Source organism: Dama dama, chromosome 9, assembly GCF_033118175.1.
Source record: "Dama dama isolate Ldn47 chromosome 9, ASM3311817v1, whole genome shotgun sequence".
Taxonomy (NCBI): domain Eukaryota; kingdom Metazoa; phylum Chordata; class Mammalia; order Artiodactyla; family Cervidae; genus Dama; species Dama dama.
This window is the reverse complement of record NC_083689.1, coordinates 43213255-43274859: the sequence shown is the minus strand read 5'-3', so window position 1 is coordinate 43274859 and position 61605 is coordinate 43213255. Positions and strand designations below refer to the sequence as shown.

At 38.8% G+C, this 61605-nt stretch overlaps 2 protein-coding genes across 2 annotated transcripts; both read left to right on the top strand.

The window, feature by feature from the left end:
* Positions 1-21277: 21277 nt before the first annotated feature.
* LOC133061338 (olfactory receptor 2B11) lies at positions 21278-22234 on the top strand. The gene has a single exon (XM_061149347.1). It carries the CDS (start codon positions 21278-21280, stop codon positions 22232-22234), a length of 957 nt encoding a protein of 318 aa, XP_061005330.1.
* A 13759-nt stretch (positions 22235-35993) lies between these two features.
* On the top strand, positions 35994-60151 carry LOC133062822 (olfactory receptor 2H2-like). Its single transcript, XM_061152191.1, has 2 exons — positions 35994-36120; positions 59157-60151. Exons 1-2 carry the CDS (start codon positions 35994-35996, stop codon positions 60149-60151), a joined length of 1122 nt encoding a protein of 373 aa, XP_061008174.1.
* The last annotated feature ends 1454 nt before the right edge of the window (positions 60152-61605 follow it).

Here is a 61605-nt window from a genome sequence, read left to right as displayed (position 1 = left end):
AAATCTTTCAAATGATCAAAGGTACAGAAATAAGATTCACTGCTACAGCAAAGCACATATCAAAATCTTTACTATTGTTCTTCCCAGAAAGTTAGAAGAACAGTCTGTCAGCCCTCCTTACTTTGATTCCAGAGAGTTTTCTCAGGGATAAGGCAGCTAATTCTGGTCCCTTTTAGTCTCTGGATCTTCTGAAGGAACGAAACTGCAACAAAAACTGATGGGGGATTGAGCACAAAAATAATTTATGCACCATTAATGCCTTAAAATGAAACTTTAAGTATCACAGCTTGAAAAAAAAAAAAGTTAACTGTGGGCAAAAGTTATCAGGACTGGCCACAGATGGCATCTCTTCTTAGCTAAATGGATGAGGTGGCATGGTGCCACATTTCAAATCTGTATGTTTTATCTTACTCCTATATAAACAGGCACCCTAGGATTAAGGAGATGGCAGATGTTCCCCAGGGATAAAAGGAAGCACACATCACTAACAGGTTTAATACATATGATGTTATTTCATTTGTGCATAATAAGGGGATGGGAGGACAACTTCTATATCTTGTCACCTTGGGAATTTGAAATAACCTGGGGGCCTGAAGATAGATATCAGTTTGTTTATAGAGTTAAGACCTTAGGGACTGGTGCTCTCATCTAGAGATCAGCTCAGGTCCCCACATGTGAAGGCAGAACTCACAAGAGAGGTATCAAGGGCAATTCCCAAGTATGGAAGTCAGATTTTCTTGAAGAGAGAATGATTATTGAGTTTTACATAAAAATTAAGTCAGATAAATTTATTTTGTTCCTGGACTCACAAAATTAAAACCATGTAATTGTGGGGAGCCAAGCAATGCCAAAAAGCTGAATCTACACTTTCTAACATGGGGGAAAATGGGGTAAGGGAGACCAGATAATATAGAGTGCTTTGGTCTCCTGACATATTGAGAAGTCAAGAGAAAAGTGTCTTCACCTTGAATGGATAGTGCCAGTACTTGAGGCTGGTGTTCAGCCAGTCCAATCTAGTTCAAGTGACTAGATGGTGTCTCTGCCCCTCTGCTTTCCACATTTACTGTTCATATGACAAGACTGCCCTGTCTTGCCTCTTGCAGACCCACCAAACACAAATATGGGATGGAAATATCAGTATTACACATAACTAGTAAAAATAATTTGATTGCAGTGCTTTTTTATTTTTTCTTAGGCTTCAAAATCCTTGCAGATGGACTGAAGCTATGAAATTAAAAGACACTTGCTCCTTGGAAGTAAAGCTGTGGGAAACCTAGACAGCATATCAAAAACAGAGACATTACTTTGCCAACAAAGGTCTATATAGTCAAAGCTATGGCTTTCCGGTATTCATGTATGGATGTGAGAGCTGGACCATAAAGAAGGCTGAGCACTAAAAAAATGATGTTTTTGAACTGCGGTGTTGGAGAAGACTCTTGAGGGTCCCTTGGACTGCAAGGAGATCCAACTAGTTCATCCTAAAGGAAATCAGTCCTGAGTATTCTTTGGAAGGATTGATGCTGAAGCTGAAACTCCAATACTTTGGCCACCTGATGCGAAAAACCAACCAATTATAAAAGACCCTAGTTTTGGGAAAGATTGAAGGCAGGAGGAAAAGGGGATGATAGAGGACAAGATGATTGGATGGCATCACCAACTCACTGGACATGAGTTTGAGCGAGCTCCAGGAGATGGTCAAGGACAGGGAAGCCTGATGTGCTGCAGTCCATGGGGTTGCAAAGAGTAGAACATAACTCAGTGACTGAACAACAGCAGCAACAAAACAGTGTTTTATTTAGCTCTTTAAATTGGTTTGGCACTACCTCTTGCAGTAAAACAAGAATTTCTTTGAGAAGTTGTAGAAAACAGAATACATCTGATTTTCTTGGAGCCCAGCTGGTCACACTTCATTAATTTAAAGAATACAATACTACATACAGTTTGAAAATATTCTAACTTTATATATAAAGAAATTAATTTCCAGACACATTGTGAACTCGCAGTCAGATTGCTAATGGCCAGTGACTGCCAAATAGGACAAGCTTTCAGACCTTCTTAACACAATCTTACCATGAAATCAGATAAAATGCAATGCTACTCATTGAAGTAAGAGATAATTAGTAATCAGATTCAAACTATGCTCTTAAGGCTACAAGTTACAAGTTGAAGTTCTTGTTTTTATAGAATAAAAATATGTGCTCACTGCATAGGATTCTGTCTTTTCTGGGACTTTGAAAATAAGAAGGCTTATGGAAAACTGGAGAGAATTTTTATATTTGGGCCTAAATATAACACCTTTCCTCTTCTGTAGTATGGCAGCAAGACATTGAGAATCACTTATCACCTAATACCTGTCAGAATAGCTGTCATCAAAAAGACCACAAATAAGGACTTCTCTGGTCATATGCCAGTTAAGAATCCTCCTTGAAATGTAGGGGACACGCGTTTGATTCCTAAGTTGGGGAACTCAGGTCCCACATGCCATGGAGCAGCTAAGCCCATGCACCACGACAACCCAGCTCTCATGCTCCAGAGTCTGTGCTGCAAGTAGAGAGCCTGCATGCCACAACTAAATAGTTGGTATGCCACAATGAAAGAGCCTGCATGGCACAATGGAGACCCAACTCAGTCAAAGAAAAAAATAATTCTTTAAAAAGAATGCCTTGGGGAAAAAAAGACCACAAATGATAAATGTCTGTGAGAATGTGGAGAAAAGTAACCCCTTGTACACATTGGTGGAAATGTAACTTTGCCCATTCACTGTGGAAAACAGTATGGAGGTTTTTCAAAAAACTAAAACTGGTACTGCCATATGACCCAACAATTCCTGGGATTCCTTAAAAAACTGGGACTAGAACTGCCATATGACCCAACAGTCCCACTGCTGGGCATATACACCCAGAAAACCAGAATTAAAAGAGACACATGACACACCGAGGAAACCAGATCTGAAAGAGACACGTGCACCCCAATGTTCATCGCAGCACTGTTTATAATAGCCAGGACATGGAAGCAACCTAGATGCCCATCAGCAGACGAATGGATAAGGAAGCTATGGTACATATACACCATGGAATATTACTCAGCCATTAAAATGAATTCATTTGAATCAGTTCTAATGAGGTGGATGAAACTGGAGCCTATTATACAGAGTGAAGTAAGCCAGAAAGATAAAGACCAATACAGTATACTAATGCATATATATGGAATTTAGAAAGATGGTAACAATTACCCCATATGCAAAACAGAAAAAGAGACACAGATGTACAGAACAGAATTTTGGACTCTGTGGGAGAAGGCAAGGGTGGGATGTTTGGAGGGGATGTAGGGGACACGCGTTTGATTCCTAAGTTGGGAAACTCGTATATTATCTAGGGTGAAACATGTATATTATCTAGGGTGAAACAGATCACCAACCCAGGCTGGATGCGTGAGACAAGTGCTCGGGCCTGGTGCACTGGGAAGAACCAGAGGAATCGGGTGGAGAGGGAGGTGGGAGGGGGGATCGGGATGGGGAATACATATAAATCCATGGCTGATTCATGTCAATGTATGACAAAAACCACTACAATATTGTAAAGTAATTAGCCTCCAACTAATAAAAATAAATGAAAAAAAAAAAAAAAGAGAGAGAGAGAGACACATGTACCCCAGTGTTCATTGCAGTACTATTTACAATAGCTAGGACATGGAAGCCACCTAGATGTCCACTGGCAGATGAATGGATAAGAAAGTTGTGGTACATATATATATATATACAATGGAATGTTACTCAGTTATAAAAAGTAATGCATTTGAGTCAGTTCTAATGAGATGAATGAACCTGAAACCTATTACAGAGTGAAGTAAGTCAGAGAAAGAAACACAAATACAGTATATTAACACATATATAAGGAATTTAGAAAGACGGTACCAACAATCTTACATGCACGGCAGCAAAGGAGACACAGATGTAAAGAACAGACTTTTGAGCTCAGTGGGAGAAGGCAAGGATGGGATGATTTGAGAGAAAAACACTGAAACATGTACATTACCATATGCAAAATAGATGACCAGTGCAAGTTCAATGCATGAAGCAGGGCACCTAAAGCTGATGTTCTGGAACAACCCAGAGGGATAGGATGGAGAAGGAGGTGGGAGGGGGCTCAGGATGGGGAGACACGTGTATACCTGTGGCAAATTCATGTTCATATATGGCAAAAACTGTCACAAAATTGTAAAGTAATTATCCTCCAATTAAAATAAATTAATTATTTTTTTAATTCCACTCCTGGATATTTATCCGAAAAATATCAAAACACTAATTCAAAAAGATACAATGCACCCCAATGCTATGTTCATAGCAACATTATTTACAATCGACAAGATATGAAAGCCACCTAAGTGTCTACCAACAGATAAATGGATAAAGAAGAAAAGATGTGTTATGGGGGGGGGGGAACCTCTAAGATGACAGAGGAGTAAGACATGGCGATTACCTTCCACCCCCACAAATACATCAAAAATACATCTGCATTTGAAACAACTACAGAACATCAACTGAAAACTGGCAGAAGACCACAGACTTCCAAAAAGGCCAGTTAATCGCCCCATAATGGAGTAGGGCAAAAGAAATAAGGAAAAAGAGAGAGACAGAGAGTGAAAGGAATCACGATGGGATCTGTGCTTCTGGGAAGAAGCTGTGAAGAAGGAAAGTTTTCCACACAGACACCCCCTCCCTGGTGGAGAGAGTAGGGAGCTTCGGAGCCTCAGAGAAGAGTGCAGCAGCAGATGTGCAGAGGGAAACATGTAGAGAATTCCACACAGAGATTGGTGCCGACCAGCACCCCCCAACCTGGGATGTTTACCTGCATGCCTGCTGAGGCAGCTGGAGACTGGGTGCTGAGGCTTAGGCTTTGGAGGTCTGACCCCAGGGAGAGGACTGGGGTTGACTGCCATGGAGACAGTCTGTGGGGGCTAAAATGACATAGCCGAGGGGATCCAGGGAAAAGCCTCTGCTTGCCAGAGAGGCAAGAGATCCCTGTCAGGGGGTATACAAGGAGAAGGGCAAATTGGTACAGCCACTAAGAAATATGGAGATTCCTTTAAAAATGTAGAAATAAAATCACCATATGACCTAGCAATCACACTCCTAGGCATATACACTGAGAAAACCAAAATTGAAAAAGACACATGTACCCCAATGTTCATTGCAGCACTATTTACAATAGCTAGAACATGGAAGCAATTTAGATGTCCATCGACAAATGCATGGATAAAGAAGTTGTGGTACATATGCACAGTGGAATATTACTCAGCCATAAAAAGCAACACATTTGAGTCAGTTCTGATGAGGTGGATGAACCTAGAACCTATTATACAGAATGAAATGAGTCAGAAAGAGAAAGATAAATGTCATATATTAACACATATATATGGAATCTAGAAGGATGGTACTGAAGAATTTATTTGCAGGGCAGCAATGGAGAAGTATGGAGACATAGAGAACAGATTTATGGACACAGGGAGAAAGGAGGAGAGGGTGAGGTGTATGGAGAGAGTAACAGGGACCTTATATTACCATAGCCAACGGGAATTTGCTGTATGTCTCAGGAAACTCAAACAGGGGCTCTGTAACAATCTAGACAGGTGGGATAGGGAGGGACGTGGGAGGGAAGTTCAAGAGGGAGGGCACACATGTATACCTATGGCTGATTCATGTTGAGGTTTGGCAGAAAACAACAAAATTCTGTAAAGCCATTGTCCTTCAAGAACAAAACCAAGAGCATTAAAAGAAGTAACCAGAAGGAATCTAGCTTCTCTATTCAGCTTTAAGTAAAGACACATTTATGACTTCTCTTAAAAAAGTCATATAGGACCCTTTTCTTCATTCAGAAGAAAAGAGAAGAGTAGTCATCATAATTTTGTGTTTGAAAAATTGAAAGGACATATAAATAAAGATCATTTATTTTAAGAAAAAAGAATGAAATTAGAACCCTTCTTAACGCCATACAAAAACATTAATTTAAAATGGATTAAAGACCTAAATATAAGGCTAGGAAACTCTAAGGGGAAAACAGACAGAACACACTTTGACCTAAACTGCAGCAAGATTCTCTTTGACACACAAATCCTAGAGTAATGGAAATAAAAACAAAAATAAACAAATGTGACCTAATTAAACTTAAAAGCTTTTGCACAGCAAAGGAAACTATAAACATGATGAAAAGACAATCCTCAGAATGGGAAAAAATATTTGCCAATGAAGCAACTGACAAAGAATTAATTTCCAAAATATGGGCAGAATATGGGAGGGGATATGTCTATACCTATGGCTGATTCATGTTGAGGTTTGACAAAAAAACAGCAAAATTATGTAAAGCAATTATCCTTCAATAAAAAATAAATTAATTTTTTTTAAATGTATAAGCAATAAATGCTGGAGAGGATGTGGAGGAAAGGGAACCCTTTTGCACTGTTGGTGGAAATGTAAATTGATACGGCCACTATAGAGAACAACATGGAGGTTCCTTAAAAAACTAAAAATAAAACTACTATATGACTCAGCATTACCACTTCTGAGCATATAACCTGAGAAAACTATATTTTAAAAAGACACATGTACCCCAGTGTTCATTTCAGCAGTATTTACAGTAGGACAATAGTCTATGAAACACTTTTGCTTAAACATTGGGGAAAGCAAGCACTTGTCTACATGTTTTTAAGTTGCCTTCAGCCAACTATTTTTCATTAAACAGTTGCAAGGGAGGATGCTATGGTGCATTATTTACCACTTGTTTGACTTAAAAATGTTAATCACACTTTGAATTTGTAGGTTTAGTTTATTCACTTCTTTGAAAACTACTCCCATCTAACTCCATGATCCAGTTCTCAATTTCAAATGAACCAGTCTATTAGATTTATTTTTCATCTGAAAAATCTGAAAATAATAAAACTATTTTTATTGAATGTGTCTTTAAAAATACATCCCTGTGACATTGTTGTCAAGTTTGCATTTTAACCTAGAAATAGACATTAACAGAGAGATGAGAAACAGAGAAAAAGTAAATTGGCAGAGATAAATCGGTTTGGTTAGATGAGAGGAAGAAGGCATGGGACTCATCATATTCATCATCGTGGGAAAATGAGGCAATTCTGCCTTCAACATTTCCTACCTAAGCTCTCTTGGGCTCTCTGCTATAAGTGATACTCTTTTAAAAGTGATACTTTAAAAACAAAATCATCCCTTTGTTTAATTAGCCCCTTGTTTGCAATATAGAGTCATATACTCAGAAACATTCAGGATGGGTGAAAGAAATACCTGTTCTGCTATATGTGTGTGTGCATGCGTGCTAAGTCACTTCAGTCACAAAGTGTCTGACTCTTTGCGACCCTATGGACTGTAGCCCACCAGGTCCCTCTGTCCAAGGGATTCTCTAGGCAAGAATACTGCAGTGGGTGATCAAACTCTCCTCCAGGGGATCTTCCTGACTCAGGGATCGAACTTACATCTCTTTACATCTCCTGTATTGGCAGGCAGGCTCTTTATCACTAGCGCCACCTGGGAAGGCCATATGTGGGCTATATGTGGGAGGAGATTAACTGTGTAAAGGAAGATGGGGAAGAAAAACTAGCAGTCAGCTTCTGGATTCTCAGAGAAGCATTTTGGGGGAAAGGACATATGAAAGTTGAAGCATACCTCGCATAGTATCTATCAAACATCATCTTTCAGTTTCTTTGTAATACCTCTCATGAAGCCTTTGTGAATTTCAGAAATTATTTAATTTTATAATGAAAGATTATACAGGCCAGTAGCTATTTGGCTCCTGATCCTGCAAACTGTGCAAACAATGTTATCTGGGAGATGAATCTGTACTCAGTGAGAAAATCTTCCCTGTGCTGTGTCCTGAATATCTGAAATATTCCCCAAAGCAGAATAAGGAAGAACAAGAAGCTACTGAGGTGGCATCATACAGGAGACCTCGACATTCAGACTCAGAACTGGAATGGTAGTCTAAACAGAGCCTTAACTGAAACCAGATTGCAAGAAGTAACTTCATAAAGATTTGCTGGTAGCTCATTTCTGTGCTATACAACAGGTCCTTGTTGGTTATCTATTTTAAATATAGAAGTGTGTACACTTTGTCATACACCTGAAACCAACACAACATTGTAAATCAACCAGACTCCAATATAAAACAGAAAGTTAAAAAATAGAAAGGTAGACAATTATACAGGTATGTTTTATACAATGTACATAATTATATAATTTATATCATACGGTATCAATATAAATATAATATTAAATGAGCATGTATTTTACATATGCATATGCTGAGAATTCTGTGGATGCGGAGACCTATATTGAAGAACACATTAGCACATTCAGGTTGTCAGGGCGATGAAAGACAAAGTGTTCTGGAAAGAAAAAGAGTGAGCAGGGAGAGTGGAAGGTAAGTCTGGAAATCTGGATAGCCCCTGATTTTGCTCAGAGCTCTTCCTACTCCTACTTTTGCCCCTGACAGCATCTCTCATTCATTTCCTGCCTCTCATATCTTGTCATGCTAGAGCAAACACATCATAAAAATAATGTTTCTTATTTTTCTCACCCATCTGGACAATTTTTCTTATAATTATCCTAATTTGAGTCTAAGCAAGGAACATGGCAGATGATATGGTCCAGTATTAATGCATCCTAAAGCTGGTCAGAAAATAATTACCTGTAGTTTTCTTCTCCTGGTCTCCCATAAAGCATGTAACTATCTCTGCATAGCCTGTTAGCTTTGGACTCTGCCATATCAGTTGAATAATTACAGCAACTATCTGGAAGCAATTATAAATTAATTATTCCAAAAAAACCTCTAGTAGTCATAAGGCGTTAGTAAACAGAAAGTTTTTTTTTTTTTCAAATTTCATAGAATTTTTTTTTAATTTATTTATTTATTTATTTTTTCAGTGGGTTTTGTCATCCATTGACATGAATCAGCAATAGATTTACACGTATTCCCCATCCCGATCCCCCCTCCCGCCTCCCTCTCCACCCGATTCCTCTGGGTCTTCCCAGTGCACCAGGCCCGAGCACTTGTCTAATGCATCCCACCTGGGCTGGTGACCTGTTTCACCATAGATAATATACATGCTGTTCTTTCGCAACATCCCACCCTCACCTTCTCCCACAGAGTTCAAAAGTCTGCTCTGTACTTCTATGTCTCTTTTTCAAAACCTCTAGTAGTCATAAGGCGTTAGTAAACAGAAAGTTTTAATTCAGGGTCATACTCTCAAATGACCTGGAAATGATATTAATAGTATAGTGTTTCACAAATACAAATTAAAACCTGTCATGTTGTCTGTAACACTGTCTCTCATAAAGGGTGCTATTTAATCATTGTTGTTCCTTCTTTATCAGTCTTTCTATTCTCTTTTTTCCCTTAAAAAAAATCTTGGGTCTTTTTAATTTTCTTAATTTTATTTGTTTATTTTTCCCAAATATTATAAGTCTTTATTTTTTCCCATTTGGTTTTTCCTATTTGGTTAATCTGAAAATACAGTCCTTATAAACCAAATTTAATTTTTGAAACATTTTTCCCACAGAAACAGTCCTTCATTTTTCTTTCATTAATGGCAGTAGTGGTGGTTTAGTCGCTAAGTCCTGTCTGACTCTTGTGACCCCATAGACTGTAGCCTGCCAGGCTCCTCTGTCCATGGGATTCTCTAGGCAAGAATACTGAAATGGGTTGCCATTTCCTTCTCCAGTGGATCTTCCCAACCCAGCGATAGAACCAGGGTGTCCTGCATTGCAGGCAGATTCTTGACCAGCTGAACCGTGATTCATACCCACATGACTGACATAAAGTTGTCTGAAATTGGTAATTAATTTATGTACAACATATGATGACTTTAGTATATTTAACATAGTTTTTATTGTGACACAAATAAAATTTGATGATCTGGAAGGAAACCTTGATTTTCTTTTTTTTTCATTTTAATTGGTTGGAATAGATGCCAAAGAGATCAAATCATGAATGTTAATAAATAATGATCTTATCATCTTCTATTTATTTCTGAGCATAGGTCTTGTTCCATATAACTAGTAAAGGTCTTATTATATCAATCAGTGAACCATTTGACATGGATACTATGGACATTACCGTTCAATAGGGTAGGTCGAAGGTACTGAAGTGCAATAATTATCCATGACTGCATCACATAGATTGCATGTTGTGTTCAGAGACAGGTCAGTTACAACATCTTTATGGGTTTAAAACAGATATAACCCAGAAGTATGATTATGTGTCATCTCAGTCAGTGTTTGCCAGTGAACTCCCTGAAGATCGAAAACCCAGGTCTCCTGCATTGCAGGTGATTCTTTACAGTCTGAGCCACCAGGGAAACCAAAGAATACTGGAATGGGTAGCCTATCCCTTCTCCAGGGGATCTTCCTGACCCGGGAATTGAACCAGGGTCTCCTGCATGGCAGGCGGATTCTTTACCAGCTTAGCTACCAGGGAAGCCCAAGTGTAAACTGCTATTTATTAAATTATATACCATGAATACTAAGAAATTTGCATGTATTATTTAGTTTTTCTCGTAACAACCAAGGGCTCGGATATTACTATTTCTGTTTTATAGATAAATAGCCTGGGCCTCAGTAAACTTTTGCAACTCATTCAAGGTCCAATAGTGAATAAATGGGTGCTGGGGTTAGAATTCAGTTCATTTGATTATGAAAGTCTATTTTTCACCACCAGTTTTTACTGATTTCATGTCCAATAAATATTGGTCTGGTGATGTTTCTTTTGGTTATCAGGTACAAATATTTTTCTCCTTTGATTTTAACCATACCTGAAATAACATGAAATTCCAGAAATATAGGCAATCTGTATTATACCCTCCCCCTCCACAAGAGAACATTCCAGTTCATTCCAAGGAGAAGAGGCATCTCTCTTCTCCACTAACTATAGCCACATTAAGTATTTTTATCACATTTGATCATTAAACTGATCATTCATTTGTTCACTGTTAATTCAATTATTAATCTATTTAATCCATATCAAGACAGACTGCTTCAGGTCATATTCTCCCAGAGTTTGGGAGATTATTGGAAATACTGATATCAATACCTTTTTTATAGCCTATAATATAATAATTTTAATTAAGAAATTTCAGAAAATCTTGAAAGGTCTGTCATAATTAGTTTCAGCTTTCTAAAGCATAACATCAAATTGGTGCTAAAAACGAGGTGGAAAACTCTCTCTCATATCACAGATGCTAGAGGTTAATAGCTCATGGCACTTCCATGATCATCAGGGACCCTGGCTTATCTGAATGCTCCCTCATTCATAGTGTGCAGCTTTCATCTTCGAGTTTGCCTCAAGGAGAAATATGGCTCCAGAGTTCCAGCCATCAGGTCTAAACTGGACACCAAAAAAATGGAGAAAAGAGGATTGACAAATATTTCTATGAGATTCCCCAGCATCTCATTCATCTCATTACTGTCTTCTACCAAAGAAAGTGAAAAATATAACTCCTTCACAAGGTTCCTTACAGTCTGGAGTAAAAAGAACTGCCAAAAATAAGAGTGGTAAAACAGATACTTGAAATGTGAAAGTTGATCATTAGTATAAAGAGACTCTGCCTCAGTCTTGACAGTTTCTATTTATACCAGCATTTTCTTATCACAAAACTCTAAATTTCATCTATTTTTTCCGACTTCACATATATTTAAGCCTGTTTATCTTTTGAAATCATCCCATCTGAACATCAAGGCAGTTCCCAAGAATTCCTACATCCCATATCTGGCTCACCATGAAAGAGAACACACGTGAAATAAATTGGAATCAGGGAATTGTCCCTCCTTATCAATGTCAAAGAACGTTCAATCTACTATACAGTCATGCTCATTTCACATGCTATCAAGATTATACTAAAAATCCCTCAAGCTAGGCTTCCACAATACTTGAACCAAGAACTTCCAGATGTAAAATCTGGGTTTTGAAGAGGTAGATCATATTGCCAACATTCACTGGATCATGCAGAAAAGCAAGGAAGTTCCAGAAAAATATCTACTTTGGCTTCATTAACTACACTGAAGACTTTGACTGTGTGAATCACAGAAAATTGTGGAAAATTGTTAGAGATGAGAGTACCAGACCACCTTACTTGTCTCCTGAGAAACCTGTATGCAGGTCAAGAAGCAACAATAAGCAAAAAGAAGCAATAGGCATGGAACAATGGACTGGTTCAAACTTGGGAAAGGAGTACGATAAGGCTATATATTATCACCCTGCTTATTTAACTTATATGCAGAGTACATCATGTGAAATGACAGGCTGGATAGAATCACAAGTTGGAATCAAGATTGCAGGGGGAATGTAGGAATTCTTGAGAACTGTCTTGTTGTTCAGATAGGATGATTTCCGTTGCTGGGGGAAATGTCAACAACCCCAGATATGCAGATGATAACTCTCTAATGGCAGAAAGTGAAGAGGAACTAAAGAGCCTCTTGATGACAATGAAAGAGGAGAGTGAAAAAGCTGGCTTGAAACTCAACATTCCAAAAACTAAGATCATGTTATCCACTCTCATAACTTCATAGCAAATAGATGGGGAAGAAGTAAAAACAGTGACAGGTTTACTTTTCTTGGACTCCAAAATCACTGCGGACACTGACTACAGCCATGAAATTAAAAGACGCTTGCTTCTTGGAAGAAAAGCTATGACAAACCTAGACAGTGAATTAAAAATGCAGAGACATCACTTTGCTGACAAAGGTCCACTTAGCCAAAGTTATAGTTTTTCCAGTAGTCATGTACAGATGTGAGAGTTCAACCATAAAAAAGGCTGAGTGCCAAAGAATTGATGCTTTCCAATACTGATGTGGGAGAAGACTCTTGAGAGTCCCTTGAATTGCAAGGAGATCAAACAAGTCAATTGTAAGGGAAACCAGTCTGAATATTCATTGGCAGGACTGATGCTGAAGCTGAAGCTCCAGTAATTTGACCATTGGATGCAAAGAGCCGATTCATTGGAAAAGACCCTGGTGTGGGGAAAGATTGAGGTCAGATGGAGAGGAGGGTAAGAGGATGAGATGGTTGGATGACATCACTGACTCAATGAACAGGAAGTTGAGCAAACTCTGGGAGATAGCGGAGATCAGAGGAACCAGGCATGCTGCAGTCCATGAGATCGCAGAGTTGAACATGACTTAGTGACTGAACAACAAAAACCCACCTCATCACCCAGGCACAATTCACCATCTTTTTTGCGGGCAAGCTTTCTCTCCTCATTCTAATCCTACACAAAACGCTTCCTAAAATCCCAGAGGATAAAAAGAAACCACTGCCATAACCTGATATCATGCCAAATCAAGACATCTAGAACTACCAGCAAAAATAATTAAGTTGAAACCTACAGAGTAAAAATAACTCTCCCCAAATGTCACTATCCATGGTGTTTATGGTACACACTAGCTTTTATTTACATGAAATAAAACTTGAACCACTTCACACTGGCTGCCTACCAAAAAGTTTTTATCCATCCTTTCCATGTGACAAATAGAACAGGCAGTTGAAACCATGTGTAGTAGTCAGAAAAAAAAAAAAATTCAAAGCTATTACTCTGTGCCTGTCACTGTTCTGAGTGTTTTATGCTTTATAAAAATCAACTCATTTTGCACTTGTAACAGATTGAATGGTGACATGAGGGTTTCCTGTAGTTTTCTGATCATGAAGGCTGTTCAGTGTCCATTTTCAGATTGAATTATGTGCTAGACAGATTAATCTTTCACTCTGGTTTTAAAGCAGTCCTGAGCTACCCAAAAAAGTTAAAAATACAGAGTTCTTATTCCTCATTATTGGTCCATTTCCTCTGGTCTTCTGGTCTTCTAGGATTTACCATTAATTGCAAGTACTCCAAACTCTCACACTACATCAATTATCAGATAACCCCTCAGATACTAATTAAACAAAACATCAGGGATAACTTACAAGCCAGAGGAGAACAAGGTTTTTCTCTCAGTGTCTGGGGAGAAAGAACAGAGCCCTTTTAGAAATAAATGGAGACAATGAGGTCAAATTTCATCTGAGGGATAATTTTAAAGTGAGCACGGAACATGACATAGGAAGGTTTCTCATCTTAGAGTCTTATCCTCAGAGGTAACCTCCACTACATAAGCATATAAGCTTGCTCCACCAAATAAAAATGTCTGCAGGGACTCTGGAGACCAAGACTATAGCAGATCCATGGAGCTCAGCCAGAAAGCACTTAGTCTCTGCAGCAATTGTGACGGAAGGCAGTCTTTTCTCCTAGACTAAGAATAACCTCTCCACATCTACTCAGAGGGCAAGCTTCAGGTAAGGGTGAAGTCCTAGCAACTTCATCAGAGAAAGCATGTTGTATCTTTCTAGAACATAATGTTTCCAGTGACTTCATCCCCAACAAAAAGCACCACATGCGGCTAATAAAGCCTCCATTCCTTAACCAAGCTCTCTGTATAAGCCAGAGAAACATGGGGGTAAGAGGTTAGCCCCTAGCTCTAGACAAACTAAAACCTGCACCATGCAGTAGAGGTGGGTCAGTCTGTGGCATCAGGAACACTGGTCTGCAATGGAGACCAAGATGATGTGGGACAGAGGACAGGCAGATCAATGAAGAGTGGCCAAGCATTAAGCAGCATATATAATACTGTGTACCATAGAAGCTAGAAAAGACATCCAGGAACAGAACAGGCTGCCCCTGCCTCTAGGTAGATGAGCTATTCAATATTCAGGAAGAGCGGATGTTGCCCAGAGTAAACGAGATTCCAATCTCACTTATGCTGCCTCTGAATATTTTTTACAATGTTGAGTCATAGTCACAAGAACAATATGAAACCCTGCATGGCCATGAAAAAAGAAAAAATAGAGCAAGTAAAGCCAAACAGTCCCAGAGACAGCAACTTTCCAGCTGCATTTTAGCAGGAAAATGAAATACAAAGAGAACATCAAAAGTCAATGGAAATGGGTGGGGGACCAGCTTTATGCAGGAGAGGCTATCCTGTCTCAGTGACATGTGTCTGCTTGCAGAAGCTGGTGCCCCCACCCCGTGAGGGTTTGTGTCCCTTCTTTGTGGTCCCAGAGACCCATCACTACTGAGTTCCAGCTCCTTCTTCTTCCTTCCTCCCCACCCCAACCTCACCACCACAAGAAAGAATAACCCATGCAGCTCAGCACTCTACATACTATCTGGAATAAGGAGTTATTTGAAGAATGAGACCTTTGGATTCGTAAACATAATCAGTAATCACTTCACAACTTAATCGCATTACTCATGCTAAGTGCTTTGAATGGCACAATGTGTAAGATTCTTATTTTTAGAAAAATTACAATCTCTGCCAAAATTAAAAATTAACATATTGGAAACTATTAACAACATAACACTTATAAGATTTTCCTTTACGCAAGGTCTTTAATATTTTTCATAATATTTAACAAAGTTTTATGAATATAAAAGGGGATTAGTCATACTTTGGAGGCAGTGATGTCCTGGCTCAGCAGTTATGACATCTGGGGGCTTAGGAGGAGGTAACTTACCCTCTGGATGAACCAATATCAATGGACTTAAATATCTTACCCCATGGAGTCATACTGCAGCTTCAACCTGAATGAGGAAGACGTTCTCAAGCTTTGTGAATGTCTCTGTTTTCCGAGTTATTGAAGTGGGACATGAAACAGTCCATATACAGTGTCTGGTACACAAAGTGGTGGCACTCGTTCAGTGCCAATTTACTTCCTATCTTTTCTCATGGTTTGCTAGAAAATGTTTGTTTGTTTTATAATCTCTGTAAGTAAAACACTTTGAAAAACCATACCTCAGGCTTCTTGTGAGGATATGGTTACCTATGCTCTTCAAACCTCTCTGTCTATGGGATTTTACTGGGGATGACCCCTTAGTAGAGGTTGAGCTATAATGAAATCAAGCATATGATGTAAAGTAAAACAGCCTAGATTTGCAGCTGAGGGGTGTGTGTGTGTGTGTGTGTGTGCGCGCGCGCGTGCACGTGCGCGCACACATGCACGTGCACACATGCTCATCCAGAAATGCCTGGTACACTGAACTGGAAATTACAAAAAATCTCTTCTCAATTGCCTTACCACTCTCCCTCCTGTGACATTACTCTTCTCTTTCTGGCATTCTTTTCTGTCTTAGTCATTTGCACAAATGCTGCTGCTCACCCAGTCACTAACTGCTTTTACAAAAGCAAAGTTCTAGAAGAAAAAACAACAAAAGCAAAACTAAACAAGTGGGATTACATCAAACTAAATTTCTGCGTAGCAAAAGAAACTGCCAACAAAATGAAAAGGCAACTTACTGAATAGGAGAAAATATTTGCAAATTATAATAACTGATAAGGGATTAATATCCAAAATATGTATATAAATTTATACAACTTAATAATGAAAAAAAATCAATTCAATTAAAATGCGCAGAGGGCCTAAGTAGACATTTTATCCAAAGGAAACATTGTAAACAGCCAGCAAGAAAAGGTGTTCAACATCACTAATTATCAGAGAAATGCAAGTCCAAACCACAATGAAGTTTCGCCTCACACCTGTCAGAATGGCTGTCACCAAAAACACAAATCAGCAATTGTTGGTGAGGATATGGAGAAAAAGCCACCCTCATTCACTGTTGGTGGGAATGTAAATGGGTGCAGTCACTATGGTAAGTGGTATGGAAAAAAATAAAAGTGGAACAATTATATATAATTCAGAAATTCCACTTTTCAGTGTTCATCTGAAAAAACCAAAAACAACCCTGGCATACCTCAGAGATATTGTGGGTTCTGTTTCAGACCACAACAATAAAGCAAATATCACAAAAAAACAAATGACACATTTTTTTTGTTTCCCAGTGCATATAAAAGTTACTATATTGTAGTCTATTAAAAGTGTAAGAGAAGTATGTCTAAAAAAATGTACATAGTTTAATTTTAAAACTCTCTATTGCTGGGGGAAAAAAAAGGCTAACCATTATCTGAGCCTTCAGGGAGTTATAATTGTTTTGCAACAATAATATCAAAGATCACTGATCATAGGGAATTCCCTGGAGGTCCAGCAGTTAGGGCTCTGCTCTTTCACTGCCGAGGGCCTGAGTTCAGTCCCCGGTCAGGGAACGAAGATCCCACAAGCCATGTGGTGCAGCCAAAAACAAAAAGAGGACAAGGATCACTGATCATGAATCACCATAATAAATAAAATAATCATGAAAAAGTTTGCAATATTGTGAAAATTACTAAAATGTGACACTGAGATGTGAAGTGAGCATATGCTATTGAAAAAAATAATGCCAATAGACTTTTCAGCTCAGGGATGCCGCAAACTTTCAGCTTGTAAAAAATGTAATAAGTGAAAAGGACAATAAAGTGAACCTCAATAAAACAAGCTATACCCATAATTCAAAAAGATATACATATACACCCACTGCAGCATTATTTGCAATAGTCAAGATATGGAACCAAGCTAAATGACCCATCACCCATCAATGAATGAGTGGATAAAGAAAACGTGGTATATATACACATGGAATACTACAGGACCATAAAAGAATAAAATCTTGCTATTTGTGACAGCATTGATGGGCCTTGAGGGCATTATGGTAAGTGAACTAAGTTAGAGAAACAAAAATACCATATGATTGATTGTACTTATATGTGAACTACTAGGAAAAAAGCTCATAGACACAGAAAACAGACTGGTAATTTCCAGAGGTGGGAAGATGGACAAAATGGACTAACAAGGTCAAAAGATATGAACTTTCACTTATAAATTAAATAAATAATGGAGATGTAACATACATCATGGTAACTATAATTAGTAATACTGTATTGTATATTTGAAAGTTGCTGAGAGAGTAAATTGTAAATGTTCTCATAATAAAATAAAATTGGAACTATATGGGAACAGAATGTTAACTAGAATTACTATGGTAATAATTTTCCAATATATATGAATATAGAATCATTATATTGTACACCTGAAACTAATATAGTGCTATATGTCAATTAGACCTTAATTTAAAAAAATAAATTAAAAAGCAAAGTGCTAGAGAGAATAATGATTAAGATCATAGCTTTCAGTACTGATTATCACTTGCTGCTACCTAAATAATCTAAGGTAGACAAGTTATCTTCCCCAAGTCAGTCTGCTTAACAGTAAAACAGGAGTGAAAACATCTGCCTTACTGGATTGTTAAAGCCCTAAATAAAATAATCATGTGAAAGTGAAGTGGCTCAGTCATGTTCGACTCTTTGCAACCCCATGGACAGTAGCCTATCACGCTTCTCCGTCCATGGGATTTTCCAGGCAAGAGTACTGTGGTGGGTTGCCATTTCGTTCTCCAGGGAATCTTCCCAACCCAGGGATCAAACCTGGGTCTCCCTCATTGTAGCCAGACGCTTTACCATCTGAGCCACCAGGGAAGTCAATCATGTAAAGCTGTTATTAAAGAATCTCACTCACACTGAGTGCTTAATCAAATAAGATAAAAAATAAAGCCAAGCCAAATCTGAAAAAAAAGAATAATTTGTATGTTTTATTACAGTAGCCTGTATCTATTTTTCTTTCTTCCTCCATACTTTTAGGATTCCTTGGTGGCTCAGACAGTAAAGAGTCTGCCTGCAATGTGGGAGACCCAGGTTTGTTTGATCCCTGGGTTGGGAAGTTCTCATGGAGAAGGAAATGGCAACCCACTCCAGTAATCTTGCCTGAAAAATCACACAGATGGAGGAGCCTGGGGGGTTACAGTCCACAGGGTCGCAAAGAGTCAGACACAACTGAGTGACTTCACCACCCGCATACTTTTACCTTTTTTCAATATCCTTGCAACGTTTCCCTTTCTTGTATAGTTTAGGTTCTGAGAGGAAACCTTAGAGTCAGAAATTAGGAAAGGAAAGTAACATGATCACTTTTCATTTTAAAAAGGGAGCAAACTTGATTTTGCCCTGCTGCAACTCATGTATCAGAATCTGAGTGCTGATTTCCCATTAGAGACAAAATAATGAAATTCAGTAAGAACTATCCGAGAAGTACTTTTGATAGAATGGGGGTGAGAAGTGCAGCAATTGGATGTTCCACAAGAATATTGGAACTTTATAGGAAATATTATATAGTTTTGAAAAAGCAAGAGGAAGAAAGGTAATTTGCATTTACTTATCCATTTCAACCCCAGAGTTTGAGTTCTTTTCAAATATATTAGAGTTCTTTAGAATGTAAGACTGTGGGGGTGGGAGAAAATATGTTTATTACCTCATCTAGACTGAAGAGATCTTTATGAATTTTAGAGTTTATGTATAAAGCACCAAACATGCAGATATAGAGAATGGACATGGGGTCGGAGGGAAGGAAGTTTGGGATAAATTGGAAGAATAGGATTGACACATATAAAATACACTACCATGTGTAAAATAAATAGCTAGAGAGAAGCTGCTGTATACACAGGGAGCTCAACTTAGTGCTCTGTGATGACCTAGAGGGGTGGTGGGGAGTGGGGAGGGAAGCTGAAGAGGGAGGGGATATATATATACATATAGTTTATCCACTTTGTTGTACAACAGAAATTAAAACAACATTGTAAAGCAATTATACTCCAATTAAAAATACAATATAATTGGCATAAAAATACCAATTTTTAATAAAATTGGAGAAGGGGACGACAGAGCATGAGATGGTTGGATGGCATCACCGATTCAATGGACATGGGTTTGGGTGGACTCCGGGAGCTGGTGATGGACAGGGAGGCCTGGCGTGCTGCAGTTCATGGTGTCGCAAAGAGTCAGACATTAACTGAGCTGAATCTGGTATGAATGATTTTAAAATGAATATTTCATAGGTTACCTGCACATAGGACTTAACTCCCTTTCAATAGTTTCATGGATTATATCATCTCCACCAAGAACTTGAGGGTGTACAGTCCTACGGGGAGTGCAGGAGTTTGGAGATTGATGTAGCTCAGTAGTAAGGCCCCCTGAATCAGCAAATAGCAACCCAGTTGCTTTCTGACAGCAACAGAACCTGGAAATCAAATCAGTTGTGTCTTTCAACTCCAAGAGGAAACAGCTGCTTGGCAAAGACGTTACAGAGGGAATTCAAATGTCATTCAAACTGTTTTCTCCAGAGGCAATCGGATCCTTCAATAAAAAACTTGAGGGCTATGTTTCTCACACTGACCACTTTTCTCCGTTTGCTCAGAATTCTATGTTCTGGAGTCTCATTAGTTGACGTGACTGAGTCAAAGGTGGGCGTGACTTAGCTCCTCCACTCAGAAGATGTTGGACTGTGCTTTTTATTTACTGACAAAGTGAATAATAGTGCTGCACATGTGTGAGCCGTCATGGGAGGAGAGACCAGCATGGTACAGAGGGCCAGGTAGGCAATATAAGCCTTAGGAGGTGAGTAGGATGTGTTCTTATCAATAAACCCCTTATCAGTTTATAAAGCTTTTATTCTTATTTTATACCACCTTTAAGCTCCCTCCCACTACCACCTCCAAAAGGCAAAGCAAGAATGCCTAAGAAAGTGATCAGTGCCCTGATAATGAGTATGTAGAGAGAATTCAAACCTTCTAATAGTGATGGGAGCTATGGCAGACTTCGACCAAACTGGAAGAAAATTGCTTTTACAAACCTAATGTCCCTTTATCATCCTCAAGACTCTGTAGTTGAAGCAGGTACTTTCTCCCCCACATTACAGATGCAGAATTAAAGTTCAGAGAAATTAAATAGCATAGTCAAGGGCACGGACTAGGAAGGAGAGCAAGACATATATGTAACTCTTCTAACTCGTGGTTCTGATTTCCCAAATATTTCAGTGTCCCTACAGAGGTAAGGCTTCCCTGGTTGCTCAGCTTGTAAAGAATCCGTCTGCAATGCAGGAGACCCCAGTTTGATTCCTGGGTCAGGAAGATCTGCTAGAGAAGGAATAGGCTACTTATTCCATTGTTTTTGGGTTTCCCTGATAGCTCAGCTGGTAAAGAATCTGCCTGCAATGCAGGAGGCCTGGGTTTGATCCCTGGGTTGAGAAGATCCCCTAGAGAAGGGAATGGCCACCCACTCAATTATTCTTGCCTGGAAACCATGGGTCCCAAAGAGTTGGATACGACTCAGTGACTTTCACTTTCACTTTCAAAGAGGTAAGGAAAATCAGATAGGTGGAACCTGTGAAAGCAAGAGCAAGCACAGGAATGAGAAAGACAATTTTTCATTTATTTATTTATTTTATCCCAATTTTCTTAATTCATCCCAGGTGCTGGAAAATACCTCAGCATGAGAAGTGACAACCAAAGCATTTGGGGGGATCCCCCTAAGGACTTCATCCTTCTGGGTGTTTCTGACAGGCCATGGCTGGAACTCCCTCTCTTTGTGGTCCTCCTAGTGTCCTATGTGCTGGCCATGTGGGGGAACGTTTCCATCATCTTGGTGTCCCGCTTGGATCCCCAGCTCCACAGCCCCATGTACATCTTCCTTAGCCACCTCTCCTTCCTGGACCTCTGCTATACCACCACCACTGTTCCTCAGATGCTGGTCAACATGGGCAGCTCCAGCAAGACCATCAGCTACAGCGGATGCACAGTACAGTATGCGATTTTCCACTGGTTGGGATGCACCGAGTGCATCGTTTTGGCGGCCATGGCCCTGGACCGCTACGTGGCCATTTGTGAGCCCCTCCGATATACCATTTTCATGCACCGCCCTCTCTGCCAGCAGCTCGTGGCTGTGGCCTGGCTCAGTGGCTTTGGCAACTCCCTCGTTCAAGTGGTCCTGACAGTGCAGTTGCCTTTCTGTGGGCGACAGGTGCTAAACAACTTCTTCTGTGAAGTGCCAGCCATGATCAAGCTATCATGTACTGACACAGCTGTGAATGACACCACGCTGGCGGTGCTGGTGGCCTTCTTTGTGCCGGTCCCCCTGGCTCTCATCCTTCTCTCCTATGGCTTCATTGCCCGTGCAGTGCTCAGAATCCAGTCCTCCAAGGGTCGGCACAAAGCCTTTGGGACCTGTTCTTCCCACCTGGTGGTGGTCTCCCTCTTCTACCTACCTGCCATCTACATGTACCTGCAACCTCCTTCCCACTACTCCCAAGAGCAGGGCAAATTTATCTCCCTCTTCTATTCCATAATCACCCCCACCCTCAATCCCTTCATCTATACCCTGAGGAACAAGGATGTGAAGGGTGCTCTGAGAAGACTTCTGGCAAGGATCTGGAGGTTCTGCATAAGGTAAAGACCTGAGACATGGTAGTTTCCATTGGTTAGAGAATACACCTACACGAGGCAGGTGTATTGTGTGCTCAGAGTACTTTTCATTAAGGAGTCAATAACAAAACAGTGTACTTATTTTTGAGAGAGCCCCAAATTCCCTACCCAAAGTATCTCACTTCCTGTGTTCTCACAGTATCTAAAGTCCCACCTTTCCCAAGGATCTTTAATTCTAAGAGGCCATAATTAGGAATAGTTTAAACAGAATTGATGAAAAGACGCTTGCTCCTTGGAAGAAAAGCTATGACCAACCGAGACAGCATGTTAAAAAGCAGAGACATTACTTTGCCAAGGTCCATCTAGTCAAGGCTATGGTTTTTCCAGTGGTCATGTATGAATGTGAGAGTTGGACTATAAAGAAAGCTGAACGCTGAAGAATTGATGCTTTTGAACTGTGGTGTTGCAGAAGACTTGAGAGTCCCAGGGTCTGCAAGGAGATCCAACCAGTCCATCCTAAAGGAAATCAGTCCTAAATATTCATTAGAAGGACTGATGTTGAAGCTGAAATTCCAATATTTCGGCCATCTGATGCAAAGAACTGACTCATTTGAAAAGACCCTGATGCTGAGAAAGATTGAAGGCAGGAGAAGAAGGGGGCAATAGAGGATGAGATGGTTGGATGGCATCACTGACTCAATGGACATGAGTTTGAGTAAACTCCAGGAGTTGGTGATGGACAGGGAGGCCTGGCATGCTGCGTCCATAGGGTCACAAAGAATCAGACACGACTGAGCGACTGAAATGAACTGAACTGATGTCCAGTAAGTATTTGTCAAATTATTTAGCTTTTAATTTCCTGATCTTTTCCCCTTCTCATGTTCATGTTTTTCTTCTGCTTCTCCCATTTATCTCTTTCTAAACTTTCTTCCTTTTCCCACTACTTCTAAGCATAAATAAGGTGAAACTAAGCCAATCTTATACTATTTATAAGAAATTTACGCTCTTCTCCATATATTTAAATCTCCATAAATTATATGTGCCTTTGAAAAAATTCAAAAACTGAAGTAGATTGCTTTCTTATTCCTGTCTTAGATGGTGCTTTTTTCGAGTTTAAGTTTTTTTCTATAGAAAGTTTTTCCACCATTGACTGAGGATTAGTACAAGCATATGTATTGTGAGTATATAAGACTCTGTATTGGTTCTATGGGTACAAAAAAAAAAAAAAAAAAATGGCATAATCTCTTATCCAAAAAAGGGAATGCACTCTAACTGAGAACACAAGGTATAAATACAATCATAATTAATGACAATAAAAATTTTAAATAACAAGTTCAAGTTTATTGCAATACCTAATATTTGTAGAAGACTTCCAAGATATAAGTACTAAATTAAGTGCATTTACACAGACCATCTTGTTTAATCTGCAAATAACTTTATAATATAATCACCTTTATGATTCTTCATTGTCATAAAATAAATTGATTATTAGAGAGGTTGCAATAGCTTGGCCAAGGTCCTTCCAGTAAATGAGAGAACTGAGACCAGAAATAAACCAGAACTGTGTGGGCCACTTCTGTTAGTCATAGAGCAGATAATAATGTTAGAACTTGTCATTATAAAGTTCTACTATTAGAACTTTATATTTGTATTTTGTTTTTTCCTGTTCTAGATTTATTTAAATTTAATTCATTCATTTATCCCCCTGCCATGCATATGCCAAATAAGCAAGCATAAGAAGTAATGTATAATAGTAGTAATATAGATAATGTATAAAAATTAGGAAAAAGCAAAATTGAAGAAGTCCTTCTACAGTAAGGACAAAAAAAGGAATACGAATCACAAAGCTAAATCATTTGATTTAAGAGGAGTGAAAAAGTGAAAAAACCATGACTATTACTGGTACCAAGACGACAAAGGATTTTTTCCCCCCAGGGCAACCATATAGCAGCCACTGGGTAATAGTGAACATACATAATGATGCATGAGAGCTTACTCTTCTCATTTTTCCTAATGACACAGATCCAATTCAACAAAGCAATGTGACATGGAAGAAAGTCAATCCACACATATAGCTATGAAATGAACTGATCTAATTCTAGAACACATTGAGAGTATTAAGCTTCTCAAAAGAGATGCTAGATTAAAGATGATCTCAAGGTCTTTTCTATCTTGCAATGAGAGGTGGAGACTAATTTTCTTTTTAAATGAGGAGTGACATTAGTGACTTATTTGACCATTTGAATGAACTTATGGTTGCTGGGGGAAAAGTAAGGGGGGAAGGATAATTAGGGAGTTTGGGATGGATATGTACACACTGCTATATTTAAAATGGATAACCAACAAAGACATAATGTATAACACAGGGAACTCTGCTCAAAGTTATGTGGCAGCCTGGATGGGAGGCGAGTTTGGGGCAGAATGGATACGTGTATATGTTTGGCTAAGTCCCTTTCTTGTTCAGGCCTGAAACTATCACAACATTGTTAACTGACTATACACAATACAAAATAAAGCTTTTTTTAAATAAATAAATAAAGATAGGATTGTAAGAAAAACCTGGCAGCTTCCAGATAATAATACTCTTTCTGGGTCCCTAAAATCCCTAGGTAAGAAGTCCAGCTACCCTAAGACAGCCTTGCTAGGGAGACTGCAGGTAAATCCTACTATACAAAACTAACGAGGCTTCCAGCCAGCTGTGCTACGCCTGACTGGAACCATCCTAGACCTGCCCACTAGTTAAAGACCATCCAGTGACCTTGTTAGACATAACATGGAGCAGATGAGTCTCCCTCCCGGCTGAGCTCTGCTCAAATTCCTAACCCATAAAATAGTGAGATAAAGAAGCCTGGTGGGCTACAGTCCATAGGATTGCAAAGAGCTGGACAGAACAGAAGTGACTTAGCAATAAAATAGTTATTATTCTAAGCCACTAAATTTTACTCTGGGTGGGACAGCAGAGGGCCGTGTCAGGCAGCCATCGATAACTAGAATACCAGGGACCCCTAGACTATTCAATATTAGTTATATAAAGCCACAGGTAAACATGGTGAATTTTCCAGAAGCATCAATGTTATGCAACATTTTAGGGGAAAATATTTAAATAATTCAACTAAGAAGTAAATTAAAACATGCTTATATTACAATCAACTGACATGTTAGATATAAAAATATAGGTAAATTTTTATAATGAAACACAAGACTCTAAATATTTTATATGCTCTTGGTTCTCTGCTTTGTTTTATAGTAAACTTCTTGAAATTCACTTTCCTCTGCCTTTGTAACTACTTTGTAGAAAAATGAGGAAGACTTATGAAAAGGAAATGATAGAATATGTGTGCTCTTCATGTACTCTTTCAAAAATATCATTTTCCCAAGAAAGATTTGGAAATATATTGGTTTGTACTGTGAATATAGAGAGACTCTTTAAGAGGTTCTTGGATGTAGTTGTTATATGTTGCCAATTAAAAGCAAAGTCACGGTCTTCAATGGTCACATCTTGGACACTTTACTCAAAATGACTCAATATCTAACCTGGTGTCTCAAAGTGTCTATCCTGAGTAGAAACCCTCGTCAAGTGAACAAAAAGTCAGCAGAATATCAAAATCTTCCTCAAGAAAGCTTGATAATACATATTCTAAAATTTCGTTGCCACCTATAGAGGGTCAGCCTTTGATTAATAAAGGTTTTTCACACACTAAATATGGGGTTTGCAAAATATTCAGGTAGTTGTTAGCCATATTGTCTTGTTGCAGAATCATTAATTATTGGGTTTTGTATAGAAAAAAGAATGACTAACTCTAGGGTTTCCATGACACATTTCTTTTTTATTTTTGTTTATTTTTATTGGATTATAATTGATTTACAATATTGTGTTAGTTTCTGCCGCACAGCTCAGTGAATCATTTTTAGACTGTTTCGCATATAGGGCATTACGTAGTTTTGAGTAGTTCCCTGTACTATCCAATAGGTATATCTATTTTATATATAGTAGTCTGTGTGTGTCAATCCCAATCTCCTTATTTATTCCTTCCTCCGTGACCCCCTAGTAACCATAAAATTATTTTCTACATCTGTAACTCTCTGTTTTGTAAATAAGTTCATTTGTATCATTTTTTAGATTCCAGATATAAGTGATATCATATGCTATGTGTCCTTCTCTGATTTACTTCACTGGCTATGATGACCTCTAGGTCCATCCATGTTGCTACAAACAGCATTACTTATGTTTTCTTGTGGCTGAGTGATATTCCATTGTATTATATACATGTACCACATCCTATTTTATCCATCCCTTGGTCAATGAACTTTTCAGTTACTTTCATGTCCTGACTATTGTAAATAGTGCTCCAGTGAACACTGGAGTGCATGTATCTTTTTTAATTATGGTTTTGTTGTTGTTGTGTTCAGTTGCTAAGTTGTGTCTGACTCTGTGACGCTATGGACTGCAGCATGCCAGGCTTCGCTGTCCTTCACTGTCTCCTGGACAAACCCATGTCCATTCAGTCTATGATGCCATTCAGTCATCTCATCCTCTGTCACCCCCTTCTCCTGCCCTCAATCTTTCCCAGCATCAGAATTTTTCCCAATGAATTGGTTCTTCACATCAGTTGGCCAAAGTATTGGAGCTTCAGCTTCAACATCAGTTCTTCCAATGGATACTCAGGATTGATTGCCTTTAGGATTGACTAATTTGATCTCCTTGCAGTGCAAGAGGCTCTCAAGTGTCTTCTCCAGCACCACAATTAAAAGGCATCAATTCTTTGGTACTCAGCCTTCTTTATGGTCTGGCTCTCACATCATACTGGACTACTGTAAAAACCATAGCTTTGACTACATGAATCTTTGTTGGCAAAGTGATGTCTCTACTTTTTAATATGCTATCTATGTTTGTCATAGCTTTTCTTCCAAGGAGCAAGCATATTTTAATTTCATGTCTGCAGTTGCCTTCTGCAGTGATTTGGGGGCCCAAGAAAACAAAGTCTGCAGCTATTTCCATTGTTTCCCCATCTATTTGCCATGAAGTGATGGGACCAGATGCCATGATCTTAGTTTTTTGAATGTTGAGTTTTAAGCCAGCTTATGTGTGTCACTTATCTCTGACATTAATCATTTAGCAGACCCAAAGGTCTAATCAGGTCACTCTTAGTCCATGAAGATAAAATAAATAAAATTAAATGTTTTAATTCTTTATTCCTCTAAAGAATTACAACAATCTTCCAATATTTCCCCCATTAGCAATTATCAGATGTTTTAAAAATCATATAAGTTAAGCACACAAATTTGACTTTTTCAAGTGCTTTCACTTTTTAAATGCCTTTGGAACTCAATATATTCCAGGAAAAATCCAAATTTATAATAAAACATATGCTTATCCTTGTCCTTTCTCTTAGTTTCATCTCCTATGATGCCTCTCCATCCACCAGACACTAGTTCTTCCTCTGCTCATCCTTGTCTCGTGTATCCACATTTCAGTTGTAAAGACTGATTCAAGACATAAGAGTCTAATGCAGCATCCTTTTTCCAGTTGATGAGTAAAACTATATTTTCATTCTACATAAATTCCAGCCAAATTCTCCAGCATAAGGATAACCATTTTATGTTATATCACATAAACATGTAAATCTTATTACTCTCATTTTATTCTCAGGGTGGAGGTACAGTTAAGTCATCACAGTGTTTCTCTATGTGCTTATTTTACTGAAAATGACATGTCTGGCATTTTATAATACAATTATGCAGCATGGTTTATATTAATATTTTCAAGTTCATCACACTTGGCCATCTCAAGAGCATAGTAACAACCAATGACATTGAGAGATGTTGAGAATAGACATTACTGTTGGCACACCCTGACAATTTTTTTTTTCATTCCCCTTTACCTCAAGGATATCTGTTCACTATATTGCTGAGCTCAGGTTTGGCTGCTCGCTGCTCAAAAGTCATGAAAGAGGTCAGGTTTGTGGAAGTGAAAAATTGCTTTGTTTCAGAGACTGGCAACAGGTTGGAGGTGGAGGAAGTGGATGCCTGTCCTAAGCCCAACTCCCCTTGGCAGAAACAGCAAAGTCAGCTCTGGCAGTCATCTTGAAATTGGTCATTGGTAGTCCAACCAGCATCATCTTAATTGCTTTTGCTTGTTTATTTGCTTTAACTTTTACTTTATATTGGGATATAGCTGATTAACAAACAATGCTGTGACTGTTTCGGGTGAACAGTGAAGGGACTCAGCCACACATATGCATGTATCCATTCTTCCACAAACTCCCCTGCCTTCCAGGTTGCCACATAACATGGAGCAGAGTTCCATGTACTATACAGTAGGTCCTTGTTGGTTACCCATTTTATTTTTTTTTTCTTCTTTTTTTTTTTTTTTTTATTAGTTGGAGGCTAATTACTTCACAACATTTCAGTGGGTTTTGTCATACATTGATATGAATCAGCCATGGATTTACACATATTCCCCATCCCGATCCCCCTCCCACCTCCCTCTCCACCCGATTCCTCTGGGTCTTCCCAGTGCACCAGGCCCGAGCACTTTTCTCATGCATCCAGCCTGGGCTGGTGATCTGTTTCACCATAGATAGTATACATGCTGTTCTTTTGAAATATCCCACCCTCACATTCTCCCACAGAGTTCAAAAGTCTGTTTTGTATTTTCTGTGTCTCTTTTTCTGTTTTGCATATAGGGTTATCGTTACCATCTTTCTAAATTCCATATATATGTGTTAGTATGCTGTAATGTTCTTTATCTTTCTGGCTTACTTCACTCTGTATAAGGGGCTCCAGTTTCATCCATCTCATTAGGACTGGTTCAAATGAATTCTTTTTAATGGCTGAGTAATATTCCATGGTGTATATGTACCACAGCTTCCTTATCCATTCATCTGCTGATGGGCATCTAGGTTGCTTCCATGTCCTGGCTATTATAAACAGTGCTGCAATGAACATTGGGGTGCACGTGTCTCTTTCAGATCTGGTTTCCTCAGTGTGTATGCCCAGAAGTGGGATTGCTGGGTCATATAGCAGTTCTATTTCCAGTTTTTTAAGAAATCTCCACACTTTTCTCCATAGCGGTTGTACTAGTTTGCATTCCCACCAACAGTGTAAGAGGGTTCCCTTTTCTCCACACCCTGTCCAGCATTCATTGCTTGTAGACTTTTGGATAGCAGCCATCCTGACTGGCGTGTAATGGTACCTCATTGTGGTTTTGATTTGCATTTCTCCAATAATGAGTGATGTTGAGCATCTCTTCATGAGTTTGTTAGCCATCTGTATGTCTTCTTTGGAGAAATGTCTGTTTAGTTCTTTGGCCCATTTTTTGATTGGGTCATTTATTTTTCTGGAATTGAGCTGCAGGAGTTGCTTGTATATTTTTGAGATTAGTCCTTTGTCTGTTTCTTCATTTGCTATTATTTTCTCCCAATCTGAGGGCTGTCTTTTCACCTTACACCTTATAGTTTCCTTTGTAGTGCAAAAGCTTTTAAGTTTCATTAGGTCCCATTTGTTTAGTTTTGCTTTTATTTCCAATATTCTGGGAGGTGGGTCATAGAGGATCTTGCTGTGATTTATGTCGGAGAGTGTTTTGCCTATGTTCTCCTCTAGGAGTTTTATAGTTTCTGGTCTTACATTTAGATCTTTAATCCATTTCGAGTTTATTCTTGTGTATGGTGTTAGAAAGTGTTCTAGTTTCATTCTTTTACAAGTGGTTGACCAGTTTTCCCAGCACCACTTGTTAAAGAGGTTGTCTTTTTTCCATTGTATATCCTTGCCTCCTTTGTCAAAGATAAGGTGCCCATAGGTTCGTGGATTTATCTCTGGGCTTTCTATTTTGTTCCATTGATCTATATTTCTGTCTTTGTGCCAGTACCATACTGTCTTGATGACTGTGGCTTTGTAGTAGAGTCTGAAGTCAGGCAGGTTGATTCCTCCAGTTCCATTCTTCTTTCTCAAGATTACTTTGGCTATTCGAGGTTTTTTGTATTTCCATACAAATTGTGAAATTCTTTGGTCTAGTTCTGTGAAAAATACCGTTGGTAGCTTGATAGGGATTGCATTGAATCTATAGATTGCTTTGGGTAGAATAGCCATTTTGACAATATTGATTCTTCCAATCCATGAACACGGTATGTTTCTCCATCTGTTTGTGTCCTCTTTGATTTCTTTCATCAGTGTTTTATAGTTTTCTATGTATAGGTCTTTTGTTTCTTTAGGTAGATATACTCCTAAGTATTTTATTCTTTTTGTTGCAATGGTGAATGGTATTGTTTCCTTAATTTCTCTTTCTGTTGTTTCATTGTTAGTATATAGGAATGCAAGGGATTTCTGTGTGTTAATTTTATATCCTGCAACTTTACTATATTCATTGATTAGCTCTAGTAATTTTCTGGTAGAGTCTTTAGGGTTTTCTATGTAGAGGATCATGTCATCTGCAAACAGTGAGAGTTTCACTTCTTCTTTTCCTATCTGGATTCCTTTCACTTCTTTTTCTGCTCTGATTGCTGTGGCCAAAACTTCCAACACTATGTTGAATAGTACTGGTGAGAGTGGGCACCCTTGTCTTGTTCCTGATTTCAGGGGAAATGCTTTCAATTTTTCACCATTGAGGGTGATGCTTGCTGTGGGTTTGTCATATATAGCTTTTATTATGTTGAGGTATGTTCCTTCTATTCCTGCTTTCTGGAGAGTTTTAATCATAAATGAGTGTTGAATTTTGTCAAAGGCTTTCTCTGCATCTATTGAGATAATCATATGGTTTTTATCTTTCAATTTGTTAATTTGGTGTATTACATTGATTGATTTGCAGATATTAAAGAATCCTTGCATTCCTGGGGTAAAGTCCACTTGGTCATGGTGTATGATTTTTTTAATATGTTGTTGGATTCTGTTTGCTAGACTTTTGTTAAGGATTTTTGCATCTGTGTTCATCAGTGATATTGGCCTGTAGTTTTCTTTTTTTGTGGCATCTTTGGTTTTGGAATTAGGGTGATGGTGGCCTCATAGAATGAGTTTGGAAGCTTAACTTCCTCTGCAATTTTCTGGAAGAGTTTGAGTAAGATAGGTGTTAGCTCTTCTCTAAATTTTTGGTAGAATTCAGCTGTGAAGCCATCTGGTCCTGGGCTTTTGTTTGCTGGAAGATTTCTGATTACAGTTTCGATTTCCTTGCTTGTGATGGGTCTGTTAAGATCTTCTATTTCTTCCTGGTTCAGTTTTGGAAAGTTATACTTTTCTAAGAATTTGTCCATTTCTTCCAAGTTGTCCATTTTATTGGCATAGAGCTGCTGGTAGTAGTCTCTTATGATCCTTTGTATTTCAGTGTTGTCTGTTGTGATCTCTCCATTTTCATTTCTAATTTTGTTCATTTGGTTCTTCTCTCTTTGTTTCTTAATGAGTCTTGCTAATAGTTTGTCAATTTTGTTTAATTTTTCAAAAAACCATCTTGTAGCTTTGTTGATTTTTGCTATGGTCTCTTTAGTTTCTTTTTCATTTATTTCTGCCCTGATTTTTAAGATTTCTTTCCTTCTGCTAACCCTGGGGTTCTTCATTTCTTCCTTCTCTACTTGCTTTAGGTGTAGAGTTAGGTTATTTATTTGGCTTTTTTCTTGTTTCTTGATGTAAGCCTGTAATGCTATGAACCTTCCCCTTAGCACTGCTTTTACAGTGTCCCATAGGTTTTGGGTTGTTGTGTTTTCATTTTCATTCATTTCTATACATATTTTGATTTCTTTTTTTATTTCTTCTGTGATTTGTTGGTTATTCAGAAGCGTGTTATTTAGCCTCCACATGTTTGAATTTTTAACAATTTTTTTCCTGTAATTGAGATCTAATCTTACTGCACTGTGGTCAGAAAAGATGACTGGAATGATTTCAATTTTTTTGAATTTTCCAAGACCAGATTTATGGCCCAGGATGTGATCTATTCTGGAGAATGTTCCGTGTGCACTTGAGAACAAGGTGAAGTTGATTGTTTTGTGGTGAAATGTCCTATAGATATCAATTAGGTCTAGCTGGTCCATTGTGTCATTTAAGGTTTGTGTTTCCTTGTTAATTTTCTGTTTAGTTGATCTATCCATAGTTGTGAGTGGGGTATTAAAGTCTCCCACTATTGTGTTACTATTAATTTCCTCTTTCATACTCATTAGTGTTTGCCGTACATATTGCGGTGCTCCTATGTTGGGTGCATATATATTTATAATTGTTATATCTTCTTCTTGGATTGATCCTTTGATCATTATGTAGTGTCCTTCTTTGTCTCTTTTCACATCCTTTATTTGAAAGTCTATTTTATCTGATATGAGTATTGCGACTCCTGCTTTCTTTTGGTCTCCGTTTGCATGAAATATTTTTTTCCAGCCCTTCACTTTTAGTCTGTATGTGTCTCTTGTTTTGAGGTGGGTCTCTTGTAGACAGCATATATAGGGGTCTTGTTTTTGTATCCATTCAGCCAATCTTTATCTTTTGGTTGGGGCATTCAACCCATTTACATTTAAGGTAATTATTGATAGGTGTGGTCCCGTTGCCATTTACTTTGTTGTTTTGGGTTCACGTTTATACAACCTTTCTTCATTTCCTGTCTAGAGAAGATCCTTTAGCATTTGTTGAAGAGCTGGGTTGGTGGTGCTGAATTCTCTCAGCTTTTGCTTATCTGTAAAGCTTTTGAATTCTCCTTCATATCTGAATGAGATCCTTGCTGGATACAGTAATCTAGGTTGTAGGTTATTCTCTTTCATTACTTTCAGTACGTCCTGCCATTCCCTTCTGGCCTGGAGGGTTTCTATTGATAGATCAGCTGTTATCCTTATGGGAATCCCTTTGTGTGTTATTTGTTGTTTTTCCCTTGCTGCTTTTAATATTTGTTCTTTGTGTTTGATCTTTGTTAATTTGATTAATATGTGTCTTGGGGTGTTTCACCTTGGGTTTATCCTGTTTGGGACTCTCTGGGTTTCTTGGACTTGGGTGGCTATTTCCTTCCCCATTTTAGGGAAGTTTTCAGCTATTATCTCCTCGAGTATTTTCTCATGGCCTTTCTTTTTGTCTTCTTCTTCTGGAACTCCTATGATTCGAATGTTGGGGCATTTCACATTGTCCCAGAGGTCCCTGAGGTTGTCCTCATTTCTTTTGATCCTTTTTTCTTTTTTCCTCTCTGCTTCATTTATTTCCACCATTTTATCTTCTACCTCACTTATCCTATCTTCTGCCTCCGTTATTCTACTCTTGGTTCCCTCCAAAGTGTTTTTGATCTCATTCATTGCATTATTCATTTTTAATTGACTCTTTTTTATTTCTTCTAGGTCTTTATTAAACATTTCTTGTATCTTTTCAATCTTTGTTTCCAGGCTATTTATCTGTAACTCCATTTTGTTTTCAAGATTTTGGATCATTTTTATTATCATTATTCTAAATTCTTTTCCAGGTAGATTCCCTATCTCCTCCTCTTTTGTTTGACTTGGTGGGCATTTTTCATGTTCCTTTACCTGTTGGGTATTTCTTTGCCTTTTCATCTTGTTTAGATTGCTGTGTCTGGAGTGGGCTTTCTGTGTTCTGGAGGTCTGTGGTTCCTTTTTATTGTGGAGGATTTACCCAGTGGGTGGGGTTAGACGATTGGCTTCTCAAGGTTTCCTGGTTAGGGAAGCTTGCGTCAGTGTTCTGGTGTGTGGAACTTGATTTCTTCTCTTTGGAGAGCAATGGAGTGCCCAGTAATGAGTTTTGAGATGGGTCTATGTGTTAGGTGTCACCTTGGGCAGCCTGTATGTTGATGTTCAGGGCTATGTTCCTGCGTTGCTGGAGAATTTGCGTGGTATGTCTTGCTCTAAAACTTATTGGCTCTTGGGTGGTGGTTGGTTTCAGTGTAGGTATGGAGGCATTGGACAGTCACTTATTACTTAAAGTTCCATGTAGTCAGGAGTTTTCTGGCGTTCTCAGATTTTGGGCTTAAGTCTCCTGCCTCTGGATTTCAGTTTTATTCTTCCTGTAGTCTCAGGACTTCTCCAACTATACAGCACTGATAAGAAAACTTCTAGGTTAATGGCGAAAAGATTCTCCCCCTTAGGGACACCCAGAGAGGTTCACAGAGTTACATAAAGAAGAGGAGAGGGAGGAGGGAGATAGAGATGAGCAGGAGGAGAAAAAAGGGGGACTCAAGAGGAGAGAGACAGATCTACGCAGCTGTCTGTTCCCAGAGTGTTCTCCGTAGCCCAGTCACCTACAAAGATTCACAGAATTGGATTGGGAAGAGAAGGGGAAAGGAGGAAATAGAGGTGTTCTGAGGTAGAAAACAGAGAGTCAAGATTGGGAGAGAATAATCTTCGGTTTAAAAATAGGGCTTCTCTTCTTTTTTTTTTTTTGTAAGGTTATAGTATATTGAAAATGAAAATTAAGGAGTAGTAGAGGAGTACTAGAGGACTTTAAAAGAAATAAGAGAAAAAGAAAAATAGAAAATAGAAGAGAAAAAGGAAAGCAAAAAAGAGAAAAAAAAGAAAAAGAAAAAAAAAGGAAAGAAAAAAAAATTTTTTTTCCCCTAATTAAAAAAATCGTAAAAATCTATGGAAATGAAAGTTAAGGAGTAATGGGGGAGTAATAGGGGATTTTAAAGGAAAATAAAAGAGAAAAAATAAAAAAGAAAAAATAAAAATAGAAAAAAAAAAGAGAGAAAAAAGTAAAATTATATCTAGGAGATTCTCTGGAGCTGTTGCGGTCAGTGTGGGTTCGGCTCAGTTTCAGATAGCTCCTCGTTCCAGCTTACACTTCTCGATATCTACAGGCCCCTTCCGGTGTAGTCGGTGTTTTCTAGAGGGATTTTAATCTGTTGCACCAGTCCCTTCTGAAGCAGTTCCCTTTGTTTATTTGGCTTCTGTTTGCAGGTCTCTTCAGAGCCTCATTTCCGCCCTGACACAGGAGGGCGGAGGTGGACTCTTATTCAGGTAGCTAGTTCCTCGCTCTGGCGCTGCCGGGAGGGGCTGACGCTGCTTTCTCCGTCTGCGCTGCTCAGGCTCCCGGCTGCTCTATATGGAGCGCGTCCCGCGCTGCGCGAGGTTCCAGCCCTTAGGTGTTCCACAAAAGCGCTGAACGAAAAGCTGCGCCTGCTCTATGTGCCTTCCCCGTCAGAGCGGTCCAGGCAGCCAGGGGCTTGGTGGGCGCACTCTCCCCAGGTGTGGCGCGCCCACTCCCTTCCAGAATATTATCTATAGCCTCTGAGAAGGAGCTAAAGGTCCTTGACTATGCTTAATGACTAAACTATTATTATTTAGTCTCCTTTGTCTGTTTTCCTTTGTTTCTGTATGTTCTCATTTCTCTGATTAAGCTTATTATTTGCCTAACGTTTTTCCACAGAGAAAGGCAAGCTGAGAACATGGTGGAGGTGGGGGCAAGGACCCTAGGGTCTTGCTGTTTCAACTATATAATGTGTGAAACACACACCACGAAAATTAGAGTCATAGTCTTACCCCAAGTATATTGAGATTTATCATTTTCTTCCTTTGAACCTCAATATCATCTATTTTAGGAAATCTTCCTTGATGAACTAAAAGAGACACACCAAAAATCCTCCTAGTCCCATTTCCTCATCCCCAACTCCTGAAACCTCCCTTGGTCATCTCTTGGCACACATACTCAATTCTCATGTTCACTTATTTTTATTCACACTGCATCCTAGATAGGACTGTGCTGGCTATAAAGCTATTGCCTCTCAGTGTCAAGTTGACTCCTCTGCATTCCTCTTTGCGGAACTGGGACTCTGAGTAAAAGGCTTCTTACTGGTTGGCTGCTTCCTGTAAACTCTTCCAGTTAGAAGCATGGTAGTCAGGCTAAAGGAGACAGATGACTATTTCATCCTGCTTTCTTATATGTCTCAAATTCATCTCAGCAACACTGCTTTACCTCAGCTGCAGCAGCTTATTCCAGAGGCAGCAGCTGACTCCGGTATGCAACAGTTGAAGAACCAGACCTTCATATCCCTCTGGAACACGAACATCAACCCAGCAGCTTTCCTTTCTCAGAGGCTGAGATTCAACCCCATGGGACCCTCCTCCAAAGATCCAATAAATCCAACTTACCTGCTAACTGAAGTTGCTTCCCCCATGAAACTTTTGTTTTTTTCTCTCTTGTCAAGTGGACAATCCCTAACCTAACCATTCCTCATGTTCAATTTCCTCTGTTAAAACAACTGGTCTGGTTTCTATCATGACTGTACTCAAATAGGGCAAAGACAATACAGAGAGTGCATAGGATCAGTGTAGAAAAAAGTGAAACCAATGTTAGTGGAGTGTAGACTTCATAATATGTCAAGGTTGGACATAGAAGCAAGTCAGCAGAGTGACTAAAAATGCATCCTTATTAATGCATTTCAGATCATTGCCTGAATATCCATGAATATAATTCATTGTCATCCTCTCCCACACTCAGTGTCAGCCATGCCATGGGGGAATGTCACCCCCCCACTGTGTCCACCAGGAAAGGCAGTAGTTTGAAGCAGTCTCTCCACCTGGAAAAGTATTGCAATGAATAGTTTACTACATAACATCCATTTTTTTAAGGATAAAAATCTAAGTTTTAAAAAATCCTCTATGATGAGAGAAAATGTCAAAGGACTAAATCTTCAGGAAAAACATGTAGCAAAATAACCCTCTAAGATATACTTCTTTTATGCTTGAAGCCAACAGTTTTACTGAGGTGTTACTTCATATCACACAATTCATTCATTTATAATGTACAATTCAATATGACACCTAAAGCACAAGCTACAAAATTTTAAAAATAAACAAGTGAAACTGAAAATGTTCTGCACAGCAAAAGAAACCATCAGTGAAATGAAAAGACAACCTAAGGAATAGGAGAAAATATTTGCAAACAATATATCTAACACAGGGTTGATATTCAAAACATATAAAGAACTTGTACAACTTAATAAAAAAAAAAAAAAAAAAAACAAATAACCCAATTAAAAATTGGCAAGAACTTGAGTAGAGTATATGAAAGGCCAAAATGTACATGAAAAGATACTCGACATCACTAGTCGTTAAGTGAAGTGAAGTCACTCAATCATGTCCGACTCTTTGCGACCCCGTCAACTTCATGTTCCTCCATCCATGGGATTTTCTAGGCAAGAGTACTGGAGTGGGTTGCCATTTCCCTCTCCAGGAATCTTCCCTGACCCAGGGATCAAACCCAGGTCTCCCACATTGTAGACAGACACTTTACCGTCTGAGCCACCAGGGAAGTCCTCACTAGTCATTAGGGAAATGCAAATCAAAGTCACAGTAAGCTATCACTTCATACCTGTTACAATAGCCATCATCAAAAGACAAGGGCTAAAGACTGGCATGAATGTGGAGAAAAGGGAAGATTTGTGAACTATTGGTGGGATAGTAAATTTTTTAGCCACTACTGAGGTTCTTCAAAAACATAAAAATAAAACTACCATATGATCCAGAAACTCCACTTCTGGGATAGGAATATATCCAAGAAATGAAAGCACTAACTCAAAAACATATTTGCAGTTATGTTTATAGCAGCATTAGTTACAATAGCTATGACTTCAAAACAGTCTAAGGGTCTATCAATGGAAGAATGGATAAAGAAGTTGTGACATAAATATAAGTATAGATAGAGATAATGAAATTATTCAGCCATAAATAATGAGAAAGTCCTGCCAATTGTGATCTGGATGGACTTTGAAGGCATTATGCTAAGTGAAATATATCAGACAAAAAAAGACAAACATTATATATAATTTTATTTATATGTAGAATCAAAATAAAAATAAAACCTCATAGAAAAAAGAGGTAAGACTTGTGTCTGGTGAGAAGAAGGAGGTGAGAGAGGGAACTGGAGAATGGGGGCAAAAAGATACAAAGTTCCAGTTATAAGATAAATAAGTAATAAGAATGCAATGTACAGTGGGATGATTTGAGAGAATAGCATTGAAACGTGTATATTACCGTATGTGAACTAGATCACCAGTCCAGGTTCAATGCATGAGACAGGGTGCTCAGGGCTGGTGCACTGGGATGACCCTGAGGGATGGGATGGGGAGGGAGGTAAGAGGGGGGTTCAGGATGGGGAACACATGTACACCCATGGCTGATTCATGTCAATGTATGGCAAAAACCACTACAATATTGTAGAGTAATTAGCTTCTAATTAAAATAAATAAATTTAAAAAAAAAAAGAATGCAACGTACAACATGATGACTATAGCTAACATGGCTGTATGCTATATAGGAAAGTTGCTAATAAAGTAGACCTAAGAGTTTTCAACACAGTGATATTTTTTTCCTTCTTCTTCCTTCTTTTTTATTGTTTCTATATGAGAAGATGGATGTTATTGTGCTGGGAGCCAGCACACGAGATCCCACCCATGACAAGGTCTTGAGAAGACCTGACAAGCAAGGCAGATCAGGACTTCAGGGATTTCCTTAAAGATGATCTCTGTCTTTCTAAAGCTTGCTATAGTAGACTACTCCCTAATTTCTGTGGCACGGGTAGAAGGCCTTCCCCTATCTCTTTCCAAACAGAATCAACTTAGAACTTTAATTAATATGTCCGCCGGATGGTGGTATCCTGTAAGATTATCCAGGATGAAAGGAGTGTTTCAATTTAGACCCCTTTGCTGGCATTCTAGCCTGCTTCACAAATGCGTACTAATGCACATGACTGCTCACGACACCTTAATCATAAACAGCATAAAGAACCTGATCACATAAAGGCCTAATAGGCACAGAGCCCTTTGGGGGTGAGGAAGCCCTATTAGAGAACATAAAAATATTATTCTAAAAGCAGTTATAGTTAAAGATTTAGAAAAATAAGAGTTTAGAATTGTTAATTTTAACCAGGAATGCTAAACAGGGGCTGCCTCACTGGAGCTGCAGAGTCTTTGTGTGGTAAACCTTTTAGATAAATTTAACTGATAACTTCTGCAAAAGGACTGACCTTTGTGTTCATTAAAGAATAGATTACGGAAAACAGCTTTGCATTCACCTAGGTCAAAAATGTCAATAGGCCCCAAGGCCAGAAGATAATGTACAAGACTCTCACAAAGAAGTATGCAGAAAACACCCTGGTTTCGTGAAGGATGAGCCCATGTAACATTAAACTATCTTCCCCTTAAAAATGTACTAACTTAGAATATAAAAGCTATGGTAAAAAATAAAGATTTGCCAGACTGTGCTGCACATCCCCAGTCTGGTCTCTCTCTCTCTCTCTCTCTCTTTCTCTCTCTCTCTCTCTCTCTCTCTCCCCCTCCCCCTCTCTCTCTCTCTCTCTCTCTCTCTGTCTCTCTCTCTCTGTCTCTCTCTCTCTCTCTCTCTCTTTCTCTCGCCGACGCCGTTCATCCTGAGTGTACCCCTGGATCCTGCTGAGGCTGGACCCCGGCAATATTGAATCTATTGTGATAATCATTTCACACATACATAAATCAACCCATCAAGCTGTACGCCTTGAACATGTATAGTGAAATATGTCAACTATTTTCAATAAAACTGGAAAAACAGAAAATTCAATGACTTTTAGTATATTCACAGATTTGTAAACTCATCACAATTTTAGATTTCTTTACTTCAGAGAATGCTCACTCCCCTTAGTCATCATGTAAGGTACAGTTCCGGTGAGGCAGAAAAGGAAAGACGACCTCAACAGAAGTAGGTTACCTTTATTCAGGCAAGGAGGGGCGACAGTGGGCCTAACGACCAGGCTGAGCACCGAAAGGGATCAGGGAGGCTTCATAGGGAGGTTTGTGGAAGCGATAAGGGACACGTTAATCAGGCAGGATATTTTGAGTATTCTTTGGTTGAGATGACACTTGTAGTTGGGCAGAGGGTGATAAGTCTTCTGGGCGGGTGTAGGGGGTGGTAGGTTTCCGGACAGGGGGTGATAAGTCCCAGATAGATGCAACTGGCCTGGAGCATCAGGATGAAACTAAAGTTATGCTTTGTTTTCTCTGAAGTTAGATGATTCAACAAGGGGCCTTTGAGACTGTTGTTCTCTTTTCTAGGCCCCAAAGACTCCTTCACATCACACTGCTAAAAGTTCTTTCCACCGCACCTCTAGTCCTAGGCAACCATCTACTTTCTGTCTCGATAGATTTGCCTATTTAGCACATTCCTCTGAAATATTTGAGGTGCATTTTTTCTTCCCAGTGATTCCTGGTACCCTAGAGCTTCCCCACTGTGGTTGAAGCATCTGCTGTTTCATTGGTGTAAAGAAACCATTCTTAACCTTGACATTTATCTTTAAAAACCTAAAGGAAAACAACCCTGCAAATTCATTGGAAGGACTGACGATGAAGCTGAAGCTCCAATACTTTGGCCTCCTGATTCAAAGAGCTGACTCACTGGAAAAGACCCTGATGCTGGACAAGATCGAAGGCAAAAGGAGAAGAGAGTGGCAAAGGATGAGATAGTTAGATAGCATCACCGACTCAATGGACATGAATTTGAGCAAACTGTGGGAGATAGTGAAGGACAGGGAAGCTTGGAATGCTGCAGGCCATGGGGTCTCAAAGAGTCAGAAACGACTTAGTGACTGAACAGCAAAATTCAGTTTCTCAACAAAGTTTCCTGGAAATTGTTCTAGCCTTTCCATATGGAATAGTTTTGGTACTCTTATCAAAAATAACTTGACCCTATATGTGTGGCTTTATTTCTACATTCAATATTTTATTTCATTGGTTTATATAACATAATTTCTATATATATATATGGAATAATTACTTGATAATTATGATTAAAACTTTAAGAACCATAGAATCTATGTAAAAGATAAAAAGCTAAATGGAAAATGTGGCCATGATTATTTGAGGGTCAGGAATTTAGGCAGCACTCTACTGAATGGTTCTTCACTGACATCTGCATGGTCCCAAAGAATCAGAGTCAGGAGCTCTGGCTTGGTGTGGTGTTCCACAAGAGCAAATAGGAAAAGGATACACATTCAAACTTTTCAAATTTAAGACTACAGAAGCAGGGGCTTTCTGATTATCCAGTGGCTAATTCTCCATGCTCCCAATGCAGGGGAGTTACCAAGTTACTAAGATCAAACCTGGGTTTGATCCCTGGTCAAGGAATTAGATACCCCATGCTACAACTGAGTTCGCATGCTGCAACTAAAGATTCTGCATGCCACAATGAAGATTAAAGATCCCCATGCAGTCAAATAAACAAATTAATTAAAGTATTATATACTTTTTAAAAAGAAAGGACTACAGAAGCAGAAGACAAAACTCAACAAGAAATGACCATTTTCCATCTTTTCCCCCCATATATAGTCATGCACTCCCTCATTCTCTTCATTACCTGCAAGGTATTTGTCTTTGCCCTCCTTACTTTCTTCTCAGTCTCTCAGTGTAGTTTCCCAGCTAAACAACTTCAACGTGAGAGGAGAATGCAACGTAACCAAGCACTTTGGTGGTTATGTTCTAGGATGTTGGTCTCTCTGTTTGTCAAGGCAAAGTTCACTCCCCAGCCTTCCTGTCTAATCTACCTCCTAACCCACCCTGTGGCCTGACAATTTGGTGCATGAGAAGAGTTTTTCCTAGTACCCCAGACCTACATATTTTTACAGAACCAAATGAAGGAGATGAAAATGGGTAGGCAGCAACCAGAAACAGCTATATTGATAACTTCTCAGTTCTTCCTATAGATATATAAAGCCTGGTTTCACCATGGTACCAAAATATGCATTCACTATTCAGGTATGTTTTTATTTCAGGCATCGGCATTTGTATTATGTAAGTCGTTGTTATTAGTAATTACTTGATGTGTAGCCGTAACAAAATCTAAGTGGCAAAGGGAAGGTGCAGGCATCCTCTAGTCCAAGGCCACAGTATTAAGGAAGAGGAAATGGAGTGCCTAAAAAATATGGTAATATTCACAGGTGTCTAAATGATAACTAAGTGATAACTGACCTGAGATGGAAACTTAAGAAATATGTTTGTGCTTTTTAGAAACACAGCACTTCCCTTCTAGCATTTTGTGGATTTTGGCTTTGGTAAAATTTTTTGTACTTTGTGCTATGAAGTAAGAGAAAGAGAAAACCTACAGATAGATCTTTCCCCCTTGATGTTTTTCAGCCTATCATTTGTCTCTACCATAGGAAAAAAAGAAGCTTCTCTTCTGTGTAGTTCAGTCAGTAAAGCATCTACCTGCAATGCAGGAAACCTGGGTTCAATTCCTGGGTCGGGAAGATCCCTTGGAGCAGGAAATGGCAACCCACTCCAGTATTCTTGCCTGGAGAATCCCATGGACAGAGGAGCCTGGCAGGTTACAGTTCGTGGGATCACAAGAGTTGGACACGACTTAGCGCTATCTTTCTTTCTTAGGAAAAAAAATATGTATATAGTTGGCTTTGCATTTGTCCTTACGTACATACTTAAAACTATGATGGCGACTACTGCAGGAAAACAGAATGGAGTTAGAATGAGAAAGTTTAATGCTTCTTTTTACATAAACTCAATATACATGAGGGGGCTTCCCAGGTGGCACTAGTGGTAAAGAACCCTCCTGCCAATGCAAACGACGTGGTTTCAGTCGCTGGGTCTGGAAGATCCCCTTCTCCCCCCAGGAGAAATACTTGGTAACCCATTCCAGTATTCTTGCCTGGAGAATCCTACGGACAGAGGAGCCTGGCAGGCTATAGTCCATGGGGTCCCAAGAGTCAGACACAGCTGAAGCAACTTAGCACGCACGCACGCAATATACTTGAATTTTCTTCTATAAGGACATATATAATTTATTTTGTGCATGTGTTCAACTACTTTTCACATTTTTCAGTTTCCGTATCAAAATTTTTAATTTACACTTATAAACAATTTTTGGTTACAAAAAAAAATACTTGGTTGACCAAAAAGTCATTTGAGTTTTTCCTTAACATCTTACAGAAAACCTAAACAAACTTTTTTGCCACAGTAGCACTTTCCAGCTGACAGAATTTTTAAAAATATTTCGGTCAGTATTGTAAACACAAAGATGACCCACCAGTTGAAGGATACATATAATTTAGAATATACATATATATGTGTGTGTGTATATATATGAAATATATGAATATATATGAAATATATATTCATGAAATGAATGAAATATATATTCATGAAGTAAATATGTATATTTATATATACATATGTATATATGTATGTGCGTATGTATGTATGTATGTATATGTATATATATATATATATACAATATATAATATATATATATATATACAATATATAATATATATATATATGAAATACTTTCTCCTGAATCCCAAAGTCTTTTCTGAGTATCTTTACATTTTTGTCCATGAGGAAGAAATCACTAGATTCTGAATCCAAACACCAGACTAGGGAAAGCATGAGAATGGGACCCAAACTGAGAAGGCTCCAAGGTCAATAGGATTTATTGAGTTTCTGCTTACTGAATGGTTTAAAAACAGTAAAATCTAACTTAGATGAATGGAAAGACAGGGGGAAAGTCCCTTAAGGTGGATACCTATAAATTTTCCATCTCGAATAACTAGGAGCAGATATGGTTAGGTCCCAAGGTGATGGAGAGCTCACCATAGGAGACATTCAGACACAAAGCTGATTTTCTTCTGGGAAGGGAGTCCCAGTTGCCTCATCAGTCTCAGCAAGCTGAGGCTTCCTGAAACAGGCAGGAAATTTCCACAGCACTAGTACTGTCATCTCTTCATGAGTCTGTGCCCAGGATGCTAATAAAGACAGGTCTCTAATTCCAACCCTTCTTCAATGACCATGGTGTCCTGGAGGTAAGTCAGTTATACCCTTGCTCAGGCTGTGATAAAACTTGGGCTGAAATACTATAAAACGCACATGAGAAGGGAAAAGGAACATATGTGATGCCTTTGGGAATGGCTATGATTAGGTACATCAAGGGAAAAAGTAAACCTATTCCATGTACAGAGAACAATATGAGCAAATCACACTGGCAAAAATAAAAATAAGAAAACCAGAACTGTCTTATGAAGTATGAGGATGTGAAGTTCAAACACGATAGGATATTATTGAGCTATGATAAAGAAGGAAATCCTACCATTTGCAACAACAAAGATAGAATATGAGGGCATTATGTTAAATGAAATGTCAAGACAAAAATAAGTAAATACTATATGATATCACACGTATAGAATCTAGAAAAACTGAACTCACAGAAACAGAGTATAGTGGTGGTTGCCATGGGCTGATGGGTGGACAGATTAGGGAGATGATGACCAAAAGGTACAAACTTACAGTTAGAAGGTAAATGACATCTTATAATCTAATTTATAGCACAATTATAGTTAAAATGTATCATATTACATACTTGTAAGTTACTAAGTCTGTAGATCTTAAATGTCCTCACTAAAACAAAAACAAAAAGTAATTATGTGACACCGCGCCTATTATTGATGCTTTGGTGGTAACCATTTTGCAATATATATCAAACCAACACATTGTACACTTTAAACTTATACAATATTATATGTCAATTAAATCTCAAAGAAAAGAAAGAAGCAACTTCATCTGAAAAAAAATTATGCCCAGAGTACTTGAAGGCAGAACAGTTAGTCAAAGGATAAAAGCAAGATTTTTCTTTCTAAAAGACTAATTCACCTGGATTTAACAGTGGTCATCTCAATGAAACCCAATGAGAATGATTACCATTTCTAGTAGGTGGAAGATATCAGCATGCAAATATTTGGGGGAATGCTAATTTTTAATTAATAAAATTCCTTTTCAGAGAAGGTTTAGATTCACAGCAAAATTGAGGGTAAAAAATTGTCATATACTCACTCCCCCTGTACATGAATAATCTCCCCACTATCAACATCCCACACAACAGTGGTACATTTGCTACAACTGATGAATCCACACTGATAAATCATTATCATCCAAACCCATCGTTTACCTTGAGATTCACTCTTGGTGTACATTCTATAGATTTTGATAAATATATAGTGACACATACCCACCATTATAGTATTATACTATAATTTCACTGCCCTAAATATCCAATATGCTCTGTCTGAGAATAATGGTCTTTATTAGAAAATTCTGTCAGTGATTTGTCTATCTTTGCCTGGATTTATAAAGTGAGGAAAACATACAAACCAACATTTTCTGTAATCATTTTGGACATTTTTAATAACAATTAGCTTGTGTTATAACCAGAAGTTTATCACAATAGATACAGTTTATTTGTTCTTCACAGCATTATGATTTTGTGTAATGCTTTGTATTCATTTTACATTAAATTATTTTCCAAATAAGTAGTAGAGATAGACGTGAATTCACCAAGGATGAGCCTAGTTCCACTCAAACCAATAGGTTTTAAGACTGATGCTTTTGCATTGCAGTATTCTGACAATTCTCCCCAGATGATCAGCTCTACTGGTCATGCAGAGAATGTGGTCCAGGATGGGTGAATTTCTCAAAACCAAGAAGGGCTAAGGAGAGTTCATGGAGAATGGCAAAAGGGGGGGGGGGGGGGCTCCAGACTGCTAGGACATGGCAACTGAGAACCAGAAAGGTGATAAAGTCAATCAACATTTTCCACCTCCTAGGATCTGTTATTGCCCCTCACTCTCTATAATCTCTGCCCCAGTACTTGCCAGCTTTCAGCATCAATTATGTCATTACATAATGGGAATATTTTATAGCAAGTGGATCTACATTTGTTCACTCAAGAGTGCTCTGGAAGAAACATAGGTGCTAGTAAGAACAAAACAAGTAAAAGAAGTTTCCACAAATTCTTGGCTCCTCGAGGATTTGTACTAACCATTGTTGGGAAGATTGACATGAATAGCTGGAGCTTTGCTTAGAAGGGTCACAACAGCAGTGAAGTTTCAGAAGTTTACCACTGATAGACTAAACATTGTCTGACTGAAGATTTGCCATTATAGAATAGGATGCTGCAACACAGATAATGGATGATGGTTTCTGAGCTTTGAGTACAAGGACCAGGGATCCTAGAACAATATAATCCTAGACCTGGAAATATTATATTTCATTTTTTGTAAATTTTAAAATTAAAGGCTACAGATAAAGTGAATATATTTCAAATAAACACATAGTAAGTAAGTGTTAGTCGCTCAGTCATGTCCGACTCTTTGAGATCCCAGGGACTGTCTGTCACCCACCCAGCTCCTCTGTCCATGGGATTTCCCAGGCCAGAATACTGGAATAGATAGTCATTCCTTTCTCCAGGGGATCTTCCCAACCCAGGGACTGAACCAGGTCTCCGGAATTACAGGCAGATTCTTTACTGTCTGAGCCACTAGGGAAGCCCCAAAATAAATAAACCACAAATAAACACATAGTGATGAACAAAATAAACTCTTCATGGAGCCATTAAGTGATAGCTGGGTACTCCCCTAGAAGATAAAGTAGGATTACCACACAAATCTCATGACACCTAACATTAGAGGCTTCCCCTATCACAAGTGCAGAGCATTTATCAATAGCATGTTATATTGGAAAAGAGAAACTTGGAGCTACAAGGGAACAGAGATCATTTAGATGAATATATATATATGAATATGAATATATATATATGAATATATATTAATATAAATATATATATTATATATATCAAATAGCTATATATATATAGCTAAGGAGTAAAGGAATATGGAAAACAGAAGGCAGAATTCACTAGAAGGAAACTTAATCTACCTTTGCCACATCCTTACTGTAGCATGACCCAGAAACTACCTCTTCCCTTCATATATTTCCATAGTTCCATGTTAAGCTAGCACATCCCAGATTCATCTTCCAGCTCCAAGTAGGTTTCTCCTATCTGAATTGATCACAGACTGGAGGGTGATGAGAAAATGAGTGAAGCACAAATTCCTCCTTGAAGATAAAGATATTGATACAGAAATGCATCATAAGGATTGTTTTGGGGTAAATGACATCAGTTAGAAAGTAAATAAATGTAGTCACAAACATTGAGCAATAATTAATATTGGCATTATAACTGAAAAGTATTAACATTACAGATACTGTTATGATGTCTGCTTTGAAAACCAATGGTCAGAAATGGCACTGTTCTGCTAAGTGTTAAAAAAATGGGCAAAAAGAAAAGAAATGGCACTGTTCTAACTGAAGTTACAAAGTGATAAATATTTAGTGAGTGTTTTACTTTGAAAGTCCCTTAGAAGGATGCTGAAATGAATTAAGTGAAGTTCTTATCTCAGGGAAATAAAAATCTCGTAGGCATATATCACAACTTTCTTATTCAAAGGGCTCAAGCTCATTGTATATTTCCCCTAATTGAAAGTTCTATGCATTTTTGGAAGCCTGAGAAAGTAATATCTGTGAATAATGAGAAGAGCAAGTTGGTATTTACTTGGAGTTTCTGATACGAGAGATTTTGTCACGATATGTCAACATTTAGGACTGCCATTTGGAAGAGAACACAATAGATAATTGTCACATAGGAATGAAAATGGATCCAGTATGAAATTAGATGAATAAAAGTATAAATAGATACGATGCATTTTTTAAAATTATCAACTATTAATGTAAGAGAACTACAGTAGGAGTGCTTGGGTGATACCAACTGAAATTGTCAGCAATCCAAGTATTTAAGATTTAGACCAGGATAGAAATATGAATATGTTAAAGTCTTTGATAGTAACCAAGGTAACGTTTTCCTAGATTCCAAGTAGCTGATGTAAAACTAATCTTCATTTGGCCTCAGAGGTGGCAGGCACCATGATGATACGATCAGAGGGTATCAGAAAGAAGCTGCCTGCACTTGTACAAGGACAGGTTCAGCATGATGTCAGCTAATGGCAGGGCTGTGGGGAGGTATCAGAAGATGGGAAATAATCAGAGATTATTTCTGCTAGGGAGCAGAGTGAAGAGGGGACCTAGTTATGACTTTTCATCTAATTAATTAAATTTACTCTATGGGAAAGTGAAGGTCCTAAGCAGATGGAGGAGGAGGAGGATGATAGAAAAGATATTTCCCAGAGGACTGTGTGTGAAGTTCAGGACTTGCTGCAGCATCCTAGCATGAGGGAAGCTGGACCTGCACTGCTAGTAGTGAGTAATGAAGAGGGAAATGCCTGGGAGCACTGCCAGTAACACAAGGGAAAGTTTGGGCATGCACTTAGCTTATGTGTTTAGCAGGGAGTGGAAAAGAGGGTGTTCTCAGCTTCATTATTTCTCCTATGCCATGCCTCATATCATTATATTATATCCGACTTAGAAACACTTTATGATTCCCCAAAATATGCACAAAGTCCAGGTGAGACATTGCCCTTCCGTCAATGACCACCTCTTTTGTTGTTACTTTTCTCTTTTATGTTTTTCCGGAGTATAAGAGCATACACATGGATTTTCTATTCTTCTCCACCACCTGTAACTATGACTTCCTTTAGGTTAGGCCCTGAATTGGGTTTTTATTAATTATATCACAAGTAGAAAGACAGATGAAGAAAGGCAAGTTAGGGACCAGCATCCTGAGGAGGAACCACAAAGCCGGCACCTCAGGGTTTTGGCAGAGGTTACATCCTAAGTGCAGCCCATTAGACCACTCAGTGCTGGTTACAGAGGAAAGACCTGCAATGAAGAGTAGGATGTCCTTACTCTTTTTCTAACCCACCTCCCACAAGCAAAGCCATCAGTAAAATCAATTTAGCAATAGTAATAATGCCTCATACCTGTAGAAATTCTCACACAGGGTCACAGGACACCAGTGGAATTTCCAAAATCATCAGGGTCATATGGGCAGTTTGAAAATGTCCCTGAGTCAATTTTTATATTTATTGCTTAAGTTTTAAGACACATCAGTTCAGTTCAGTCCAGTTGCTCAGTCGTGTCTGACTCTTTGTGACCCCATGAATCGCAGCACACCAGGCCTCCCTGTCCATCACCAACTGCCGGAGTTTACCCAAACTCATGTCCATTGTGTTGGTGATGCCATCCAGCCATCTCATCCTCTGTCATCCCCTTCTCCTCCTGCCCCGAGTCCCTCCCAGCATCAGGGTTTTTTCCAATGAGTCAGCTCTTCGCATGAGGTGGCCAAAGTATTGGAGTTTCAGCTTCAGCATCAGTCTTTTCAATGAATATTCAGGACTGATCTCCTTCAGGATGGACTGGTTGGATCTCCTTGCAGTCCAAGGGACTCTCAAGAGTCTTCTCCAACACCACAGTTCAAAAGCATCAATTCTTCGGTGCTCAGCTTTCTTCACAGTCCAACTCTCACATCCATACATGACCACTGGAAAAACCATAGCCTTGACTAGATGGACCTTTGTTGGCAAAGTAATGTCTCTGCTTTTTAATATGCTATCTAGGTTGGTCATAACTTTCCTTCCAAGGAATATGCATCTTTTAATTTCATGGCTGCAATCACCATCTGCAGTGATTTTGGAGCCCAAAAAAATAAAGTCTGACACTGTTTCCACTGTCTCCCCATCTATTTCCCATGAAGTGATGGGACCAGATGCCATGATCTTAGTTTTCTGAATGTTGAGCTTTAAGCCAACTTTTTCACTCTCCTCTTTCACTTTCATCAAGAGGCTTTTTAGTTCTTCTTCACTTTCTGCCATAAGGGTGATGTCATCTGCATATCTGAGGTTATTGATATTTCTCCCGGCAATCTTAATTCCAGCTTGTGCTTCTTCCAGCCCAGCATTTCTCATGATGTACTCTGCATATAAGTTAAAAGCAGGATGACAATAGACAGGCTTGACGTACTCCTTCTCCTATTTAGAACCAGTCTGTTGTTCCATGTCCAGTTCTAACTGTTGCTTCCTGACCTGCATATAGGTTTCTCAAGAGACAGGTCAGGTGGTCTGATATTCCCAGCTCTTTCAGAATTTTCCACAGTTTATTGTGATCCACACAGACACATAGACGTGTATTATTAGGAAAAAGTCACAGCCAGCTCCATGGAGTTGGGGGTAAAATGGGACAAACATATCTTATAAGCTAAAATGTTTTGGAAGGAAGATCAACTGGCCAAGGCTTTTCCAGATGTGGGAAGAGAGTATCTAAGAGGCTGCTTGTTGCCAACATCTGAGCACCTATGCTCACACTGACAAAAAGTACATATCAGCTCACAAAATCTCAGTGGCTTCATTACTGCTTGATGGAAATGCCATTCGGTGGCACAACATTAGATGTCGAATTCTGCTCACTAGCAAAGAGGTAGGTATGCCTCAGGATGAGTACAGAAATGGATTGCTTTTTGGGGGGTACAGGGAGTGGGGTGGGGGGCAGAGTTCCAGTTAGAGTAAACAAATTTTAACCAAAATCACTTACATAGAAGCTAAAGGGCAGCCTTGATTCCAAAGAAGAGATTAAAAGGATCACTTAATGCTACTACCGAAGGATGGCAAGGCTTGAGGTGTTTTGTGGAGGCTTTATTGCAGTTTTACTGAGTTATAGTTGACATACATCACCGTGTAAGTTTAAAGTGTACAGCATAATGGTTTGATAGACACACATTACAAAATGATTACATGCTTCATCTCGTGTAGATAGTATAAAAAGAAAAGGGGGAGGAAATAATCCTATCCTTGTGATAAGAACTCCTAGGCTCTGTTCTTAGTAACTTTCATGTACATCATAAAGTGAGAGCCTAAGTTGCTCAGTCATGTCCTACTCTTTGCAACCCTATGGACTATAGCCCACCTGTCCATGGAATTCTCCAGGGAGTGGATAACCATTCCCTTCTCCAGGGGATCTTCCAGACCCAGGGACTACATTGCAGGCAGATTCTTTACCATCAGAGTCACCAAGGAAGCCCATCATAAAACAGTGTTAACTATACTTATCATGCTATATTATATCCCTTACTATTCATTTATCTTATACTGTAAGTTGGTACATTTTGACAACCTTATTCCAATTCCTATTCCCCCAACTTCTGCCTCTGGTAACAACAAATCTGATCTCTTTTTATAGGAGTTGTGTTTTATTATTTTTGCATTGCACATTCAAATGATATCATACTATATTTGTCTTTCTCTGTCTGACTTATTTCACTTAGTGTAATGTCCTCAAGGTACAATGACATTGCTGCAAATGGTAGGGTTTGCTCATATTTTTTTTGCTGAATAATGTTACTATATATATATGTCACAGCTTCTTTATCCATTCATTCAACAAACAGGTTGTTTCCAGGTCTTGGCTATCGTAAACTGTGCACTATTAACATAGAACTGTAGATATCTTTTTGAGTTATTGCTTTCATTTCCTTTGGCTTTATTTCCAGAAGTGGATTTGCTGGATCATAATGGTAGTTCTAATCTTAATATTTTGAGGCTCTTATATGTTTTCCATTATGTCTGCACCAGTTTACAATCACACCAACAGTGCACAAATATTCCCTTTTCTCTATATCCTTATCAGCATTTGTTATCACTTGTCTTTTTGTGATGGTCATTCTAACTGATGTAAGGGGATATATCATTGTAATTTTGATTTACATTTCCCTAATAGCTTGTGAAGTTTAGCATTTTCTTGTGTTCCTATTGGCTTTTTGTATATCTTCTTTGAAAATATCTATTCAGGTTCATTACTTATTTTTAATTGGATTATTTGGTGTCTTTTTTTTTTTTTGTTTGATTGCTTGTTTGGGATTTGGGGGGGGGGATTTTTTTTTTTTTTTTTTTTTTTTGCTGTTGAGTAGTATGAGTTCCTTATATATTTTGGATATTAACTTCTTATCAGATAAAGGATTTGCAAATATTTTCTCCCATTTTGTTGGTTATCTTTTCATTTTGTTGAACATTTCTTTTTTCTGTGCTGAATAGTTTTATGTAGTCATGTTTATTTTTTATTTTGCTGTTTATGCTTTAGGTGTCACATTTTTAATATTGCAAAGACCTCTGCCAAGGAGTTTTCTTCCCTATGTTTTCCTCCAGGAGTTTTATGTTTCAAGTCTTACACTTAAGTCTTTAATCTATTTTGGATTAAGCTTTGTGAGCTGTATAAAAAATACTTCATTCTTTTTGCATGTGAATATTCAATTTTCCTAGCACCGTTTATTGAGTTCTCTTATTGTTGGCTCTCTTGGCAAATGTTAGTTAAAAGTATATACTATATAAAAAGTACATAGTATATATAAAATTTATAGTTTGAAATGGAAGTGTGACACCTTTCACTTTGTTCTTTTTCCTCAAAATGAAAGTGAAAGTGATAGTTGCTCAGTTGTGTCTGTACATTAACTTTGTATCCTGAAACTTTAATGAATTTGTTAATTTGATTGAATAGTTTTTAGATGGAGTTTTTAGGATTTTCTATACATAAAATTCCCCTTCATGGATCACTGCCTTGTTGTAGCAAAGGAGCTTGCATAACCCAATGAAGCTATGAACCATGCCATCATGCAGGGCCACCCGAGATGGTTGGGTCATAGTGGAGAGTTCTGACAAAATATGATCCCCTGGAGGAGAGAATGGCAAACCACTCCAGTATACTTGCCGTGAGAACTCCATGAACTGTATAAAAAGGCAAAAAGCTATTGTTGTAGCCAAACACCCCAGGAAACATATTCACTCAGAAGGACAGCGCAGATAGTGGAGTGCAGTTTATTACACCAGAAGGTCCAAGGCAGAGTTTCCTCTTTAGCCAGGGACCCTGACCATTTTTTGTGTCTACCTTTTATACCTCGTGTGTACGTGCCCAAGTCCACATTCCCAATTTTCTCAAGTCTGCTCTGGAAAATGTCAGAAGGAGATATAATTAAGTTACAGTCATGTTTCACATTCTGAAGGCTAACTAGCCATGCAGTGTAGCCCACATCAATAGGTACCATGAAGATTACAGAAGGTATTCGATAACATAGTGAGTTATCGTATTCTTCTTCTAAGGAGTCTAGGTATGAGGTCAGCCTGGTCTGGTGTTCATCCATCCAGGAGGCCTGCTTGGCCATTGGTATGTTATCTCCATGGTTACCAGATATGTAGTCCAGAGTTCATTAAAAGTGTAAGGTGGAGTTAGTTCAGTCTGGGCAATCTGATTCTTCCCTTCTTCAATATGATACCGAAAGATGAGCCCTCCAGGTCAGAAGATGTCTAATACACTACTGGAGAAGAATGAAGGACAAATACTGATAGCTCCAGAAAGAAGTGGCTGGGCCAAAATGGAAACGATACTCAGTTGTGGATGTGTCTGGTGATGAAAGTAAAATCCAATACTGTAAAGAACAGCATTGCAAAGGAACTTGGAATGTTAGGTCCATGAATCTAGGTAAACTGGACGTGGTCAAGCAGGAGATGGCAAGAATAAAATGACATCTTAGAAATTAGTGAACTAAAATGGATGGGAATGAGTCAATTTAATTTAGATGACCATTATATCTACTACTGTGGCACGAATCCCATAGAAGAAATGGGAGTAGCAAGAGTCTGAAATGAAGTGCTTGGGTGCAACCTCAAAAATGACAGAATGATCTTGGTTTGTTTCCAAGGCAAACCTTTCCACATCACAGTAATTCAAATCTATGTCTGAACCACTGATGCTGAAGAAGGTGAACAGTTCTATGAAGATCTTGGGCTTTCCTGATAACTCAGTTGGTAAAGAATCCACCTGCAATGCAGGAGACCCCGGTTTGACACATGGGTCTGGACGATCCGCTGGATAGGGGATAGTTTACCCACTCTAGTATTCTTGGGCTTCCCTTGTAGCTCAGCTGGTAAAGAATCTGCCTACAATGTGGGAGACCTGGGTTCTATCCCTGGATTGGGAAGATCCCCTGGAGAAGGGAAAGGCTTACCCACTCCAGTATTCTGGCCTAGAGAATGTCATGGACTGTACAGTCCATGGGGTTGCAAAGAGTCAGACACGACTGAGTGACTTTTGCTTCACTTCACGAAGAAAGACCTAGAAGACCTCCTAGAACTAACAGCAAAAAAAGATGTCTTATTCATCATAGAGGATTGGAATGAAAAAGTAGGAAGTCAAGAGATACCTGGAGTAACAGGTAAGTGTGGCCTTGGAGTACAAAATTAAGCAGGGCAAAGGCTAACAAAATTCTGCCAAGAGAATGCACTGGTCATTAGCAAACACCATTTTTCAACAAGGCAAGAGACGACTTTACACACGGACATCACCAAATGGTCAATACCAAAATCAGATCAATTACATTCTTTGTAGCCAAAGATGGAGAAGCTCTATACAGTCAGCAAAAACAAGACCGGGAGCTGACTATGGCTCAGATCATGAACTGCTGCTGCTGATCATGAACTCCTTATTGCCAAATTCAGACTTAAATTGAAGAAAGTAGGGAAAACCACTAGACCATTCAGGTATGACCTAAATCAAATCCCTTACAATTATACAGTGGAAATGACAAATAGATTCAAGGTATTAGATCTGATAAACAGAGTACCTGAAGAACTATAGACAGAGGTTCATAATATTGTACAGGAGGCAGTGAACAAAACCACCCCAAAGAAAAAGAAAAGCAAGAAGGCAAAGTGGTTGCCTGAGGAGTCTTTACAAATAGCTGAAGAAAGAAGAGAAATGAAAAGCAAGGGGAAAAGGGAAAATACACCCAATTAAATGCAGAGTTTCAGAGAATAACAAGGAGAGACAAGAGGGCCTTCCTCAATGAATAATGCAAAGAAATAGAAGAAAAACAACGGAAGGGGAAAGACTAGAGATCTTTTAAGAAAATTGAAAATATCGAAGGAATATTTCATCCAAAGATGGGCACAATAAGGGACAGAAAAGGTAAAGTCCTAATAGAAGAAGAAGAGATAAAGAAGAGATAGAAATAATACACAGAAAAACTGTACCCAAAAAAATCTTAATGACCTGGATAACCACGATGGTCTGGTCACTCACCCAGAACCAAACTTTCTGGAGTGTGAAGTCAAGTGAGCCTTAGGACACACTGCTATCAATAAAGTTAGTGGAGGTAATGGAATTCCAGCAGAGCTATTTAAAATCCTAAAAGATGGTGCTATCAAACTGCTGCACTCAATATGTCAGCAAATTTGGAAAACCTGGCAGTAGTCACGGAACTGGAAAAGATAAATCCTCATCCCAATTCCCAAGAAGGGCAGTATTAAAGAATATTCGAACCACTGGACAATTGCACTCATCTCCCATGCTAATAAGGTTATACTCAAAATCCTTCATGCTAGGCTTCAGCATTGCATGAACAGAGAATGCCCAGATATTCAAACTGGGTTAATCTTTTTTCACCATATATTTAAGGTTTCTTTATTTAAAAACACATACGGGAGGCATAAGAAGATATACTTTGAATCTAAGCTTGCAGATTACACCTTTTCTTTAATAGCCTGATTTACTGAAATAAATATATGATAAACTGTTGAAAAAATGATGGCTGTTTTTTTCAGTAGTTACTGAGTTTTAAGGTTTCCCTGGTAGCTCAGATGGTAAATAATCTGCCTGCAATTCAGGAGATCCAGGTTTTATCCCTGGGTGGGGAAAGATTCCATGGAAAAGGAAATGGCTACACACTCCAGTATTTTTGTCTGGAGAATTCTATGGACAGAGGAGCCTGGTGGGCTGCAGTCCACGGAGTGGCACAGAGTTGGACATGACTGAGCAACCAACACTTTTACTTTTTCACTGAGTTTTAAATTCTAAGACAGATATTAACACCACATATACATACATACACATACATATATATATGATATTAAAATAACAATTGATTCAGATATATCTATTCATTAAAATAGTAATTGATTAAAATAACAATAGCTTAGACTCATTAAAACAACTTTCTTGTTAAGTAATTATGTTTCTTCCCTCACACAATTCATTTCTCATCTAGATTTTTCCAAAGAAGGCTATGTTATTGTCACAAACCCTTCTGTTATTAGAACTTAGGAGGTCATTTCTTATAGAGCAAAATGTCTGGTACTTACATGGAGATTTCCAAAGATTTAGCATCTTTATTAGTTCTTAAGATCTACTATGATATCATTGCACAGAAAGTCAACTTCTAGTCAACAATTTTAAAATAATCTGACTGGATGTTCAGAACTTTAGTTAGCTCTTAATTGCTGTAACTGTGGAATTTTTTTACTCCTCTCTTGAAAATACATATCAATAAAACCAGAAAGCAACAGTCATTCATTGGCAAGTAAATAGCTGCCACATTGTATATGTTTTATTTAGAACACCAATGTTTTGTCATTAAATGGAGGCAAAATGATTTGTAAATACTAAGTGCCCTGCAAACAGGCATTAGCATCTATGAATTTTGCGTGCCACTTGGACTAGGCTGTTAATCAAGCTGGATTTAGAAAAAGCAAAGGAACCAGAGATCAAACTGCCAACATTCATTGGAACATAGAGAAAGCAAGGGAATTCCAGAAAGATGTCTACCTCTCTTTCATTGACTACGCTAAAGCCTTTGTATGTGTGGATCATAACAAACTGTGGAAAACACTTAAAGAGATAGGAATACCAGAACATCTTACCTGTCTCCTGAGAAACCTGTATATGGGCCAAGAAGCAACAGTTAGAACCTTGTATGGAGCAACTGACTGGTTCAGAATTAAGAAAGTAGTACGACAATGCTGTTTATTGTCACCCTGTTTATTTAACTTATATGCAAAATGCATCTTGCAAAATGCCTGGATGAATGAGACACAAGATGGAATCAAGATTGCTCGGAGAAATATCAACAACCTCAGATATGTGGATGATACCACTTTAATGTCAGAAAATGAAAAGGAACTAAAGAACCTCTTGATGAGGATGAAGGAGAAGAGTGAAAAAGCCAGCTTAAAACTCAATATTAAAAAAACCAAGATCACGAGTGGAGAAGGAAATGGCAACCCACTCCAGTATTCTTGCCTGGAGAACTCCATGGTCAAAGGAGCCTGATGGGATACAGTCCATGGGGTCACAAAGAGTTGGACACAACTAAGCGACTAACACTGAAGATCATGGCATACAGTCCCATCACTTCATGGCAAATAGAAGGGGAAAGAGTAGAAGCAGTGCCAGATTTCCTCTTCCTAGACTCTAAAATCACTGCAGATGGTGAGTGTAGCCATGAAATTAAAAGATGATTGATTCTTAGGAGAAAAGCTATGACAAAGCTAGACAGTATGTTAAAGGCAAAGACATCACTTTGCCAACAAAGGTCCGTATAATCCAGGAAATAGTCTTTCCAGCAGTCATGTATGAATGTGAGAGCTGGACCATAAAGAAAGCAGATCATCGAAGAATTGATGGTTTTGAACTGTGTGTTGGAAAAGACTCTTGAGAGTCCCTTGGACAGAAAGGAGAAGAAACCAGTCAATCCTAAAGAAAATCAACCCTGAATACTCATTGGAAAGACTGATGCTGAAGCTGAAACTCCGATACTTTGGCCATGTGATGTGAAAAGCCAACTCTTTGGAAAAGACTTTGATGCTGGGAAAGATTGAAGGCAGGAGAAGAGGATGGCAGAGGATGAGATGGTTGGATGGCATCACCAATTCAATGGACATGAATTTGAGCAACCTCCAAGAGATGGTGAGGGACAGGTAAGCTTGGCATGCAGCAGTCCATGCAGTTGTGAAGAGTCAGACATGACTTGGCAAATGAACAGCAACACAGAAGTAAATCATCTGCAAATTAAATCATCAGCAAATTGGAATCCTTTCCAATTCTATTGCCTTTTGTATATCTTTCATGCCTGATTCCTCTGGCTAGGACTTATAGAACTATGAGTGGTAAGTGAGTGAACCCTTATATTATTCCTGATCTTAAAGAAAAAGCTTTCAAACTTTCACCATTGAATATGATGTTAGCTCCACAGCTAATATGAGGAGCTTGCCATATATGACCTTTATTATGCTGAAACAGGCTTCCCTGGTAGCTCGCTGGTAACCAATCCATCTGCAATACAGGAAAAGACCCCAGTTCAATCCCTGGGTTGGGAAGATCCCCCGGAAAAGGGATAGGCTACCCACTCCAGTATTCAGTGGCTCATATGGTAAAGACTCTGCCTGCAATGTGGGAGATCTGGGTTCAATCCCTGGGTTGGGAAGATCCCTTGGAGGAGGACCTGGCAAACTAGCCCAGTATTCTTCTTGCCTGGAGAATTCCCATGGACAGAGGGGCCTGACAGGCTACAGTCCATAGGGTTTCAAAGAGTCAGAAATGACTGAGTGACTAAGCACAGCACAGCATGCTGAGATATTTTCTTTCTATACCTAATTTGTTAAAAAGTTTTATCATGGATAGATGTTGAATTCTATCAGATGCTTTTTCTGTATCTATTGAGATTGTCATATGATTTATCATTTCATTTTATTAATGTGATGTATCACACTGATTGATGTACCTATGTTGAATTATCCTTGCATCCCAAAGCCAAATTCCATTTCGTCATGGTGCATGATTCTTTAACGTACTGCTGAATTTGATTTACCAGAGTTTTATTGAGAATTTTTTCACCTATAGGTATCAAGGATATTGGTTTTAGTTTTTTCTTCTGGTAGCATATCCGGAATCTGACTTTGGTACCAGGGTAATGCTGGCCTCATAAAATGAGTATGGGAGTTTTCCTTCACCTTTGATTTTTTGGAAGAGTTTGAGAAGGTTTGGCATTATTTGTTCTTTAGGTATTTGATAAGATTCACCAGTGAAGCCATCTGATCTTGGGTGTTTCTTAGTTGGGAGATTTTTGATTACTCATTCAATCTCCTGACTAGTAATTGGTCTATTTTGATTTTCCATTTCTTCCTGATTCAGTCTTGGTTGTTTGTGTATTTCTAAGAACTTTTCCATTTCTTGTAGGTTGTCTAGTTTTTAGCATGTAGTTGATGGTAGTGGCAAGGGTTAATTTTGAACATTCACTTACCATACTCTTGGCTTCTAAGAAAATGCTAAAATTATCCAAGTTTGAAGAAATGAACAGATGAAAATATCCAAAAATTAACAGGATGAAAAAAAAGTCAGCAAAACATCAGAAAAAATATTATTATAGGATAATAGAGACAGTTTTCTAAAATTACAAATCACTTTTTTCTGCCATCTCTAGGTGATAGTCTAATTGATGTTCTTGCTTCTTGCAGTCCCAGATGGGCACTAGATGGACATGTCAATGGCACCATCCCAGATGACTTCATCCTTTTGGGCTTTTCAGATAACCCTAGCCTTGAAATGACCCTTTTTGTGACTGTGTCTATCTCTTACATGGTCACACTAGTGGGCAACACCACAGTCATACTTCTGTTCCACCTAGACCCCCACCTCCACACCCCCATGTACTTCTTCCTCACCAACCTCTCCATTCTGGACCTCTGTTTCACCACCAGCTGCATTCCCCAGATGCTAGTCCATCTCGGGGGCCCAGACAAGACCATCAGCTACCTGGGATGTGCAGTCCAGCTCTATATCTTCTTGGGACTGGGAGCTGCTGAGTGTGTGCTGCTGCTGGTCATGGCCTTCGACAGATATGTGGCAGTGTGCCGACCCCTACACTATACAGTCATCATGCAGCCTCACGTGTGTCACAAGCTAGCATTCTTGGTCTGGGCAAGTGGGATATTTGGCACCTTGGTGCAGTCACCCACCACCATGAAGCTCCCCTTCTGCCATCATCACCGGGTGGACGACTTTGTCTGTGAAGTCCCTGCACTGATCCGTCTGGCCTGTGGGGACACACACTCCAATGAGCTCCAGATTTCTGTTATTGGCTCTGTCTTCCTGATGGTGCCACTCCTGCTCATCCTTATCTCCTATGGTCACATTACCCGGACGGTGCTGGCCATCCAGTCCCATGAAGGGAGGAGGAAGGCCTTCCAAACCTGTTCTTCTCACCTGGTCGTTGTTTTTCTCTTCTACTGCACTGTCACTGCTGTCTACATCCAGCCCCGAAGCCATTTTTCCCAGAAGGGAGGAAAGTTTCTAACTCTTTTCTACACTGTGGTGACCCCCACTCTCAACCCTCTCATCTATACCTTGAGGAACAAGGACATGAAGGGGGCTCTCAAGAGGCTATTTGGGAAAGACAGAACATCCAATGTGCAATAAGGAAATCAGCTCACATTCAGGAGCTAATTTGTCAGCCTTTGTCCAGTTGCTCACAGCATTAAATATGTGGTATTTCTTTTGTGGGGACTCTCAATTATCAACACGAATGGGAAAGGTCAAAAGCATGATTTGTCCAGACAGAATATCTATCAATAGTAAAATCTGATGCATCCTGCAATGTTGTTCTTAAATTTAAATGGAAGTGCAACATTGTTCCCATCAGGTTACCAGCACATAATAGACACCATATATTTTATTTTTTTCCATTTTTATTGTAGTATAGTTGCTTTACAATGTTGTGTTAGTTTCTGCCATACAGCAAAGTGAATCAGTTATACATAGACATATACCCCTCATTTTTATTTTTCCTTCCCATTTAGATCACTGCAGAACACCGAGTAGAGTTCCCTGTTCTACAGAGTGGGTTCCTATCAGTTATCTATTTTATACACAGTGGTGTATATACGTCAATCCCAATCTTCCAATTCATCCCGTTCCCTTCCTCCTTGACATCCAAAAGTTTGTTCTCTATGTCTGTGTCTTTATTAAAAGAGAGAACTTATTTTAAGGAATTATAACTAGCTGTTGAAGGAGGGAGAGGCAAAAGAAAGTAGTTACAACCCCTAGCACTGAGGGAACACAAGAAAATGACTGAAATTGTTAAATCTGACTATTGAAAAGAGCAACCTTAAGATGCCACTAAGCAACAAGCAAGGTCACCTGGACAGGCTTTTTCTATCTGCGAAGGTTTTCTTTCAATGGAGACCAGATAGACCAACTCCCGCTCATTGTCAGCACCGTTGGGTTTACTTTCTATGCTATTTCTTTCACTAACAACTGGTTGGGAGACTGCCTTGGAAGGGATAGTATCTATAATAGTAAGTGCAAATCTTGACCAATTTGCACAGCTAATGATATCACCTCAGTATTGGCCCAAAAATGGCTGCATCAATTCTGGCTGATGGGTCTCTGGGCCAGATATTCCAGGACTAGGAACAATTTGAATAGCAAGAATTAAGAAGGGAAAAACTTATTAAGTTATGTCACCCAATTTGGCCACAATATCAGTTAGGAAATTGAAAATGGAGTGAAGTACACTGTGTTCAAATTTTCATGGCCTTGCATTTAGGTAATAGAACCCAAAAGAAATTTAAGGCATATGTAACTTGGAGGGATAAATCCAGGAAATACACAGAGGACACTTTAATAGACCCACCCTATGGGACCACGCAGTATACTTAGTAGGGAGTGAGGCCATCCATGAGGGAAACCCACAATGGAATTACTTGGTGAATTCAATTGATAGAAATAGATGGGGCCATATGATTACCAGTTTAATAGAAGGTATGAAGAAACTTACAGTAAAACTTGTTAAATATGAAAAGGCAAAAGAGGTCCAATAGGGGTAGGATGAAGATCCTGTAGTATTCCAAAGGAGACAAGTGGAGATTTTG

Bases quoted from the DNA above. Each gene is read 5' to 3' on its own strand.
- LOC133061338 (XM_061149347.1), top strand. From the start codon at position 21,278: ATGAGAAGTGACAACCAAAGCATTTGGGGGGATCCCCCTAAGGACTTC.
- LOC133062822 (XM_061152191.1), top strand. From the start codon at position 35,994: ATGGTAGTCAGGCTAAAGGAGACAGATGACTATTTCATCCTGCTTTCT. The intron at 36,121-59,156 runs GTATGCAACAGT...TGCCATCTCTAG, and splicing joins AGAGGCAGCAGCTGACTCCG to GTGATAGTCTAATTGATGTT.